The sequence below is a fragment of the Anopheles stephensi genome, chromosome 2, assembly GCF_013141755.1.
Source record: "Anopheles stephensi strain Indian chromosome 2, UCI_ANSTEP_V1.0, whole genome shotgun sequence".
NCBI classification, from domain to species: Eukaryota; Metazoa; Arthropoda; class Insecta; order Diptera; family Culicidae; genus Anopheles; species Anopheles stephensi.
Genome location: NC_050202.1, coordinates 84,866,532 through 84,938,620, shown reverse-complemented (window position 1 = coordinate 84,938,620; position 72,089 = coordinate 84,866,532). Strand labels below are relative to the sequence as shown.

The 72,089-nt window shown below is 44.7% G+C and overlaps 1 protein-coding gene across 1 annotated transcript; it reads left to right on the top strand.

Annotated features, from left to right (window-relative positions):
* Positions 1 to 39,398: 39,398 nt before the first annotated feature.
* Positions 39,399 to 40,993, top strand: LOC118503222. The gene is made up of 2 exons (XM_036036218.1): positions 39,399 to 39,928; positions 39,986 to 40,993. The coding sequence occupies exons 1-2, from the start codon at positions 39,553 to 39,555 to the stop codon at positions 40,693 to 40,695; spliced, it is 1,086 nt and encodes a 361-aa protein (XP_035892111.1). The 5' UTR covers positions 39,399 to 39,552; the 3' UTR covers positions 40,696 to 40,993.
* The last annotated feature ends 31,096 nt before the right edge of the window (positions 40,994 to 72,089 follow it).

Here is a 72,089-nt window from a genome sequence, read left to right as displayed (position 1 = left end):
GAAAAAAATAAAGACCCCGTGCCAAAAGGCTCCCTTTGCTGAGGGTGAGGATAGGTCATTATCATAAAGTTGTTAGATATTTATCATGCATAGTGAGCGTTTTACGTTATTTGGTTGAGAACGGCCAGTAAGAACGACGACGGCAGAACAAATGGCACAACAACAAGCAGCACGGGAACAAAATTGCAATGTCTCATTTGACGTCCAGCCAAACCCGTCAGCTTGGCAAGGGGGCAAGAAGCGAGATTTGAAGGAACAACGAATAACATCGCTCCCATCCATCGACAATGTCTTGGAATTAATTAAAACTCCGAAGTCCGTTTACAAAACAATACTCGCCCGAAGAATGCATGTCAATAGCGTCCCGGTCCTCGGTGAGGTCACACTCAGAACTGCAACTCCGCCAAGTACGCGGGTCACTGCGAAAGGTCGCTCGATAAAAGATCTTGCCCCATGGTGGACATGACCAAACCGCTCCACGCACGTTCCTCAAGAAGACGAGCAGCAGCAACAGCGGGCAGGCAAAGAAACAAATCACTCATTTCTCCACCAATCTTCCAGTCCAGTCCAGCAAACAGCGAGGACGCACACACCGTTTTGTATGAACGACCATTAGCAACCCGGGGCTGGAGCTTCCGGAATGGGGGTAACCGACTGCAGCTCCAAGACACGAGTTCCTGTACAAATGTCATAGCGAAACGGCAGCAGCGAACAGAGCAAACCCGATTGAACTGCAGGATAGGAGATGCTCGTTCGAGGGTTTCGCCTCGGCTACAATCTTACTTCCAACAAGGTACATGTTTCGCTGATGTCCCTCCCCAGTATCAGCACAATTTGAGGTATTCTCTGCCTTCCGTTTTCGTGCGGTGGACAAACCGTTCCTTTCTTTGTTCTAAAGTGTGTGTGTGTGTGTTTTTACCGTGCTGAATGCAGCCAAGAATTGCTGTAGTCTTCCTGCACCGTAGCTTCATTTAGTGCGCTGACGAAATCTTTTCCCGGCGAAGGGTGCTTAAAATACAAACTCACCAGAAGGGCGTCGTAATTGTGCGCTCGAGGATCGGGCTGTGTAGGACGAACCAGGAATTCTCCAGCAAAGTTCCCAAATCTTTCCAAGCCCCTTTCCGAAGTTCACAGTTCTTGGCCGTCAGTTGAGTTCCCCGATTAGCTGTTCAAGTTTTCTCTGGACGTCTGGACGAACGCTTCTGCACGGGTTACTCGCCCTCGTTGGCTCCCAGGAGTCCATGTAAACGATAATGTGTCACCGAAACGGACAGTCTATATGTCTCGTCATGATTAATCGCTAAATCGTGGATATTTACTCAACATAATTTTACTCCCCGGACCCGAACCGGACACACCGGCTGGAACATGGAGTGGAAGGACCGTGCGAGGAGCGGGTCCGAACGACCGGGGTTTGCTTGTTTTGGTTTCCGTTTGCTTTGGAAGCGATGCAATCGTACTTGATACTGGTAGGACTTCTTCAGCAGCAGCCAGGCCCGTCTTCATTTGGTGCAGTTTCGGTGTCTCCTTGCGTTCTTTCCCTTGGACCGCTTGGGTAGCTTGTTTATCACGGTCTTGCTTTTCTTGCGTCCAAAGTCGGGAGAAGAATTTGCAGCGCAATTAATCAATTGGCATTGTTTAGGAACAATGCCTAGGATGCAGCCCTCGGAACAAGACACGGTAATTATTCCTATTTTTATCGTCATTTACTGAGCTGGCAATGGGGAAAGAGATGAGTTCATGTCGCAACGACTTGAACATGCAGTTAGTGTAGCAATTTCTGAGAACATGTGCTACGAATAATGACAGAGTTCTGGGCGTTGATGGCGTCAAGACTGAAATCTAAGATGTAACTTAAAGTCATTTTTGCTGATGAATTCCTGAAATTTTCCTCGTGGTCATAAAATTGTCCTCAGGTCCTCATTAATCCTAAAATATTGTGAATCTTGAAGAGGGGCTTGTAGCAAACATGTGGATTCTTGAGCTTTAAATTTAAAATAATTGAAGTTGAAGCTCCAACGCCGATTCCTCAGGGTGGATCGGTGTGAACTGCAATCAGTCAGAACAATCGGTGAAACATCGATTCTTCTTTCCAGTGCAGCACATTACTTGATTGGTTCGAGCGTGCCTTACTGGACCCTGTAAACCCCCCTCCCCCCTCTTCTGGAACTCTAAACCCCCTCCCACGCTCTTCCCCCCCCCCATCAGAGGAAGGGACACAAGGGGGTTGGCTGCAAACATCCACGAATTCATTTTTAACGATCATGTTTGGGTTTAAATGATCGACCATCGTGCCCACACGGTTTCTGGCCCACATCCTTGCATCCCAATGCCCAATGTCCTTCCCCGGCCACACCATCGCACGCGCGCGCCCACAGTAAACAACAACGAATCGTCAACGATTCAGCGGCCGATAAAGATAAAGCAAGGAAGAGGAGAGCAAAAGCCCCGTCCGGCACACCGGAACACCGTCGCCGGATGGTATGCTCGGTGCCGATGGTTTTGCGGTGTGTGTGTGTTTGTTTTGTTTAGCCTTTTGCTCGCTTTATTTTGCTTATTCGTCTTGCCTGCTTTCGAGGCGGTAATTGAAGAAACTGTGTGTGTGTGTTGTGTGTTTGCTTCGGTGGCATGACATTTTCGGGAACTCGCGGCCGTTGGATGTCACATCGGTGACAGGGTGAACGTTGGGAGGGATGGTGATTTCGTGAGGCCCAGAACCGCCCGAGTCACCGTCTGACAAATTGTTTGCAGAAATGGTCGGTTGCATTTTGTCGTCCAATCGCGGCTGCCCAATCGGTTTGTCCTCCGGAGCAAGCTGCCCGCTGCTGTTGCTACTCGTGCTTTTGATCAACCCACGACTTTCCCGGGAGGGTTTTCAAGCGATGCTGTGTTTTTTTTTCGGGCTTTGGATGGTTTGTTGTTCTTGTTGTCTTCTGCTTCTGCTGCTTGAGACTCCTCCGTTCTCGGCACTGATTTGCGCTCTTCGGCTGACGGAATGTGGGTGTTTGGGGTGTCACGTGAGCGGGGACAGCATGAAAGCTCAGCGTCGTTCCCGATTGCCTGCACCTTAAGTAATGATGCCTCCGGTGGGATGGAACCCTGGGTGACTCAAGCAAGAGACAGAGAGAGAGGTTGCCTTGCATGCACGCCGCTGAAGCTGATAAATGGAACTCCGCTGGACCGTTCCGGAACCATGGGAACGTATGGAATGTTTGATTAATTATTTTTATTGGACTCTAACGATTTGGCCGAGCGCACCAACGCCAAGCGCGGTCAGCGCTTTTTATTGCCTGCGTTGACAAATTGCACGGATAAAGTCATCGAGCAAAACTTCATTAGCGTCGTGTGTTTCAAATCCGCTCCGTTGCGACTCCGATGGACCGACGACCGCAAAGATTGCGATGATTTCTGCCGCGGGGCTATTAGTGAGATTATAAAAAGAATATTGGATGCAACCAGGGGGTTGGGTTTGTTTGTGGGTGTTTTTTTAAAGCGATTTGTTTTAATTGTACTTTGCGCTTTAAACTATCGGCAATTTTGCTCAATCAATTCTTGATTAAAGTAAACAAAAAATTGAGGTTAGTTTTGTGTGACGACACATAAGTAAACGCGTGTTGGACGTTATTTTAGTTTATTTGAGATTGATCCTCCATTATAAACAAATGATTTGAACTGTTTTTGAATTAACGGACAAAACTAAATATTAAAGCAAAATTATGAAATAAGCAGTTAAACTATAATAAAATGACGACCATAAAAGAAGAAATCTTCATTTGTTAGTAAAACATGCCATGCCCTAAGTTCGAAGGTTCTTAATTCTAATAAATCTCTGTCACAATTGATTTCCTCTGGCTCTCTTTACAAAGACATGCTCGTCATAAGTTCAAATCTCATTTAAAGACTGCATGTATGTAAAGACTGCCCCATATTTTTTTTTTTTTTTTATTCATAAAGAACGGCCTGGCCGTATTGCTTAAAGACTGCCCCATATAACATTAAATTTTTGCCTTCCTTCCATCTTTCTTTGAGAAAAAATTCAGAAAATCAATTTTTACCAAACTTTGCTGTGTAGGCTGAGTTAAGAATCGAAACCAGTACTTTGACGTTATTAGATTCGGACGCTGTCACTAGATGCTATGAGACGACACATCAATACCACATGTTGATTGACATTAAAATGCGATATGCTACTAAACTTCTTCCCTAGCTTTAGTGATGCACTTAATTTAAGCTCGCTTAGTTCTAAGTCAGTTCAATTTAATTTTGTACTTTAAATGACCCGTAGCTAATTGTAATTAAGTACCTTTCCCTACCTAATCTAATTAACTATCATCTTCTAGTACAAACAAACGACACTCTCGCTCTCTCGATCTTTCCCTTGAGGACACGCCACACAATTTAATTCCCTTTGCCCGCAGCAGTACCTTGATATATCGTAAGCACTTTTTAAAACGACAATTGACAACCAGTTTAAAACACCACGGGTACACTTGCATCCAGCGCCGTTTGTCTATGTCCCATTAACACTGGCTGTAGGAACCGAAACGCTTAAATTAACATATCCATTCAGGATGCAGCTGTAGTGTGCGACAAGCAAGCAAGCAATATCCGCAGTCCGAAGGTATTAGCTTACGGAGCCGCGCCTGTCCGACTGCCCGCCGTAGCTCTCGCCGCACAGGTCGGTAAATTGGATCGTACATTCTTATCGTACCAGTATTACTACTTTGATTTCAATGCATCTTTTTCCACCCAACTCGGATCGGATCGAAACATGGCATCGAAGGCATCGTGATGTTTTGTTTCTTGTTTGTGCATTCCCCGAGTGCATTCCCCGGGATGAGCTCCGTTCGTCCCATTCGGTGGTCGCAGAAGACTAGTGCGTCGAGTACCGAGTGGCCTGCCGCAATGGTGATGGTGGTGGTGGTGGTGGTGGTCATTAGCCAGTGGGTCGTCCGAGGAGACCGATTGGATTTCACGGTCCTTCAATCCACCGTACGCCGTGGTCCACCGAACGGACGCGTAATCGAAGTTAATAAACTTCCCACCACACGGCGCGATGGTGATGCGTCGCCGATGTTGCAGGCGGAATTTTTAGCATGTACGTTTGTGGCTTCCGGAGCAGATACCGTCCGAGGATTCGCACAGGCGGCGAACGCTGTGAGTGCGCGCGCCTTCATGCTGTGCAACACGAGAGAGTTACCTACCTTGAGAGTTTCAGCTTACCGGTGGCGGCATCCTGTGGGTCCCGCGGGCGAAACCAATAGTCACATCAATGGGCTGGTGTGCAAGTTGCCGTTGCGAAGGTTGAAGCTGTACATCAACCTTTGCCGCGTAACTTGAGAATGTTACTCCACTAAACATTCCCTTTCAGGCTTCTCGATGCTTCACATTTTCGGGTGATGAAGATCCTCCCTGTTTGCCCGCGCCAGCCCGTTTCTTAAGGGTTGAACTGATTTCGCACGACTGGCCCCGGCTGTCTAGGATTGTGGCTGGGTCGGGCGATGATCATTCAAACCGACTCCAGCCGCAGGGGATCCAGTCGGTCGGTGGGGCACAGTCGGTAAGCTTGAGCGCACAGCAGCCGGAAAGCCAGTCTTATAAATATGTACACGTCATGTCGTATGGGGGCATGATTTATTGAGCTATTTTCTGCACATTTTATCTACGCCCGGACATCTTATCTGGCAGCAGTGCGTTCGGTGGACCTGTGGTGTTGGGAAGAGACGAAGAAATGAAAAAAGAAACGGGAAACATTACTACTGATACTCAATACTCTAAGAGACTGTGTATGTCCTTCTGTCGAGCGTTCATAATTTACAATTGCTGAATAACTCCCGACCAGCGTCTAGGTGAGCGAGGGATTTGTAATTACTCATCGGATCGGATTAAATGCACCGTGTCCGGTGTGTGTATGTGTGTTGTAGCTGCAACTGATAAGTTCAGACAGAAGCCATGCTTGAGTGGTTTTGCTCAAGATCAATTACTAATTTGCCACCACCAGAGAGGGTGTGCATCTTTTCCTAGCGAAAGCCTCCTCCGAACGCCTGCTTCCAAATAGAAAGCGCCAAGAGAAAATGGAGTCCGTTGCGCTGGACTAAAAAATTACATTTAAATGAGCATGTCTTTCTTTTGCTACTTTAAACGACCACCCACGGGAATGGTCTGTCACAGACCCCTTTTTCGCCCAGCAATCGCGAAAGCATGTTCCTGTTTAATTAAAAACAAAGCACTGCACCGAAACCCGCGCAAGACCGTTGCAGTCTCGAAATCGTGATTCGGAAGGATCCATTATGGTTTTTTGATTATCTAGCAGGAAGCCACCCCGGAAGGAACGGAAAGGACGGCCAGGTAGAACCGTGGCCAGGATAAGCGGAAAGTTTCGTTTGTTTTGCTCCGTGTAAGTGTAATTTCAGCTTCATCGGTTTGCAATTGTTCGTCGGTCGGGTGCACGGAAATGGCTAACAATGTTGAAATAATTAGTCACCAAAGACGGAGCAAGCGATCCGCAGGGCGCTGTTTGCTTGCGGCATCATTAAAACTGGCATGTACGACCGGGAATCGACCGTCGTTCCAGCGGGCGAGCTTAGGTTTGGTTCAGCGAAAGGGGTGATTGATTCCGTTTAATTTGAAGTAACTGGCTTTGATCCGGGCTCCGGGAAAACGTGCCCCGGAACGTGAGATGCAACGTGCCCTGGTGCAGAGTGACACCCGAGACCTCCACGCAGAACGGACGGCGAAGAATTTGTTGGCAGTGTACGAGGGCGATGCCGTAGCGCAGCCGGTGAAGGTGACAGTGGAATCAGTGTTGTCTCTTAATTAGCATAGGTTTAAGTTCGTCGCTAGTTTCGCAACGCTTTGATGGGAGTTTTCCCGGGAACTGCTAACTGGTGCTAGTAATAATGATATTTATTTCCACTGACAGGCACCACAGGCAGCTGACCGAACACTGGACCTGGCGACACTGGGTGTAGGGAGCTGCCCGAAGGACTCCTGGCCGAGACGAGCAGCTGCCAACTGCCGCCGCCTGAAAACACTGCGGGAGGCCCAGGAATTCATTTATTCTCATTTGCTAAAGCTTAAGTAAGCCCACCGGAGCAGCCCAACCCACCCCACACTACTGCTACAGTAGTAGGAAGCAAGTCAAGAATATCACAAGAAATCACAACCCGGGCCGGTGTACTCGATCATTTCGGTGTCGGCAAAGCGCTTTGCTCGCAGAAGACTCTCCTGTGAGTGTAACGTGTGCTGCAACTGTTTGTGTGCACAGGCCAAGGAAAGGAGCAGACACGAGCAGACGCTCAATGTCGACCCCGGCGAGATAATGAGATTATGTACTGGAAGACGGAGCACCGTAACAGACCATTAAAAGTACAGCGGTAGCATAAAGACATGGAACGCTTGTAGCTGGGTTGGGTTGGGTTGGGTGAGCTAGAAATTAAAAGCACATTTGCAGGGACCGTGGCACACCTGAGGAAGCAGAACGATGCACGACGAGATGGAGCAGATCAATTCTTCTACGGATTGACAATATTAAAATGGAATTATTGTAGAACAAGCGGTGGTATTTACTGATCGGACTACTGCAAACCGGTCGGTGCACGTGCATTTATGTTGCACCGGGAGAGTCTTTAATATGTCGTTTAGTGTAGCTGTGGCGTGGAGTTAGCTGCGGTAGTTCTTCGAGTTTAAATAGTTGCGCTTGGAAGGTATGGGGGGGATAGGCTAAAGAAATCCACCCGGAGACTTCTTGAAAGCGGACGGTTCGATTTAAAGTCTTCAGGAAGAACTAAACGATAACTTCAAACATTAAAATATTTCCTAGCTAGATATCTTGTAGAATTTAGTTAGAAGAAATTTTATTAAATTTATGCAAAGACTTTCCTGGTGAAATGTTTCACCTTTTCCCAGGCCAGTATTTGCAAATTCAAATCTTCAGTCGTCAGGAATTATCGCACATGTAATGCACTATTTCTTTGTGACTAACGAGACCGCGCATTTCCCAAAGCCTTCCAGCTCGCAAGTGCAATGTGCATCGCGTCCCAGCATTCTCTACCCAGCTCCGAAGGTTCGCAAGATGAAGCTTGTTCCCGTACAAAGAATGATAATGGTTTTGCCTCCCAAGAAACTCGCTGTATGTGGAGCGAGCGAAGCCGTAACGCAAACGCACCCCAGCTCGCAAGTACGCGCGACAAATGTGGATGTGTTGCGACGAGCTTCCACGGGCCTGAAGGTGTGGTGCTGGGTGAAGATGATCTCACCTTCTTATGCATCCCATTTCCCCATCCTGCCCACCCCGATATCGATAAGTGAAGATCCTTTTTATTTCTCACACTCTCCGATGCGCTGGTAGAATCTGTTTTTCTTCCCTCCAAAAGAATGGGAAAAACTGGTATGCGCTGCCGTACTTTATGCTTATGTGAAGGCACACTCGTACTGATTTTCCAACCCCCTCGGTTTCTGGTGACATTTTGTTAAAGCTGCTGCGTACCGGGAGCGAGGGCTTAGTGGGTTTTGTTTGCTTCGTTATTGTGTGTGCTACAGTCGCATCGAAATAGTGTTACTGTTTGGCGTGGGTTTTTTTTTCTTTGCTGCTGCACTCCCGGCCAATGGCACTTGGTGTACCGAAAGCACGCGGAATGGAATTTAAATTAAATTTGCAACTCGCGCAACCGAACTGACAGCGCGAACAAAGCGGATCAATAAATTTTGGCACTTCCTCTGGCTGGAAGGATTGAGTGCTGGGTGTATCGAGGGGCTCGGTTGGTTCATTTTCAACCTGATGGTTCGAAGTTTTGTTTTGTGTTTTTATCGTTTGCATTTTCTTCTGTTGCCATGAGAGCAGACGAGGTGGGAAAGCGTGTGGAAGCCCGTTGATTTTTTTTTTTGTTGGTTTGTTTGTTTGTTTTGTTGCTGGCTTGCGTTGCCCCATGCAACGGAAGCTGTGTTGCAATTCCAAAATACCGATGATTGCGTTATCGACGGGTTTATTGGTTCTGTGGTTCGCGAAACGGTAGTAATAGCGCCTCTTGATTTAATTGGATGGACATGAAGCGTCGGAGCTGCTGACGGCAGTGCGATCGTTTCGTTCCTCCCGATTTATTGTGCACAATGAGCGGTATGGGAAATAATGTTCATTAATTCCTTTCATTTCCTTTGCCGGGACGGTGAGCATTAACTATTGTGGTGGTGAATGAAATGTTGAAATGTTTGCACGTGATGGGTATTTTTGAAATGTGCATTAGTTTTTACTCTTTTAATTGCAAGTAAATCCATAACTTTAATACCGGCGTGATTTAGACCCAAATGTAGATGATTTTAAAATCTGACTTACTGAGTTTTGTTTTTATATATAGAAGTTCAATCAGACCATCCACTAACAAAAAAAGCGTCGTCGTCTGTCCATCCAATATTCTGGCTTTTCTGGCGGAATTATGAGCTCCAACGCTCCATGCAAAATTTCTCTCATTCTTTCTCTCTCGCTCTATCTCTCTCGCTCTATCTCTCTCTCTTTCTCTTCCTTCCTCCTACAGGTCACGCCTGCTGTTTCTGGATTAGTTTGTTTAGTAATACCACGCAGTTAAATTGCCAGTCCTCACTACGGAGCATCGGTCCCAATGAGATTTGAACTCCTGTCCTGTCGTGTGCAGATCGGCGCCACTTTCACCTCTACCAATTTGCTTAAAAAAAGAAATGAATAACTCAGTTGGAATCTAAAGTAAAACGTCTGATTTTTCCCTGTGAATGGCCAAAGTATGTTAGTTTGTCTGGTGTCATTCTCATTACATGGCCAGACGGTGTCTGACGAGTCTAAATCAATGTGGATATCGCCGTAAAGTTGGTAGTGTTTCCTTCTACGTATAATTACGAAAAATACTAATAAGTATCTCTCTCTCGACCACGACCAATAAAGGTTCATTGTTTTAAGGCAGAGTCCTTGTCTCAGCGGATTATCAGAGTACTGAATCCCTTAATTATTCTATGCAGGCTTCGTCTGTCATAACGCTTATTTTGAGTTGAGAAATTTCTTTTCCTACTGACTTTTAGAGTAAATCCTTATAAAAATGTTTAAATCAAATCGGTTTAAATCAAAGCAAAAGTTCAAACTACATTCACGATGCGTCTAATGCACGACGCTTTGTGTCCAAGTAACAGCGCTTATGCAAGTGCACCGAATGGCCCTTTTTGTTACAGTAACACAATAGAGCAACTATTCGCAAAACAAAGGCATTCGATAGAAAGTTAAGCGGGAGCATTAATTGTGATTGAAATAAAATTATTCAGCTGCTGTGCACTTCTGTTTCTTGGCAAACCCCAGAACGGCAACCACCAGGATGCAACCCAATGGAATGCAACGGAACGCAAGGTTTCATCCGTACGACACAGGTTCTCAAGAAACCGGCGGGCGCTAGAATAAGGAATCTAATGGGTGGTGCTGCTTGCAAGGAAAAACGGGAATGTGGAAAAACGGTTTGTCCTATTAAGCAAATGCACCGGTGCCCCTATTTCACGGTGCGCAAGGTGTTTGCCGGGCTGTTTGGATCGGATGGCCCCCGTTCAGACATGTGGAGCATGTGTGTTGTGTTGCTTCCGTATGTTGCTACCGGGGCCGCGTAGTTTTACAATCATCATTGCCAACCTGCTCGATCCACCGGTGACGATAGTGCGATGGCAGGCAACGCGGGCAACAGCAACAACGATGAGCAGAAGGACGACGACGACGACGATGACGATAAAAGCAACGGCAACTGACACCTCGAATGCAACTCCGTTCTATTGAATTCAATTCAATTATGGAGAATTTATAATGCAAACTGTTTATTCGGGGCCCGGGCCCGTTTCCCGGGACCGACTGACCCCGGGACCTGCTCCGAACGCAACACCCATTTAGTTGGAGCAGCTTGTGCAACAACGTCGTCTGCCCTTGTTTGGGAAAAGCCTGTGAAACAAAACATGCATTAAGTAAATCGAACCGGAGCACCACTACCTCAACCGGCGACAACGGAGGAGCACTGCAGATGCTGCTTCGTAGCAAAACACTGTTCGCTGTGCATTGATTTCCTGTCTTCGATAGTTGTGGATTTTGCTTCGGGATTTCGGTTCAAACCCTGGGAGATCTGGGAGAATAAAATTAATCAACTAAAAACGCACACCCAATGCCACCAAGTAAAAACCGGGTGGGACAATCTTTTTGGCGAGAAAAATCTACTCACAAGCTAGCGAAACCGATAAGAGAAGCAGTTCTTTGATAATTGCCCTTCGAGACCGTTTCATTTCTTTCGGTGATTCCAACCCAATCCGGAGTTGCCTGAGCATAGCTCCCGGGGTGGACGGGGTTGACTTTCATGTGGGTGACTTCCACTACCCCAAAAAAGGGGTTTACTATTGACTCAGCATTCGTTCTGCGTTTTCTGTGTGTACGAGTCTCATCTTTTCCCATACTCTCCTACTGCACGGACCATATTTAGTTCTGCAGGTCACTCGACCGACCTCCGGGGACCCGTGGGACTTTGCGCTTATCTAAACGTTTGTACAATTTTCGCTTTAATTTGCAGCGAAACTATTTTAATCAATTTAATCTCGTCAACGAAAGCGGATCGCAAATCGTCCGATCTCGCTGTGTGTGTGTGCCCATGGACCGTCGGGTACGAAATGCATAAAAGCGAAACGTGCAAAAACAAACGGATTCGAAGCGAAAGCAAACGTTGCACAGTTGTGCCGAGTTGCACCGGCAATGCTGCGATGCGCTTTTTCTCCGGATGCCTAGAATTGAGCTGGGTGAGATCGGGTCAGGCATACACACAGAAAAAAAAGACACACTCACAAGTAGAACTTTAGCTTGCACAATTGGTTGAAAATTAATTGATTTCCTTTTTCGTACGACGATCGGGAGAACGAGACGGCGAAAAATTAAATTTCGTAATTAAAACAATCATTGCAGCGGTACATGTTGTCCCGGTGTCGTAGCGCGCGAGTTCAGCTGATTTTATTAGCTGTATCAATCAGTATCGCACCGCAGAGCGCGGTGAGCGGATGCCGTGAGGGTGAAGAGCCGCCCAATCTCACAAATAGGGCAATAAACGGGCGCTCACTAACGATACAGAATTGATTAGCCCAAATTTGTGCGGAATTTTAGCTTGTAAGGCTGCCAATTAAGCTTTTAACGTAGTCTCTAATGCAATTATCGAATGAAAGAGGTGATATCGAACGAAATTTTAAAGAGTTAATCGAAATTGATTATTAGAAAGGAAAAAAAGTTTTTAGATTGCATACATTTAGGGGTTCAAAGCTTCGGATTGATTATATTTATAGTAACTGCAATTAAAATAAGATTCTCATCAAGGACACGAGTAGTTTGAACACCTGATTGATTTCTCAACCATTGCTTACTGTATTGAAAGGGACTTCTCGTACCAGAAATCAATTCACGTCAAATTAATCAAAATACTTCCATGTTATCCCAATGTTATCACTGCCCCTCCACAGTCAAATGATGTTGTACTTGTAAAGGTCACCACGCACCAACCCCCCCAAGCGACCGCTCCGACTAATCGAACCCATCAATTATATAAGCCCGAATTTCCTGTTCGACTCAAACACTTCGAACGTCCCTTGCCCATGGCTCCAGCAGCTTCCCCGAAGAGTATTTTCGTGTTTCATTTGCATGAACAGGATCCATTTCTTGAGCAGCACACATCAAAGATGATGTACGGTGGGGTTCCACTCTCCACTCCGTTCAACAATAGTGCCGACGCCTGTCATGTTTTGCCAACGATCCCAACATCGTCTTGCACTCTTCATCAGCATCGTCAGAAACTTTTTGACAAAGAAAATCCCGCCCCGTTTAGCATCTAGTTCCCTCCGAGACAGACCTTGGGCCTTCGTTTGTTTTCTTTAGCCGGGATTCATCCGTAAGCTTCGTTCATTTGGTAGCTCTAACGTCCTCGGTAAGCATCTAGCAAAACCCTAGTTGCCTGCGTTTTACATCAGCAAACTTTTGTTCTAGCTAGAACTACTATTGCCGCTTCACCCGAGCTGGCGGTGAAAGTTGAGAGTGCGGGTGGAGCGTGTGGGAGAACATTGCTCCAGTGATGTTGACTTCAGAAGAAACCACCAGGTTCCATGTTTGGGGATTCTCGGCGGTAGTAATATTACACGTTTGCTGCACACTACCCACCACACATTGACCAGGCTGGCGGGACTGGCATCGGATGAAATGGACCTTCCAGTCGGTGTGCCTCGGTGTTCCGGACGACGATGCCACACCGCACAACGGGGCTTCCTTTTTTCGGTAAGGTAAAATGGTATTGTTTGCGCAAATGGGACGCTCGCTCATTTCGGGCCAAAAGCACATCACCGGGTAGCACCGAGATGCGGAACCAACCCGAGCTCCGTGCACATTCGCCTGCGTTGGTAAACTAATAATGAAATGAGTTGTGTTTTCCGGTGTATCGGGGGCCGGTTGTGCCTAACAGCAGCTGTGTAGATGATTCGTGTGTGGCTGAAATGCTAGCTGGTAGTTGCTGTATCCCAGGAGGATGTTGCTCCCAGAATTGAGCCTCCAAAAATTGTGTCTACTTCTAAGTACGATCTAATAGTGAATTTAAAGTAAAATATGTTGAACTTAACACTTTTTGAACAACCAGAACTGAATAGCTGGAATAGCTTTTACTTCCCGGGGAACAAAGATATCATCTTCAAAGGATCGACCCGTGTGGGAATCTTGGGTGGTACACTAGAAATTGATAACATTATTGAGATTTTCCCCTGTTAATGTATGCATATTAAAACATTGTGCCGTAGTACTTGCGTGTGATGACACCAGGCACACCGGGCTCGCTCTATGATGCCTATCAGTATCGGGATGGATTGTGGACCGATCACTGGGATGCAGGTCACTTGGTCCAGTTTTTCACTCGCCTCACCGGCTTCAGATAACAAAGATGATGATTAAATTTTAAACCTAACAAAAGGAAGAGCACTGTGATCTGTTGTAATGTGGGCCTGCAGGTGGAGTGTGGTGCGTACGCACCATGTACGGCACTGTGGTCGCCCATAAAGCATCGTGGATGGAGTAGCAGGATGGTGGCAGCAGACCGAAGCCGATAGGTCTTCCGAAATTAGGACTCCCATTAGAGTTGGGTTGAGTTGGAACCATTGCTAAAGGGAGGTGCAAGAATCTGGGAAAAGCTTAGAACCCCTTTTGCCGTGCTGAAAGTTACACATTGTAATTAGATGGAAATTGCGTCCAGAAGTAGAACCCTGGTTTGAGGCAGCACAAGGCTGGATTACTCGGCAGGCCGCTCGGTTGCATATGAAACTGAGCTTACTGGGCGCAGAATGCATGAAACTGAGCCTTGGGTGCTTCCAGCTCGGTAAAGCTTTTAATTGGATGTACGGCAAGCAACAATGCACATGCACTTGCACAAAAGCGTTGCACCCGGCAGAGGTGTGTGGCTTTAGCCGGCCGAACGGGACGGGAAGGGTTTCATTTTGCACGTTTTAAAACTCGCCATAACTTCTAATAGTCTTATCAGTGGGGTCCTGGGTTTGTGAAAGAATCCCATAATCTACCGTGTGCAGTTTGCGGTACCAATTAAAAAGCTCCTTGCAGCGCATCATTGCTCAACCGCCGGCTTGAGTTTGATTTGCGTCGGTGCGGGGTTTTGGCGGGAAGGCAAGCATAAATAATCTTTAACCGAACGGCGGTCTCAATCCTCCCAAATCCTGAGGGCACCGGACAGGTTTTGCAAGCGCGATAAAACACACACACACACACACACACTCCACAGTGACTCTGGGCCCGGCACACCATCCTTGCCGGGAAAAGTGCAATTTTTATGCTTCTGATTGGCCGCACGATCCGCGAAATCGGTCCCCCGTGGCTAGACGTTAATTTAGGCGCTTCTCGAATCGAAGCTGTTGAAACGCACCACAAAACCGAAATCCCAGCATGACGGGTTCCTCGTGGCGACCAGCAGCCGAAATACAAAACACAGGGGAAAACGGGACCAAGAAAACCCGGCCCGGCCAATATAAGAAGATAAATTTGCCGATGCGTCGCGCAAAAGCTGCGAATGCAAAAATTGATAATTTGACAATTGTCTTCTCCTTCGGTTTTTGGTTGGTTCCACCCCGATGACCGTTTGTTTGTTTTGTTTCGCGGGGCTTTTTTTTGTCTCTGTTCCTTTTTTCCTCTCAGCATCAGGTCGTCCGCACCGTTTTGTTGTGTGCATTTCATCGGGTGTGATATCAAATTTTAATTTATGGAACCGATGTTGTTTTTTTTTGTTGCTGCTCCCTTCGATGAATTTCGCCAACACAAAAACACCTTCGGAGGAAGCCAGGTTGCCTTCCCAAGGAAGGGCTAAATTAAAGTGGAGGGCCGTGGAAATCAAAATGCAATCTTTGGTCGGTTTGGTGGAGAAGCTAACAGGATAAAATTACACATAGCATAAATCAGGCGCGGTCGTCCGTGTGTCGTCGTCTGGTAACGATAATTATGGCTACGGGGTGAATCAAAACCGTCTTCCGAGAACGATCGAACGGTGGGTGAGAGTGGGTGCTTTTTTATGATAAAATAAATTTAAAAAAAACTGACTCAAAAGCGTTTGAATAATTCGCCGATTAAAGTGCGATGAAAGCAGGTTTGGATGTTTGCAAAAAAAAACTGTTTAAGCTGTGAGATTATCTACTGCACAGTGGATTTTAAATCGAATACCTTGTGGCGTGTCGTTTAATGTTACACGATGCGCGAAAACACAAATATGAAAGCATCTGTGAAGTATGGAGTGCCATTCCACGTTAACAATCACACGCACACACAAACACACACACAAGCCGTTTAACAACAAAGTATAACTTTTTCAAAAAACAAAATGTTAAAAACATTGTAAAGTGTGTGAGACTCAGCGGCGAGGATCCATCCGTCAGCAACGTTTCCCTCCAACAGGCGAGAGAGCGCGCGAGGACGTTACCGCTTCTCGGTAGTCTAAAATTAATTTCTACATCGCGTGGTGGTTTTGTCCACGGGAAAAGTAGGTATTCGCTGATAGAAATGGCAACCGTGCGTATAGCTTTTATAGTGCTTCAGGGTTAGAGTGTCACCGTGTTTGTCGACAACAAAGTTCCAACTCGTTATTTTCATCCAGTGTTGCACAAGTTTGTATTATTAAATGCGATGTTAAACCCTTCATTTATCAGGGTGTATTCTGGTTGGGAGGGGGGTTTGTAGTGATATAAAAAAAGATTTAGATGCTATTAAAAATTCTTAGCTAATTGACAAAAGTAAATGGTTTAATGGAATTAAAAAGTTTGATGAAAGCTTTAGAGAATTATTCTCTAAATACAGAACTGTATGAGGTAAGATAATTGAGGATCCAGATAAATTTTACCATCCAGGGTCTATTTGGTTTTCATAAAAGAGTCTCAAAGTTGGGTGGATGAGAAATGAGAGAGGAATGAAAGAGAAAGGAGAGAAGCGAGAAAGTAACGAGAGAGAATCGTGAGGGATATGAGCGAGAATCAATGGAGAAATTAAAAAGAATTGGAAGAGTTAATAAGAGATAATCGAGCGATAAACGATCGATAATCGAGAGAAAAATGAGCGAGATTCGAGAGAAATGAATGAGAATCGAGAGAGATATGGCAGAAAAATTAAAGAAAAATGAAGAAGGAAAGAGAATTCAGGAAGAATCGAGAGAGAATTGAGAAAGAATCAAGAGAAAATCAAGAGAGGAGTGATAGAAAATTTAGAGAGAAATGAGAAAGAATCAAGAGAAAAGAGCGATATTAAACAGAAAAATGAGAGAGCAATGAGCGAAAAATGAAAGCGAAATGAGAGATAACAGAGAGACAAATGAGCGGGAAATTAAAGAGAATCGAGGAGGGTTTGAAAGTGAATCGAGAGAGAAAAGATATTTTCTCTTATTTTTGTCTGGGATCTCTCTAGATTATTTCCCATTTCTCTCTCGATTCTAACTCTAATATCTCATCTCTTCGCTCTAGATTCTTTGTCATTTCTATCTCGATTCTTTCTCTTTCTATTTCGATTATCTATCTTTTCGCACTTGGCTTTATATCATTTCTTGCTCTTGTCGCTCGCTCAATTTTCTCTCATTTCTCGCTTTATTTTCTCCTATTTTTTCCATTATTCTCTCGATTTTCTCTCATTTTTCTCTCGATTTGCTTTCATTTTTCTCTCTCAATTTTCTTATTTCTTATTTCTCTTTATCATCTTTGAATTTTCTCTAGATTCTTTCGTTAATTTCTCTCTTTTCTTTCTAGAATTTATCTAATTTTTATCATTTTTCTCGTTATTTTCTTTTTTTTTATTTCGATTTCCGTTCAATTCTCTCTCATTTCTCATTCGATTCTCTCTTATTCTCTCTCGATTCTTGGTTTTATTTCTCTCTTGATTCTTTCTAATTCCAATCCCGATTCTCTCTCAATTGCCTCTCATTTCTCTCTCGATTTCAAATAATTTATCCCTCTCCCAACTGCTCGAAAACTCTAAAGAATCAAAGGATACTTTATTCAACTAAGTAGATTCGTTTTGTCTGTTAGAAAAAGAGAGTTTTATAATTTAAAGCTAAGAATCTGCAGAAGAGATAGTCCTCAGATCAGTGCAATCGTCATAAAACGTGAACCATTTATTATGCTTTACGACAGCTTCTATCCCTTCAAAGAATGCTTCATTAACGTGATTGCACATGAAACAACACGCGATCCTTCCACTCCACCATACGATTTTAAATTATTCCGAAAACCTGTCATAAAACGTGAATGAAGCGTTGTAGCAAACCGCACATTCCATCATATTCTGCACATCACACAAGTCCACACATGGCTTTGATTTACTCTAAATTAAGCCGCCAACCGTCTGTTTTTTCGTCGTTTATTCGTCTGTTTGAAAGACGAAAATCACACACAGCGCTTCCCTTTTGCACAGCCCCGCCGCAGTGTGACTTTAATATTCGCGTTGGCAGTTGGGTAAGGTGGACGCGGGGAGAGAACTTTCATCGGCGAAATCTAATACCGAACCGAAAGCAGATGAAGCGAGTGTTCTTAATGAGGAAAATGCAAGTCAAAGCCATGGCGCCATATGTTCGGTACGCTTGGCGTGTAATTTAGCAGCGTTCCTAACCCTTTCGCGAGCTGGGTGATGAAAGAGTTTAATTATACTTGTGTGCCGTATCAGCGGCCGCTCGCGGTACGGTCGAGATGCATTCAAACGGTAGCTGAAAAGAATATCCCAAGCCGGAGCAACAACAAAAACGGGCTAGGAGGAGAACAGCAAAAAAAGGAGTGTTATTCTTTCTCAACATAAAATAGAATAGAATGTCTCCATTTAAGGAGTGAGCAGGTCACCGGCAAGAATATTCAATGTTTGATTGAATAAACGAACCTCAGATAAAGCAGTTTCCGATGCGGGTGATACGGCCCGATGCAACTGCACCCACTGCACTCATCTACATAAACTGTGACATTTCATAGTTTTTTATGCAAATCGGCGAGTGTCTCCGTGTTGCTTGATGGATGACGATGGATCTGCATCCCTCGGTGCATTGTATTTGCATGTCCGACGGTCTACGATTTCAGCGTCACGCTCGTCCTCTGCCTGTGGGAGCCCGGTGAGATGTTGGATATGCATCGCCGTACAAATCGCCAGTCAACGATGACCCTGACAGGGACAATGGAATTGTGACATTGAGGGAAAACAATATCTGATGCTATTCTTTGGGTCCGAAGAGCCGGGAATAATCTATTCGATTGGATCTTGCATACGTTATTGGCTAATATCGATCCCGCCGAGACCTTCGTCGTCCGACCTTAGGAGTTTGTGGCCGAGCAAAGATTTATCGGTCCATTTCGGGATTCCAGCCCCAAACGATCGGCCTGGTTGGGAAGGCTTTTTTTTTTGGGGGGGGGGGGGGGGATTTTAACTTCCCCGAGGGTCGAAAGAAAAACACGCGAAACCACCGGTAACAGCTCAATAGATGGGTGTTTAAACAAACATTAAGAGTGTTTTACGGGGTTTTTCGATTTGAGTGTAGATCGTATCCTTGATAGTCCTGTAGGTTTATTCGGGGCAATAAATGTGTTGTGTTGCTTCTTTCTTATGTTTCTTCTGTGTCCGGCAAACGATCGTAACGCTCTACAGCTGGCTGGGAAGATAAAGCTCCAGCCGTCCATGAAAATTGAGCTGTGTGAGTGAGATTTTACTGTTGGATGGCGATTCTTTCCGGAATGGCGCCTCCACGCCCTTCCATAAAGGCGGTTGAAGCTGTTTACTACTACTACTATTACTGCCGTGGCCAATTTCAGAGTTCCGAAATCGGAATCGGGTAAAACTTCGATTAAGGCACTCGGTTGCGCCGGTCCGGCCAGCTGCAAAAACGATGGCGAAAGCCCGAGCCCCTTAGGCTTCCTTCGCGGCTAATATCCTCGTCGGTCGGCCAGTTGTGGGTTGTCCATGAATGAATTATGTTGCGTTTGTGCGTCCGTGGTGACTGTGAGAAATGACTATTTGCAGAACGGTGCCTAGGTAGGTGCGTGCGAAGGCATTGGTCGTGTTCGTGTGGGAAGCGAGTGCTCATGTTCGTCCTTTAGCGTTCAGGTACAAGTGCAACAACGCTGGAACAACCGGCGGCCGGCTCTGCGCAGCAGCGGGTGGAAAACATTATTTATTACCTTTATTGATTCTTATGTTCATTTAACTTTATCATTTCAATTTTGATCACCACGGCTTTTGGGATTATTTCTTTTTGATTCGCTTTATGCCTGCCTACAAGCGGGGCGCATTCTTCTTCGACCATGCTCTGCTCCATCCGCGACACGATGCCCTAGGGGCGATTCGAATCCAATCCAAAGCGCCAAGAAGTATCCGCACTGAGCTCGAACGGCGTGCCAGAGAGATCACATGCAAAACGACACACGAAAAGACAATCATTAAAGCCCTGTATCTGTTCCATTCTCCGGTCCGCAGCCCCCGTGGACGCTATCTAAAGCGTCTGAATAATGCATCGCTGCTTTGATGTTCGTGCTGGTAGCGGCGATGCTGCCTAGTGACTAGAGACACACTAGCTACAATTAATTTATCACGGCGAGCTAATTACAAGCCGAGCTGCATATGACGTGTACGGTCTCACCCAGCGTGGGGACTGCAGATGAAGATGTGCCCTTTTTATCGACGGCTGGCTGGCCCGGTTCCCGTGTGTTCATCCATCACCGGGGACCGGTAAGATAATCGCGGTCCGTGTTCCGCTCCTGTGTACATATTTATGTACCCGTGGCATAGTAAACAACATCGGGAGAGAACATTCCTTCGTCAAGTAAGACGATGGAGCTTATTTTTGATTGTGACTACGAAGACATAATTGAAACGTCATTAGTAGCCAACACATTAATTAATGATGGCGAGCTGATAAATTATAAATTGCACGGTGTAATGGATTGGAAATTGGTTGGCATGGACGGGCAGCGGAGGTTTTTTTTTTTTTTTTTTTTTTTTATTCATAAAGAACGGCCTGGCCGTATTGCTGGCAGCGGAGGTTGATGTTGTGCAAATTGTTGGGAGGCTTTTGCTATAATTTACTGCCATAAGATTATAGCTTAATTTGGTTGATTATTTTATAGGTGCCGAGTTGGTCGTACCTGTCGTTCCTGAGTTCATTCATCGAAATTCAAGATCTAGTCTTCGCTGTAAATATACATCCGGCCGGGCACTTCCGTGCAATGGCGCATTCCTCCAAAAACCAAATAAACCACGGCCGCGTACACAATTTCTATTGTAAATATCACAATCGATACATCAATCGCCTCATCAAGCGCGTGAAACTACGATCAAACAAACACGGGTTTGCCTCCCAGCTCTCATCATGCCATTTCAAAGCAAATGTCTAACAGTTGCGTTACCGCCAGGAAAGAGCAGAATACACCAACTATAACCCACCTTCTGCTACTAATAAATCACCGAACTCCACTCGGCATGGAGAACCGAGCATGGAGACCGATGTGTCGTAAAAATAAACTATTTTTCCACCAAAAAAAAACCCTACGACCACAGACAAACGGATACCAAAGAAAAAAAAAAACCTCAAATGCACGAGGCACGCAACAAAACGTGCCCACGCTATGATTCTTTTATAAAAATCATCAACCTAGTGCCGTGGTGTGAATGAATGATTTCCACGCGTTTTTTTATTTTATTCTGTCGGCCCTTCAATTCACACCACCACACTCCAATTTGGACGGCTCGGGGGGGACTGAGACTCGTCTCGCTTTTTGTGTGATTTTTCTAGAGTCAATTCCAATTTTTGGACTGCATTTTTGAAGTCTTTGTCTGTGGAGGAATTTCTCCTCGACTTTCCACGAATCCCAGACTCCCCCTAATGGTGGATGCTCTCCGCTGTAACCTCACCTCGGAAGACATCCGAAAAAAAAACCCCCCTCGAACGGAAAGAACATGTGCTCGGCAGCGGTTAAACATGTCATAAATAATTAGTCCTTAATTTGTTGATATCTTTTGCTACCGCTCGCGCGCGCGGAAATCTATCCGCGCCAATTGTCACCGCCAAGTCACCGGAGACGGCAGAGCCGGCCGGGGAGTCGCCGGTGTCTTTCATCACATATTCCGCCACTCGCACGGCGAGTTAATGGTTGCGCCTGGTCGGAAAATTCCTTTTCATTATGTGAGTTAACGCCGGTCGGGATTAGGTGACGATGGGTATGGCGTGGCGATGTCGCGATGTCAGATGTCAGCTGTAGCTGTAGCTAATTTTAAGAAATTGGCCGATTTCAACGGTGCGTCTTTAGTGTCGGTTTCGCGCGTCTTCAATTAATCTGATTTCGGATGTCGGTCTGGATGTCGGTTGGGTCGGGCGTATGTGTAATGTGACAACTTAATTTCATCTATACAGCGTGCTCCACTATGGTGCGACAGGGCGACACGCAACTCACTGTGCCATGTGCTGGTAGTCTGCGCTTCTTTGTATCTTTTTTTGCTTGTGGGATCATGTTCTTCGTTTCGAGAATCCATCAAGAGATACTAATGCGTGTATAATAATTTCGCTACTAAGTAAACGTCAATCTGTGAACTCTTTAACCACAGCCCTTAAACACACCTAGAACGTCAAGCAGGGAGATTTACTAACATCAGTCAATTGACTTCGCGCGTCAAGCTCATATTTAAATTAATGCTTTAGATGACATCCTGTCAAACTAAAGCGTTCCAGTAATCCCAACTTGAACTTTAAATGCTTTTAAACCCCTATTTCCTTGTTGGTGCTCATTTGAGGCCGCTTGTCCGCTTATCTATCACACAGCAGCCGCCTGTTTCCCTGTCAACAATTCCGGTGGTCTACACAGAGCGCTCATAATTTCCATCCGGATGCGCCCGATAATCGGGAAGTAAATTTCCCTTCACCATTTTCTTAGAAGGTGGAAAACCCAAAAAAGTGAATCTTCAGCGTCCAATAATACGATACACGAGGAGCGAGTGACACGATTTACTGCTCACGTTCACTGACAATCGCCTGTCAACATCCGGGCTGATGTTTGAGCCGCGTGTGGTAAGGTCACCTCCGTTTGGGTTGTAGCTGTTGTTGTGGGAAAATTTGGAAAATGTTTTCCTGCACCAACGTGACGCCATCCGGTTCGGGACTCGATGAACGTCGATGAAAAGTGATATTTTAACTCTTTGCCGGGCAATCCTTCCCGTTTGGCAGACGGATCGTTTACCGCGAGGACACACAACGCTTCTGTATGGTGGTTCTGTTGTGTTTTGGGTGTGGTTTTCGTAACATAACGCACATAAATTCTTATTATGGTGACAGTGGTGAAGTATCAAATTGTTTATTTCTTCTTTATTGTCCCAAGATTGGCTTTTTTGTTGTTGTTGCTGTGTGTCTGAAGCCGTTTCGTTGCTATTCTCCACGCCGGATGACACATGTGTTTAAGGAGGAAGAAAAATTATTTCCTTATGTTGTGCAACGCTTGTGACTCAACAATGAAGAGCAAGGGGCATCATCGGGAAGAGATTTTTTTATAGAGTGTTTTTAAATGATTTTCTCCTTACGCTTCTTAAAAAATAAACATATAAATCATAACACGCTGCCAATATAGATCATACCACAGGAACAGGAAGGTCTTGATTTTTCCCTGTAGAGAGGGCAATAATAGGGGGGAAACACCACGCTCACGGCTCACATTAAATACTGCCGCACAGTCTTGTCACCGTGCTCCGTTGCCGACACTGTTCTGGCCAGCTTCCGAGATTTTCATGTGTGTGTTGAAAAGTGTGTACGGCGAGCATGCCAGCACCGGGATCGGGACAACTCGTACGGGGCCAAAATCGCAGTTATTTATGACTTCTGAAAGGGTTTTCCACGAGAGTTTAAGCTGTGATTTTTCCACTCTACTCCATTTAAAATGTTACCTCGCGTGCGTGCGTGTGTGTGTGAGTTTTTTCTCTTCATTTTCCCTTCCGCCATCAACTCTCCTGGTCAACCCCTCCTGGCTCGTTAATGTTTTATTGCCCCGGTACGCCTCCACAGCCGCGCAAGGAAACTTTGATGTGGGTTGAAGGTGACTTATGCGCTCCGACGACACCAACGAACACATCATAATTATCCTGCCACTGCTGCGTCTGTGGTGGAGCTGTGTGAAAGGCGCACTCGATCATAAGGCATGAATTCATTAAAAACAAATTAAAAGTATCATTTTTCATGCAATTTGTTTTTAGTTTTTGTGTCACCGGCGGACGCTGAAACGTGCACAGTCTGCCTTCGAATGGGCAGAATGGGTTTGATTTATATTGCTCCCGTCCCGTTATGAGTGAGTTGTTTGGTTGAGTTGAAGCTAAGGCCGCGCTCGTACTAGGCGCAAGGGCTGCAAAACTCTGTCCTCGGCGAATAAGAGGACAGACCTAACGCCTCTATAAATTTGTTCTAAGCACACGCACTAGTGATGGATTGTTAGGAATGCACCGACAGTTCCACTCCGGATCAGGCCGGTTTGACTTCGATTCCGTAGGGCCATTTAACGAAGGTGCTTATGCTCAATAATACTGGCCGACTTCGATTCCGTGTCTACGATTCCAGGCGGTCCTGACCGGTTCTGCCATTTTAGGACGGTTCCCGACGATTCCAACGGTTGCAGACGATTCCAGCGATTCCAACGATACCGGACGATTCCAACAGTTCTGGCGGTTCCGACGATTCCGATGGTTCCGACGATTCCCACGATTACGACGGATACAATTCCGATGGATGTTGGAACTAGTACCGATTTTTTGAAATCGTCTAGAATCAGTACCGATTTCTGCCAATTATGTCCATCTCTAACACGCACACGCACAAACACGTTTGATGATGCAAGCCTCCCCGAGTAATTATTTCGCTAGCTTTATTAATTTATTTTCTTCCCATTTTGGCAGTACGCACTCACTCGCAGCAAGACATTGAGTCGTCAGCCCTCGGTTTTTGCCTATTCCCCAAATCGATCGAGCATACGAGCGATGTGACGGCACGGTAATTATGTTCGGTGCATAAATTTTACATCAAACGGCCGAGCCCGATCCACCCGTTTGAGCTGGCCTGCACCGTACCGGTACCTGTCCGGCGCGCACGTAGTAAATTGTGCCAACTGTCAGGATGGAATCAAATTACGTCCAATTTACTTCATACACTTCCTTCGGGCATAACCTTTTAAACGGGAAATTCATCGACCGGCGAATATTTTGCTGTAAATTCGTTACCGAAAACTCGCGGATGCAGCAGTAATGTGTGTAGCGCACACGCATCACCGCTAGAGGGCGCAATAACGATCTCGTATGTGTTCGTGGCCGTTCCGCTCGCTGCTTATCAGCGTTCTGCATTGCCGTGGGTTTGATACACGATCGCAAGCCTTAACCCTTTGCGTTTGACCTCAATTATTGGTTTGAAAAACAATTGTAGCTTTAGGTCCAGCGAAAAGCCAGAGTGTCATCGTCGACCAAAACGCGAAAGAAAGCGGACCAAAAAAACTGATGAAATATGACGTCCAGTAACGAAACTGTGGCCTTCAGGTAATACATTTCCCTTCATCACGCCGTACACCCAGGCCCAGCAATCGAAGAAGCGATGATAAATTAAAAAGTGGGAGAAATGGAGAAACTGGCAACATACATAGCAGAAACTCAAAAAACAATTCCATCCCCGAAAAGTATCGGCCAGCTTTTGTTCTCGCTCTCTCGTACACCCCTTCCAACAACCAAGAACTGAGGCGTCGTGTAATGAATTGAAAAATTTACGCCCCAAGTCAAAAAGTCCCAAATGCGCGCACTCAACCGACCGAGAAAGGGTTTTGCAATCGTGTATGGTCGAAGCTTGGATATTTCATTTCAACCCATTCCAGCTGTGGCTTTGCACGGGCGAAAGAGTACTCGGCTAAAGAAGGACTTTTGATTGAGCTTTGCGTGGTCAAATTTTAACCTCACTGCTACATGCTGGAGCAATGTTATCATGGTTCCGAAAATGCGGAGTTCCTGATCCTGAAGCTCGCCTGTTTGCGGGTAAGCATATATCGCGCAAGATCACCCTAAGATCGCCGTAGAGTATGGGTTCGAGCGGACATCTCCTAGCGTCCCTGGAACGATGCCCGATGCCTGTGTGCGGAGTTATGTTTTTTCACTCCCTTTTATCGCCCCAAGATTCCATTCTTCGTGCTTATATCTCTATTAAAAACGCGGGACCGGAGCAAACCACATTCGTGATCGTAAGGCGGCGCGTGATAATCGCACCGATCGCGAACAAGATGGCCGCGGCGGGACGATGGTCGAGCCCTGGGTAGGACCAACATTATTTATCATTATTATCGCGCGTCCGCGTCTCACATTGTTATTACACATCGGGTGAGCAATTTTTCTACTTCACGATGCCTTATCTGTTCGCCGTCTAGAGGTAAGGCTACGTTCGCCGATGGCGATCATGCTTCAGCTTTGTGGCTTATCGGGCTAATCGGAGGAATTGTGACCCAGAATCGCTTCTGCTACTTTTGTCAATCTCGACCAGCCAAAACCGAAATCTAACATCCAGACACCGGGGCTTTGCTTGTCTATTTTTGAGCAGAAAAGTTTGCCGAAAGTCCTCGAGGCCTTGCGAGAAAGTAGACTTCAGCTAATTCCGACATACTTCCGTCATTCCGTTCGCATGCTCGGAATGCGCCACGCAAGAAGCTGCTGCTTCGGAGTGTTGCTTTTTTTGTGCTTGCCTTTTCGGGGAGCGTTTCTTTTGCTCCCTGGAGGAAGGCAAAATAAAACGAAAGTGCACAAAACACGCTCACAACATACCATCGTGCCGGGATACGGGAGGCGCAACTGTGAGGGGCCTTATACTCCAAGAAGGTAAGTAATAACTCGACACGCCGACACGCCGCAACTGGGCGCAGGAATCATGTACCCGGGGTGAGAAGAAACAGCAAAAGGTACATCAGTTCCGACCGTAGTTACGGGGAAGAAGTTCGGCAAGCCTCCCGAAGGCAGCTCGGAGCGAATGGAGCAATTACTCGCCAAGTCTCGCCGAAGACTCTTGGCCTACCGTGAGGATCTCGCCACGGACGGCGCAGGAGATGAGGCATCGAGTTCGGAAACAAAAGCGACGGAAATTCTTCATCTCAACAACAACGGAGCTGTTGAGATGAACAATAAAAAAAAACAACTAAAACACAGGGAGGAACAACCGCGAAGTGAGCAAAGAACAAAAGAAGAAGAAAAAATGTTGGATAAAAGTACTACCCCAAGTGCTCGAGGCGTTGGTCGAGATGCAGTTGGAGAGAGGTGTGCAGAGCTCGGTGGTGTAGGACTAGTACAATTTCTGTTTTCCTCTTGTCGGTGTTTGCTGGGCCGGCCTCCTGTTCCTGAACTGCGGCAAACTCCCATGGAAGCCACCCAAGCGGTGTGGTTGAGAACAGCACTTCATACCTGGGTGCTTAATTCGAGGCGCGATAAGACAACATCTCTTATCCGGCACATTTTTCAGTCGCATACTCGCGCGTTTTGCGCCGGCGGAGACGGGAGCAACCGGGAAGGTGGCCGGGCCCAAGCCCTGTAGGTGTGCGACGTGTACGAAGCAAACGTACAAATGGGGCGGTCGGGCCTGGCACAAGAGCTAAATAATGAGCCCGCACGATAATGACTTAATCTAGTTGACCACTTCTTTGCAGCTACTTACAAGGTTGAAAATAAGATTATTGCTTGTTATCTGACGGCCGCGCCGCAAGAACCTGTGTGTGTGTGTGAGGTGTCTTGGAGGCACCTGGAAGGATTGTGGGTAATCCGAGCGAATGTCGTAAATAAGGCTCCGGTCAAGATCACCATCACCAGCCCACGACGACTTGTGTCAGGCTGAATCGCCCATCAGGCCAAGTCCTCAAGAACTGGAGGTGATCGATGTTTGGGTATCGTCATCACTCATGCCCATGTTTGGTGGCATTTCTATGGACACTCGTTTGCCACGACGATGGTGGCGTTCGCACGTAGCTCCCCGGAGGCCACTGATCATCCCAGCAATTATGCCATCGAAGCAGGGGCCTTGTGATTCAGCACGTTTAAAAGGCTTTTGTGTCGCACCCATGGCCGAACGGGCTACTAGCTGCTCGAGCTTCGCGCGTCGGGAAATAGTCCGGGAGCGAATATTATGATGAAAACATTGTGAATTATCTTGACAAATGAGTGAATGTTGCGAAGATTACAACCCATTGGCTGGGGTTGGGACAAAAGATTTCTCCACTATTCAGCTGCTTGAAGGATGTTGAAGGGTTCTTTGAATCGTGTTTCAGGAAAAACTGGTTTGTTCTTATTCGCATTCAGAGCTCGCCTTTGAGCGGCTTCTAAATAATAATACATGAGCGTAACCTACATCTAAACCGTGCGAAAAACAGCTCGCAACATCTCGTTCGGTGCCAGTCTCACGATGAAGTCCTACCGCAGTAGATAAGCACCGGATTACTCACGATAATGTTTCGTCCGTCCGAGGTTCGAAACATCTGTTCCACTTCATTGCACCCCGGTACCGATTGTAGTCAATGCATAATTCAGCGGCTAAAAAAGCCACTTGCTCAGCAGATGGATGTGCCGATGCCGTTTCAAACATTCAAAAGCATAAGCCGTTGATGATGCTCGTGGCAGCCGGTGGAAGACCCGGCCCCAAACAGTGTTTTATTTCGCAGCGTAGTTTGTTTGTTCTCGGGAAGGTCCCTGGGTGGTTCAAGTAGGCAAGAGTTTTCGGAACTATTTCGGACTCAAACTCGCCCTGGTAAGCCGTGAAGTCCTTCGGAGTCCTTCGGCTGCTGAACGCGCCCTCGGTGCCGAAAAGACGATTAAGTGGAAAGTGGTGCTTTGGAAGAAAGTGTTAATTCTCTAATGCTTAATCCATCTTCCTTGTAGTATTGTTCGGAAGGTTCGGTAGGGCAGCATTCCCCGGGAATCCCGGTGAAGGCCTTGTTCGAACACGGGTTCGGGACCGGTGCCAACAAGTTTTCTCGCAATCTTGCCCAATACCGGGGAGTGCTTCCAAAAACCGAACCGTAAGGATTTACAATGCCGCTTTGTGTCCGAGGCATGTCCAAAAACTCTCGTTGAACGGCCGTTCAACCAACTTCATCTCCCTCGAACGGTGAGGCGAGAATATTGAATGGTTGGAAAATGTTTCTGCTTAAAACCTTCTGCCGAAAGCGGTCCTCGATTCTTGCTCGGAATGCTTTCAATCCAGGCATTCATCGTGTCCGTCCCGGTAGCAGAAGTTCTGGAGCTAGTCCTGGGCAAATACTTGAGCAAAACCATTTGGCCAAATCCTACCACTCTCGGTCTCTCTCTCTCTTCTCCGCCGTACATCCCGGAATGGAAATGGTCCCTGGCCCTTAATCGGACCGGGCAGCACCATTTCTATCCCGTTAAATATTCAAAGTTTTGCGCCGTAAAAACTAACGACTCGGGGCTTGTTTGTACGGTCTGTTTTAAGAACCGCTTCCAAGTAAAGCCAAATACCCGCGTTCCGCTCCGCCGTCAGCAGGAGGTTTTCTCCGGAATGGGGGTAAATCCTTCGACAATGGTGCTAACATCATGCTCCGTTCCTTACGCCGAAATGGAGCTGACGAGCGTGGTTCGACACTCGTGTCTCGATGTCTTAAACTTTGAACACTGTGGTACGGCTGGAGGATGCTGTTTTGTAGAAAATTAACTGCAAATCGTACCGGGGGCTTTAGCTGGAGGAGGAAAATGCATAACCAGCTGCATCATACACATATATGCAGCTCAGGGTCGTGGTTTGAGCATTTGGGAAATTTAATTAAGCTCCAGCAAAGATTGATGTGGTGTCGGGTGGAATGAAAAGCATTTCTGATATGGGTTTGGCGAGGGGGGGGGGGGTATGATTGGTAAAGCGGGTTTTTTTTCTAATCTCCTGAAGATTTTCCAGAAGGTAAAATGGGGTTTCATTTTAATTTTGCTAAATGGTAATGGTTGCTTACCTTTTTCAAGAGCAAAGACTCGTTTCCGTGTATATATCTACGTTACCACGGGTGTGCTGGTAAATAAGGAAGAATTTGTGTTCCTAATATAATAAAAAAGAATAAATTAACACAAGATATGTGATAAGAGTAGGTTCCTTCGAGAGATGCCTCTTAGAGAACCATAATCAGCTCCAAAGTCTTGTTCACATTGCCAACACTGATTATTGTTGACTCTGGATCTTCGGACGTGTGGACCTAGGTGGAGATAATGAGTTAATTACAGAATACGGAACTTAAATACGAACTTTAAATTGAACGGACTTCAATCGCCATTGTAGAAATGGAGGATTCAAGCACTATTCTTAACTTAAAGCTTCTGCCTTCTTTTATCTCTCAATTCTTAATTGACGCTTCTGCAGCAAATGCAATCAATGTAAAATGAGCCTTTTAGGTTAAACTCTTCTCCATCGACGTAATTATCCTTCAAACTCTCTCTCTCTCTCTCTCTCTCTCTCTCTCTCTCTCTCTCTCTTTCATCCGAGGTCCCGCTGGAGATCTTATTTCATTAAAATCGTTACACGCGAACTTGTTGAGAACTTTCTCGTCTACAGTCAAACATTAATTTTTACACAAACCATGTGGTTATGTGCAGTGCGCTCGTAAAATCTGGTTGTAGGTTTCCAGTTTTCCGAGAACTGATGCTGCTCGGTACAGCAACATGCGCATAAACAGACGCAGCGTTTCCGCACGTCAAAAAGTACCGTCTGCCACCGTGAGCGTAATGAGGCGTGGGGATTAAATTACCAAAATACCACCTCATGGTCGGGAGCTTCATCTCTCCGCGCAAAAGGTAATTCAATTGGCTCGCTTCTCGTGCGCAAGAATTGATGTGGCCGGTCATGAAGCCATTACTTATCCGGAGTCCGAAAAGTCTTGCCCGTCCCAACTCCCCCCGTTTTGGGCAGACCCGTCAGACGAAACACGCAACCGGCCGAGATCCATAGCCTAGTGGGTTCCCGTACACTTCGTCAGTCAGCGCAAAATTAAGTCATTATTGGCGGCTCACAACTTCCAACTTAACCGTCCCCGGATTCGGTGGCTGTCAACCAGGGGGATGAAGGAGAGAGGATGCAATGGGGGAAAAAAAAACCTTCGGGACTTCAAAACAACCAACGAACGGAACGGCTGGCTCGCCCGTCAACCACACTCAATCATCGGCTCCGGGAATGTGGCCGGCGGCCAATTACAGATATTACGGACGATGATTACGAGATCGTTTGCGGAACCGAACACGCTTCACCGGCTGTAACCGCGTGATCTTTCCGCGGGGCCTGCGAGAACCCAAGCACGCCTGTCTGCAATTTGGCGATCCGGTATCGGACTACAAAGCAGGAGAACACACCAGGTCCAGGTCCCCAGCCCAGGCAAAGTCCCCGAAGGGAAGGAACCGGGCACGAGAAGTTTCTGCAATTTGCTGCGGTTTGCTCGTTACGGACCCGTTTCGATCGGGATTCGATCGTGTACTCGTGGCTGCACGATCGATTGGCGGCCATATCTAATTGCTGCAGCCATCTTCGCCAGGATCGCCCAACCGGCCGATCCTTAGCGACTGATTTATCTCACTGCGATGTTGCGAAAGGCGATCCGCGGACGGATTCGCGTCTCGAAGTTGCTTAATTTTAATAAAGAATCAATAAATAACTTTATCATGCACATTCGGTGCGTTCCTTCTCCCGGGCGCTCACCTGTCAAGCCCTGTGCCACTCCTGTCAAACGATTGGATGCGAGGGCGGTGCAACCGTGCCGAATTTGTGGTCCGCTGTGCTGTTGTTGCCAATTTACCTTCAGGTGAGCGTTGCCCTTTTTCCGTGGCGGTCCGTGCCCATTGGTCGACGCTTGATCGAGGTTTGATCGAGGGTCTGCTTCATTATTTTACTGCCGGAAGCCAGACGAAAGGCAGCCCGGGATGAGCGCGCGCGTGTTTTCTTCCGGTACGGGCCGCCGCACAGTGAATGCATTTGAATTTCAATTTTGGGAAGGGCCTAGACAGATGAATTTGTTTTTTGTCCGTGTGAGTGAGTGTTTTTGCGCTGCAACTCGAACCAATCGTTGAATTGCACATTGTGCAATTGCAGAACGGAAGCAGGTGCGCCACAAAAACGTTGCAAATGGTACCGCAAAAACCGGGGGCACGAGAACCATTTTGTGAGTTAGTTGGAAGAACGTGAACATAAGAATTGGCAAAAACAGGGGTTGGGAAAAAAACTGGGTGCAGCTGTAATTACTTGAGCATGTGTGTGAAACAAGAAAATAATACACATGAAATGGAATATTTGTTTTATGACAGGCATTCTGGAGCTTTTCGCAATTGACTTTCGATTCTGCTTGTTTATAATGATTTTCCAATATTATCCTCAAAGTATCTGGGTTTTTCTTCGTTTTACTTAAATTTGAAAAATAGACAAGAAATATATATATATATATATATATATATATATATATATATATATATATATATATATATATATATATATATATTTGATGCAATCAGCAACCCATCCCGTTTTCCTTGTGGCGTGCCAGGAATTCGAGCGATAGCAGTCGGCGTCCTGCTAAAAACCCATAATTCCATTACTCCTCCGGGTTAGTACCCGGTGCGTGCAGAACAGAACTCCCGCACGATGAAATGGACGATAATTAAAATAATTCATACACCGGGTCGGCTAATGAAAATTCTTACCTTCCACTGCAGGAATGCTTTCGGGGGTCGGAATTTTCAGACACCAGACATTGCTTGCAACCGCTGTAACTGATTCGCGTTGTGATGAAAGCTGTGCGAAAAACGAATCGGAAAAAAGGAGGAGCCCGAAGGAAAATTCTATTTTTTGAGCTTTCAAAAAGCAAGTAGCAAAAATGCTACCAACGCTACCAAAGTCATGCAAAGAATTGTGCAATCGATCGTGGTAAGGAATTTGATCTGAAAATGAGCGTTCCGGTGGACGTCATGATTGAGTGAAATGAATGAACCCCCATGCTTTTGAGGGTGCTTCTAGAAAGCGGTGAAAGCTCGCTTCGCTAGAACGGGGGTTTGATAAGAATGGTTGAAAATTCTTTTTGGTTTGAAGCAATGTGACTGGAAGAAATGTATCTCGAAGAAGAGTTTTTGACCCTTTGACCCGGTAAGGTCCTTTGAAAGGCTTGGTTACTGGTGGTCGCTTACTGATTTTTAATTTAAAGTAATCAAGAAATAAACCAACCATAAAGTCGATCCTCACTGCGGGGGAACGGTCCGGAAGAGATATGAACCCCGGTCCTGTCATGTGAAGACCGGCGCTGCTATCGCCTCTGCCACTACAAACTTAAAGAAGAAAATGTATCCGACGCTTAACAGTAACCTTAATGCCTGGCATAATCTGGTGTCTGGACATAGAATATCTGAAGGTCAGAAAGTAAAAAAAGCTACTCTAAGCGTAGAAAATTAAGTATCTTAAGCATGAAATGTCACAATACTCAATTGAATGCATGTAAAAGAGCAGTGCGTCTTGGAATATGATTTGAAAATCCTTCGGTTGACTGCACACGAAAGAATACCAACTCTTCCATAAAACAGGAGCAGTTGAAGATGCTCTTAATGCATTCGGTTAAAAGAACCGCTAAGACTGTTCTGTTTTTGCGCTTCTCATTACTCGACAAATCATTTAAGCTTCATTTGCTAAAACGATTGTAGCTTCCCATCACGGGTGACAGAATTCTACCTTCTCACCTGCAATCTCGCCATATCCACACACGGATAATGAGATGTGCAGAGGATCCCCAAAGCTTCCAGCTTGCACCAAACCCGGTAAGTGATTACTAGATGTCAGCGAAACAAAGCACTCGAACGATGGATGATGATGCGTGAAGTGCTCTTTAGCCTTCGCCGAGAAAGAAAAGACACCGCTGACGATGTATGGAACATAGAGCTTCCGCGCTTTGTGCAACTGCAACGGTTCGCTTTCCAATCAATTGCAAGCGCTTCCCAACAGTAGCGGTAGTTACCACCCCCCAACCCCCCCCCCCCTTTACATCGCGCTACCAAACGAGACACTTCCGCAACAATGTGACGACAGTTCGGTTGGTTCGGGGGCGAGTACCTGACACTTCACGCTGAATGCATTCGAAGAAACGTTTGCAGCGCGTTTTCCCGTTCTGCATGCAGTTATGAATGCAGTTTTGTGCACACTCGCTCGAGAGTTTTCCCGGCTTTCCCCCGACCCACACACACACACGTACACCCAAGCCCTACTAACCCCGTAAGCGCGTGCGACAGATAGGTGTGAGCTTCGGACGGCACCGGGAACATTTGTCGGCAGTCGCATCACAAAACAGCGGCATTTCTGTGCTCGTCGTGAGTGTGTGTGTGTCCTAGAGCGGAGGGCCTGGAATGTCATTGATTGGCGACAGCTTGGTTTGTAACCCGGAAGGAGGGATGGCTGGAGCACGGTGGTGTCGCTTGTTTATACACGATGGCTGCACAAGTCGGAGCGATTTGCAAGAATGTGCCAATGCATTATCATAGATTTGCCAGCATCGATTCGCTTGGTTCGATTCGTGTATGCAGGCGTAAACATTCCTGCCAGCCACCGGGAAAAGTGTGCCTCGGTGCGCTGTGTCCTGCCGCTAGCGAGGAAAGCCGGATGCCGAAACGGCAGCTCGGGATCTATAATTTATTATATTAGACAAATAATTCCATTGAATTCAATATCAATTCCAAGCGGCGGTCCTGAGTTCTTCTGGTATGTGCCTGTACAGACAATCAAACATTACGAACGATTCTTCTGCCTGGCAAGCGTATTGGAGATGCACCGTTGCACCGTTGGGTCGCAGCTAGACGACGACGGCGACCCGTCCGAAACGAAAACGAGAACAATTAGGAAAGTATGCAAAGTCCAGCCAGCGATCGAAACGCAATTCAACCTGCATTGTTTTCTCGGGCCTACACCAAACCACCACCCCCCCTCCATCCCAACCACAGCCAATCGTGTGGGCGGCTTCGTCTTTGTTGCATTTAATTGGAAAATCTCGTCCCCTCGTGTGCTAGTGTCAAAGGCAAAATGGCCGGACGCAGCATTGCCCAACGCCGTGTGGATAGGAAGATCTTTATCGGCCCAGCCCGGCTCGGTGTAAACACATTACAAGATATTCGCTAATGATAGGTTCCGTTCACTTCATCTCGGTATCGGTCGTCCAGTTCGAGCTCGATTCGGGTGGCCAATTGTGTTGTGTGTGTGTGTGTGTGTGGTACGTGATTTATGCAATGCATAGAAAAATAGACAATCACTCGAGGTTTTGCGGTGCGTGGGCATATAGAGGCATTGTCATAAAAAGGGGTCGTTTTCTGCTAATAAAACAATTTCCTCGATCTTGGTATGTTGCAGGTTGCATTGTAGGCACGTTGCAGTTGTTTCGTATGCCGTTTGAAAGCGGTCCAATGCGGCTGTAGGAATAATACTGGATTAAACGTTTATTTATTGGACGATTGTTGTTTGGCACACAAAATCGTTTAATTAGAAGCTTATTGTTTGTGTTTGTGGCGCTTTTGGGGGCGAGTTGGAAGTTTGATGTTGAAAAGCTAGGATTTGCTCAATGTACATTTACATCTAACGAATTTATTATCCTCTCTCGCTTTTAAGGTTCTACAATCGTTCGTGGGCCCAGTCTACTTTGTCAAATCGTAAAGTATCTGTGACCTGAATTGCCTGCAAGAGTACTTAACTGAAGAGATAAGTTGCTCAGCAGGAATTCCTTTTTGACGAATGTTGGAGAATTTGGAGGAACTCTACTTCAACTATCTGTTAACATCTCTGAGATATGATTTCTGTTAATAACCGTCCAAACCTTTTGAGAGGAATAAAAATGGTGGATTTGAATTCATGATGAACTATACGAGCTGATGTAATATATTATCATAAGAACGAGTTGGATTTGTCAGGCTCCTAATGGCACGAGAATGACACTGGATCACTTAACCAGGTACACTAATAGAGCCATCTTCTATAAGCATATTCTTCATGAAATCATGACATGAAGCGAAGCCTAGGGTTGGAGATTAACGAGGCGAAAATTAGAATGATGGAGATGCTACCACCAGTCCTGATAACAAAGACACATCCTCTATCTGGGGACAAAAGTAATCTCCCATCCAACTCAGGCCACCAACCGGCCTTAGTATAGCCTGAGAAACAATATGAACAAACCTAACCCGTATATGTTAAAGGATTGATCGTTTCTATTAGACTCGTTAAGTTACATTGAGCTGGTCATGTCATGAGAAAGAAACCGGACGATCCAGAGGAACCGTGGTATGATCATGTTGAGTTGGAGTGATGTCTTGATGTGTTCACGAGAAAGCCCTGTGTATTGGATTGGTTGACGACGACGCTAGATCTTGAGCAATATCGAGGATTTCTGAAGCAACTCCTTACGCGACAATGCTGTTATAGCTCTCGATAAGTAACTAAGAATTACAGCCAGTCAAAAGGTGGAAAGGAAAGTCAAAATCGTCTTATTTTCTTCTTTTCAAACTTGTATGTGTTTGCTCCCTGTAACAAACACTTCAAACAAATTGTTTCTGTTACTACCTACACCTTGCCCATTGCCTTATGGAAGGTTTCATAAGTGGCGTTGTTTGACAACCAGCCATGTGCACTGGGACCTGGAGCTCTCTCTCTCTCACTCTCCCATCCTGAAGAATCCCAACAGAACAACAACACTGGCAGATTGTTGGACATGATTAAAAATAATCGCTTTCGGTACACATGGCAAAAGCCCTCGCGAGCTCCCCCCCCCCCCCCCAGAACCCATTTGGACGAGGCAAGTTGACAAGACAATAGGATATAGGCAAACTCCCGTTACTCCCGTCGAATGCATTTCGCCCCTTTTGTGGAACCAGCAGCCGCACTCCGGTAATGCGACCGAGAAGGAGATTCCATAAATGGGGCGAACGGTTCGTCCGATAAAACGCATAAATTATCAACCGAACCGAAGAGAGTTGCGCAACATTTTGATGCACACGTGGCATCGGATCGGAAGGAATAATTCCACCCACCGTTGCGGATTGGATGTCGACCGATTGAATCTCGGTGTTTGGGGGTTGGTGTGGTCGTCGAAATTTTTACATTAAGCCACGCGACAGGAAAGCGGTGACCAAAGGGACGACGACGGTTCGGAAGGTCAATAAAATATGTTTAGTGATAACAAAGTGTGTATTTGTCGCACGGAAACCAAACACGGGTGTGTAATGCATTGGGCAAACTCATGGGCCAAGGTTGCGTTTGTTCGGATGCACTGGATGCACTTTTGCCTCCCGTGCAGCACTGTCTGTAGATAGAGCACACATACATGCTGCGTGTGCCAAACATGGACCAGCATTTTCTATCTCTCTTCTTATTCTGAATAAGGGCACGCCTGTTCCTTCCTGGTCCTTCGTCGAATGGTGGCATCTTGTGGCTTGCTTAAAAGCAATTTATGCAACCAGAGATATTCTGCGACAAGCGCTCGGCACACACACACACACACACGCCTTGTGTCGTATGGTGTGCGGTAGCAATGAGGTGTGGAGTGTGTGTGTTTTAAAATTTATGTTTCTATTTTATTCATTTCGCCTGACCATTTCCCATTTTGCCATCCGCTGGCAAACGATTCCGTTTCCTGAGCCGGAACGGACAGACCGATGCTGCACTTGGAGCTGCATTTGAAGTGAACCCTGATTTGGAACGAGCTGCTGAGGGGTTTTGTTTTGTTTTTATTTGCCACTTGTGTGCTAGTTTAGGGCCACCATTTGTAGAGGTCCGGAATAGGGCGAACCATTCTTTTGCGAAGCAAAACAAAAAACTACGAAAATTGGAGCAAAGCATGGTAAGCTTCTTCGGTCGAGTGTTGAATCCAGTCGAAAGATAACCAGCTGGATGTTGCATATTTTTGTCACCAGCTGACGAAAATGGCCTCCGACGGTTTAATGGGATGCGAGCGTTCCGAGAGTGATTGCAAAAGAGCTCGCATAATCCATTACCAGGCTGCATGTGCCCTGGATGTAGCATGGAATGGGTCAAAATGTGACAGAAAAATGCGATTGAAGGCATCAAAGGTTGGGTGAGTGATATCAGACGTCGTAGAAGGCTCTTATCCTCTTTTGAACAGTTTTCTGTACTTTTTCTGACAATTTATGTGAACCTTTCGGAAAATTTTATTTTTATTTTTTTTAAGTTTATTAAAAATCGGCAATGCTGTTTCATATAACTATTTCCTTCGTTAGCATCTGTCTTTGTTATTATTTATAAAACAGTATGTAATACATTAAATTATTTTTGTAAACTTAAAGCTTTTGTTTTATAATTAGAATTTTCATCTCATATCATTATTTCACCGGTTTATTTGATTCCCTTTTATATTAAGCAATTTCATGTGTTTTTGACCAACTTTATTTTATACTTTGAACATTAAAGTGTTTTAGATATTTTAAACTTTTTTTTATTATTTTACAGTTTGTTTTGTATTTCTAATCCATTTTTCCTTTTCTTACCCGTTTATTAACTTAATTTTCATTTTTATTACCTTGTTTGTTTTATCATATTATTTTATTTTACAAGTGTCGTTTGTTTAAAATCTGGTAATTTTTTCCAAATATTTTTTTCTGTTTAAATATTCATACATCTTACATTTTTATTTGATACCTTACCTTTGTTTTTCAGACTTTTGGATACTTTTTCTATTTTTTGAAATTCACCCACAGTAAGAGTCATTTAATTATTCATTGTGCCTCAATAGGTTTAGTTTTTACTATTATTAAAATTTTATTCACCAATTTTTTCTTAATTTATTGTATAGTTAATTTATTTATCTTTTTGTTGTAACGCATTTCTTACCCCTTCAAACCATTGTGTAAAACAGTTTGCAAAAATGTGCTTTGTTGCTGCTTCAACCTTTATCTGCACCGCTCGGAATTAATGAAGGGGCCGTTTAAACCCTGTTTTTGTTAATCTTCAGCCGTAAACAAATTCCAGCAGTGCTTTTGGTACGATAAGCGTAACAAACAAATTGAGCAAAATATAGCGCTTCCACTGATAGGCGCTTACGTGCGGGCGATGTGCATGAATCCATTTCCATGAGTCCCAGCTCAGGTTAAGCGTATCGGTGTGTGTGTTTTTTCTTCTCTCGTTTAGTTCACCAACAACACGAAAACGCACTTTCCGCACGCCCGATAGTAGTGGTTGATTTCCATTTTTCGCATCTACGCATCCCCACACCGAGGAGGAGGAAGTTTTTCGGGAGCAGCTTTACTGACGCTTACTAAAATTATTGCATCTTGTGTGTGAATGAGCAAGTTTTGCAACAATTCTGCACAATATTCAGTTTGTGGGACGGCTGGAGTGCATGGTATGAAACTGAGCAGTAAGCAACGTTCTGCGTAAGCAACGTTGGTAGAAACGTTCTGACGGTTGGGATTGAACGATCTTGGAAGTTGGGGTAACGTTGTGCATTGCCAACGAATGCCGATTGCCCCCGGAAGGAAGATAGTTCGACGAGGCGCAATCCAAACATGCATGCAATTTGCAATTCAAAGTAAGCTGGCAGCTGTTTTCGAATCTGGTGATGTGGGATCCCGATGGCTTGGATTGAGGTGTTGCTAGAACGCGGTACAGTGAGCTGGAGAGCGCATTAACAATGGACAACTTATTTAATGATAAGCAATGGTTTTGTTTTTGGACTTGACTGAGGCTTTTATTCAGCTTTTTTATATGAATTATTATTTTTTATTTCAAAAAATATTCGGCAAAAAATGTTTCCTTTTAGTCACAGACTGAATCAGTATTACCGTTTGATTTCGATCACTTCCTTTCAATGTAATGATATGTGCTAGATCCATCCGCAGTACGCAATCTGACTCCGACGTGTACAGACGTACAAATCGAGTCTCTGATAGCGAAGCAATTGTATATAATACAAAACACCAACCACAAAAAGTTACAGAAACAGTACGTGAAAGTGAAGCCTAAATCAAGAACGTCAGTAGTCGCCCGACCTATTACCATGGGTCGTGGCAAACTCTCCGCAAAGCAAAGGAATATCAAAATTCCTTTAGCTACTTTTAACGGCTTAGAAAAGCTCAATTCTGAGCAAGTGCAATTAGTATCACCAAATGCGTACGCAGCACTGGACAATGACGTGGAAGAACATCCTATGGACACTAATACAACAAAGCCAAACCCTACCAAAAGAAATGTGCGTGTTCCTCCGATAAAAATAGCGTGCAAATCATTAGGCGAAGTGCACAAAAAAATCACAGCTGCTGGTGTAGTGCGGTACACCACTAAAGTAGTAAATGAGGGTATAGTAGTGTATACCAATACTTCAGAAGATTTCCGAGCGGTTGTGCGTCACCTGTCCAACAACAAAACAAACTTCCACACATACCAGCTTGCCGAAGACCGCACCACTAAAATAGTGCTAAGTGGTCTGTTCGATATGCAGACAGAAGAAGTGACCAGAGTATTAGAGGAAGAAGGCATAAAACCGGTTTCTGTTAAGAAACTGAACGTTCGCAACAAAAAGTACGATGAGCATGCCACCTATCTACTACACTTCTCTAAGGGCTCTGTCGATCTAGCCAAACTGCGTTGTATAAACGCGCTTGAACATTGTAGAGTTCGTTGGAATTATTATTCCAACAGGCAAGGACCGATGCAGTGCAAACGCTGCCAATCGTACGGTCACGGAGCTGCTAACTGTCACCACCCGGCTATTTGCAACAAATGTGCCGGACAACACGAATCGAAAATATGCCCACTAGCAGCAACGACATCGTGTGAAAACGGACTGATTCCAGCGCATAAATTAAAATGCGCCAACTGCGATGGTAATCATCCAGCCAATTTCTGGAACTGCCCAAAAAAACCTGTTAAACCCAAAGCCAGTGCTCCTAAAAAACCGGTGTCAAGAGATTTCGTGTTCGAAGGGAATGCGTTTCCCGCTCTCCCTCCTGTTCAAACAAGCTATAGTGCTATCAACCAAAATGCTAGTCACCATCACACATACAATGATGAGCTTTTCAATACGACGGAAATCACCTCTATTGTAGGAGAAGTATTCTGCAAGCTACGCTCCTGCAAATCTAAGGAGCAACAAATCACCGCTATATTTGAAGTAGTGAGTAAATTCTGTTTTAATATGTGATGGAGCCTCAACCAGAAATATCGCTTTCATACTGGAACGCAAACGGCGTCTCCAACAAAAAAATCGAACTTGAGAATTTCCTGAGGGACAAAATGATTGATATAATGATAATTGTCGAAACTTTTCTCAAACCCGGGCAAAGATTTAATATCCCTAATTACAATAGTTGTAGATTAGATAGGCTAACTAGTACCAAAGGAGGAATTTTGATTTTGGTTAAAAGAAATATAAAATACGAATATATGAGTTCATTCAAACTGGAAGCAATCGAGGCATTAGGAATACAAATAAAAACCTCCAATGGTGCTTTATCTATTGTGGGTGCTTACCATCCTGGCTCTAATTCAAGAATAAGAAATTTTAGAAATGATATAAAAAAACTAACCATGATAAGAACTAATTACATTATCTGTGGCGATTTAAATGCCCGTCACTATATGTGGAACTGTGCTTCTACAAACTCTGTGGGCAAAACACTATTCCAAGAACTACAGAAAGGGCAATTTTCCATCTGCTTTCCGAATACTCCTACACACTATCCAGCAGATTCAACCCGAAATCCTTCCACAATAGACATAACTCTTACAAAAATCAACCATAACCTTACAGAGCTTAAAACTTTCACAGACTTTTCCTCCGATCACTTACCTGTACAATTTTCAATACTAAAGGAAAAACTAGAGTTAAGACCCTCTAATTTGGTGTACGACTACGGGAAGGCAGACTGGCAAAGGTTCAGAAATTACATAAATTCCAAAATAGTGCCAACAGAAACGTCATTCATCAATATATATTCGAACGAACAAATTGACAACATGATCGAAAAACTCACTTCAACTATTCTTACAGCCCATGACATTGCAGTACCCTTAAAGACTCCCGGTAGCTACCAATTAATTATTCCTCCCGATATTCTTTCGTTAATTAAATTACGCAACACATACAGAAAAAGATGGCAAAGACAAAGACTAAACAATACATGGAAGCAGTCATACTATTTCCTCAAAAATCATATTAACATCAAATTATCGGATTTGCGCAACGAAGCATGGTCAAAACACCTTGAATCAATGAACAACGAACTTCACAATCAATCAAAACTCTGGAAGTTTGTAAAGATTATCAAAAATAATCACAAATCGATCCCCGTTCTAAAAAATAACAATCAAACCCTTATAACTCCAAACGAAAAATGTCAAGTTCTTAAAGAAGTTTTTGAATCAGCGCATAACATAACAAAAAATCATATAAGCCCAATAGAACGCAAAGTCAATGGAACTGTTACACAATTCTTTTCCCCAAGCCATGATCTGAACTCAAACCACGAAAACTCATTTGAATTATTCAAACCCAATAATATATCCAAAATCTTGAAAGGGTTAAAAACAAAAAAATCTACTGGTCACGATAAGCTTAACAACAACTCTCTCAAAAGGTTACCCACCAAAGCAATAATATATCTCAATACAATTATAAATGGATGCCTAAAACTTGGCTACTTTCCCGACACATGGAAAATAGCTAAAGTTATTGCCATCCCTAAACCAGGGAAAGATCACAGCCTCCCAAAAAACTACAGACCTATAAGTCTTCTCAGCTGCATCAGTAAAATAATGGAAAAGCTCATAGAAGGCCGACTAGTCTTGCATACAAATAACAATAATATAATACCCTACACACAGTTCGGCTTTCGTCCACACTTATCTACTACCCATCAATTACATAGACTGACGAAGAATATCCTACACAATAGAAATAACAAAAAATCTACTGGCCTGGTCTTACTTGACACCGAAAAAGCCTTTGATGCAATTTGGCATCAAGGTCTTTTATTTAAAATGATCAAATTAAAATTTCCCCGATACTTAATCAAAATAATAAAATCATTCATATCAAACAGACACAACAACATACACATAGGTAACACTAAATCAACAGCTTACACTCCTCCGGCAGGAGTACCACAAGGTAGTGTTCTATCACCCCTGCTATTCAATATCTACACATCAGACATCCCACTAATGCGAAATTGTGAACAGTACTTATATGCTGATGATTTTGCCATATCATCTTCGGCAAAATATCCAAAACCAATTATTAAAGCACTTAATTCAGCCCTCAAAAAATATTCAAAATATTGTAATAAATGGAAATTGAAAGTCAATGGGGATAAGTCAGAAGCCATATTCTTCACCACAAATACATGCGCTCGTAAACTGCCGGGTAGTAACCTCACAATCGATAGGAGTACCATTCCATGGAAAAGTCCTGTAAAGTATCTAGGACTATACCTAGACAAACGCTTGACATTTAAAATCAATACTGATAACATAACCATGAGATGCGAAAAAATTTATAGAGCTCTATATAGTTTTCTAAACAAAAAATCAAAACTCAACTTCCACAATAAAATGTTGTTATACAAAGCACTAGTACGCCCAACAATCACATACGCCTCGCCAGTATGGTCCCGGTGCGCTAAGTCTCATAAATCAAAACTTCAAAGAACTCAGAATAAATTTCTTAAAACCATTCTTAAGGTTCCTCCCTGGTACAGAACCTCCACACTACACACGAAATGTAATATTCCAACAATCAATCTGGTATTAAACAATTTAAAAACATCATACGCTGCTAGGTGCTCATCAAGCACATTACAAATACTAAGAGATCTCAGCTATTAAAATTTGGAATGTAAAATGAAATATTTATTCATAAATATATATTTCGGTTTATCTTTTGTAAATATTATTAGTAAGGTAGGAACTAGGAATAAGAATAGTCATTAAGTACTACTTTAAGTTTTTCCTGTATCTTCACGAGGGTTTTTCAATTTCGTCACAATTTTTCCCTCACTCCCACGGTTTAAATCTACACGATCGTAAAATCTAAAACTCATTAGCCATAGATAGCTAACAAAATATCAAACCAATGCGGAGAGAATAAGAATTCGGACCCATTATTTCACGCAACCCAGCACAAATGTATTATAATTATGTAACATTGGAAATAAATTTAACTAACTAACTAACTAAGCTAGATCCATCCAAATTCAAACCCTGACACAGCCGTTGGGTTTTCTCTGGAAACTGCCTCGTATAGAACATTGATGCACTTATGGAGATTAAATTGTTTCCTACGATGCAATCCTGCCTCTTAGAACCACTCCTCTCGAGACTTAATCCACTGATGCAAGAAATAGTGAAATCAGCTGAAACGCGGGAAGAAAAATGCGAGACTGCAAGGAAAGAAAAAAAACGGCAAAGTGTAAATGCACCGTCCCTGTACGGTGAGAACGGCACGGCAGCCCATGAAGACGACGATGCAATTGCCGAATGCACCCGGCCAGAGCATGCATGTGTAATAAAAGATATTATGCATTTACACATATCCAGATAGATTAATACGTTTCCCAGGTTTCTCTGCACGAGAGCTCTCGGTTGGTATCACGCTCGCGCGCCTCTTGCCTCGTTTGGGATCAACATTTGCCAACTAGACGAGCCTGCAGGGCCGAGCGGTTGCAGCGGTTCGTCGTGCACGTGATCAACGGACGATCAGCGCTCCGTGGAGGGCGTTCGTGATCGTAAACATGGGCAAAGGCATTTATAAAATTGAGCTGAACGGCGTAGAAGGGCGAAGGAAGGGGTGAAGGCGTTCAAAGCCTTTTCCCTGCAAATAGTTCAACGAGCCATGGGTTCGGCTGCAATTTCCAGCGCTATTACCGACACCCGTCGGCATCGAGCACTCTATTAACCACTCACATATTAATGTCTCAATTGAACTGATCTGAGGGAAAATTTAAGGAAGGAAAAAACGTCGAGCGGAGTACTACTTGATCAGTATCGATGGGTGGCATGGGTGAGCGATTGCATTATGCGATTGGCCGCGTTGGGCCGACTGCAAGCAACCATCGGGTCCGTTCTCCACCTTTTTTTCGGCAAGCTCAATCGTGAAGTTGCCTTTCTACCGTAAAATCGAAGGTGCATGCATGCATTCGGGCTGCATAATTGAAATAATTTTGCACTGATCTAATTTGACACCTGAACTCCCCCATTAATGGAGCTGTAAAGCTGATCCGGTCGGGCGTGTACCTGGGCGATCGCGAGCTGTTGCACAACCGGTGTAATGGGGGGCTGGGTGGCGTGCGGTGGAGGAGTAGTTGAACGTTTAGGTTTACATTAATATTCCAGCAGGAGGGACATTAATCATTTATCGAGACGGTGTTGTTAGTGGAGAAGGCTAATTTTGCGTCCATTTGTTCGTGCTTGCGTTTATGTTGCTTTGGGTTACATATGACGACTGTTACAAGATTGTTGATGTTAGTCTGAATTGAAAGAGAGATTAAGTGAAAGTATAAAGAAACCGTACAGATTATATGAGAGCAAGACTCTACGATTTACTAAGTCATTGTAGTGCTAGGAGTTTCCTATAGAATCGTCACTAGATTTACAACTCTAACTACAAAATTATAAATTTATACTGTTTGGACAGCAGATCATCTGCTCACACTATCAGGAACTCCATGTTAGAGGTGATTGTTGAATTCAAATTCCACTTTAGGTGATATGAGATTAAAGATTCATCTGCCAATGATCAATTTTTTAGCTTTTAAAACCAGCAACAAAAAGCTAAAGATCTTAACAAAAATAGAGCTAGGTTGGTTGGGTTGGTTTGGGTTCAGATAAAAATTCCTCATTGGATCAACATCAGATCTTCAACATCACACATAGAGCTGTTCGTTAGACCAAGCGCTAGTGGTGACTGTTTTCACACGATAGGACCGGAATTCTCATATCCTATCCAACTATCCAGCTAGGTGGTATCAAGATAGGCCGACATTATCACACAGATCGTTAAGTCAAGCCGGAGACAAATATTTTCGATATATCAAGCACTGATACATTCTCTACGGTCTGGACTTCTGGACTTTATTACAGGACGACTTTAACGATTAATTCTTGTGGCAGTACTGCCATCTTAAGTGATGAGGTGATACATCCTCTTCGGTCTGGAATCCTAGATTTTATTATAGGAAGACCTTCTGGATATTACTAAGGGAGGACTTCATGGATTATTTCTGATGGCCATCTGAGGTGCTGTGTGTTTGAATAATTTAGATAAAGTTTAAGAATAGATCTAAGACTATCAGAATTCTTTGGTGAAACAACTATCCTTACGTTGTTGTATCTCTCATATCCCAGGACTCATTTTCCAGGCCATGCTCAACTTTATGGTGACAATTGGTGACAAAAGGACTTCATCTGAGAATCAATGAATATTCAAAGCAAAACATATCTGCATGGATTACTAGCTCTTTTTATAAGACATATAAAACACACATTAAATACCGGGCTTTGTTCCTCAGACTTGGACTAGCTGGATATTGGAACAAAGCTTTCTTTTCGTCTTCTTTGCTTAGCGACCTCTTAGATCATGCCCGTCAGTTATGTCTTAATAGACTTATTGATTCCACGTAGTTGGATAGTCAGCCCTCCCTACGATGGTTTCGATAAGATTTGACCCCAGGTCCTGCCGTATGAAGCCACCTCATGCTCCAACCAACAAAAGACCAAGAGCATCTTACCTGCGCAACTTTCCTAACCCAACCTTCAACCAACCGTTGTTTAATGAAAAATGCATTCGCTTTCTATTTGTCGATGACTCAACACGTCATTAAAATGAAATCCCTCGCCCCCAAAAAAAAACACAAAACACTAAACCACACCAACACTCCTTATGACACATTAACTGGCTCTAACGGTATCGGGCCGGTTAGGAAAAATCAATTTCAAACCAAAACTCATCAATAGGCTCTCCCCGCGCGTGTGTGTGTGGAAATGAGCTCGCGCCGTCGACCATGCGAGTGAAGCTATTAAAATAAAGCGGTTTCAGCGTCATTATAATAAACTTGCCCAAATTTATATCCTTCTTGGAGGGGGCCAAGCGGACGGAACTCCTTAGCGAAATATATACACGCCCGACCCCGAAGACAAAGTTTCATTTAATATGTCACGATAAACATGCAAATGGCAGCCGAGAGTTACGAAGTCTGAGACGCGCACCGGTGCGTCACACCGTCACCCATAAAACAGAAACGCATCGCGCTCCACCACGTGAATGTGTGTCATTAATTAATGAATCTGCTAAAAAATTAGTTCCAATCACTGTTGTTAGGCATCGGATTCTTTGTTTTTGTACGCGAGTGTTTGAAACGAATAAATATTGTCTCGGTTGCGGGCGCGCGCGGACAATGCACGGAACACCACGTAATGGAGAACTCCACTGGGGCAGTGAAGACGAATGGCGGCGAGATCCCGTTTACGGGGTAGCCGCTTCCTAGAGGGCGGCGTTTCTTTTAACGACGGGCATTAACATTCACTAATCCGATATTTACGATGTTCGGAAATCATTTTAATAACCGGCCGGGCGATAAGCATAAGCTCGCTTGCCGCGGTTCGGATTTCCAAAATCTATCAATCGGCGTTTGTGTGTGTGTGTGTGTGTGCCTTGTTGTCGGACGGTAAAGAGCCTCAACTCTTTCAACCAGCAGAAGGTGGCGTGCTGATAGAATCCATCAGCGTTAAATCGAACCTCGTCAAAGGCCCCGAAAAAGGGGTTGAAAATTAAAATGGCTTAATGCGAGCAGCACCTTGCCCGGGACCTTTCGGTGGTTTGATAACTCAATATGGCGCTACGGTACACGGGTTGGAAACAAAAAACAATGTGAAACAATATTTGGAATTCTTCGTCTCACATTAAGCCGCCAGTGGCCGGTACGCTCTGATGATGCGGCACGAGTTAGAGTTGTCTATTTTAAATCGGAATATACCGCAGGAATGCAAACCGTTGTCAGGAACGGTGACGTGCTTGGAATATTGCTACGAGTGCTCTTGTGTGATTGATCTGCTTTTTTACTATATCTCTCTCTGTTTAAGGGCCTTACGGTCGTATCTGACCAGACCACACTACGCATTCCACGCACATCAATTAGCGAAGCATAATTGATCAATAATTCATCATCCGACTTTCGGGACGCCTTGTGTCCCGGTGGTTTTTTGTTGTTATTCGGGCGCCATATTATCTTGGCATATGTGGTCGAACGTGGCATTCAAAATATGTTCAAAAATGTTTCTCCCAATTCAAGGAACTTCGTGGGGTTCTAAGGCTGGACAGTGAGTATGACATTTACAGGGGGTTTTCGGTCATATTGCAATTATCTGCATGTTTTTGGACTTGCCTACGATTTACACCACTGTTTCAAATATTTTTAATTTAATTTTTTTGTTGAAATGGTGTTTGGGGCTATGAACAACAAAGAGATATTAACAAGAGACAAAAAATAAATCAATTTAAAGATATATCTTGACTACTTATAATCATCAGCAACGTAAGGATATCGAAATCTAACCCCGAATCTGACTTGGGCTATATCAACATGCTTAAATGGTATTAAGGTCGCCGAGTTTAACGTAAACGTTCTGGTAAACCCTGCATTCTTGAGACAGCTGTTAGATCTCTAGTCTTCCCGCGTGATCAATCGATTTAAATCCTTGATCACAGATCACCTCGAACCATCCTCCTTAAATCTAAGAGTCCATCCAACAGTTTAAAAGTTCTTAATTCTTCCTAACAGCTATTTTTTTTAGGTATTAATTAAATAAATACATAGCAAGCATTATGTATTTAATCGATAAAATTAATTTCCTCCCCGTCAGCGAAGCTCACCAGATCAATCATCGATTGCAGGCAAAAATATCAATGAATACATTTCCGTCCCCCAGCACCGTCGATCAGCAGCATCCTGTCTCATTAAATTCATCAATGCAATCAAACAATTTGTTTCATGATTTACGTATGTCACCCATCTGTACCGGGCCGCATGTAATTTTGTTCAATTTCAACACTTCCCAGCATCCCCGTGCACATTGACTGAAGGTGTTATGCCGGGAGGTACTTGTTGGCTGTGACGGCCGAGTGCAATGAATTTTTAACAGGGCCACCTAAAATATGTATCACCACCCGTGCACTGCTTTTGGATCGTTTTTTGCAAAATGCAAATTTTATTCCAACCATTATAATGTTCAGCATCCACGCGCACACCCATCATCGGTCCGGTAGCAAATAAACAAAAGCACGTTGTTTCATGTGTTTGTTTCGTTGCAATGTGCGAGCATTTGTAGGCGCTTTTTTTTGGCAGCGGTTTTGGTCGTTTGGCCTGTTTGGAGAGGTTTATTCATTAGTGACTGAATCGTTTCAATACATTTATTGCGTTTAATTAAGTACCTCCGTCTCCGTCCGTACGGTGCTCGAAATCCATCCAGACAGTCGACAGGCATCAAATGTGATTTATTTTATAAAAATCCTGTCCTCGTTATAAGATGATACTTGATGGCGCCATTCCGTTCATCGCCTTAGCGACCGGCTTGTTATCCGAAGTCGATTCAATTTCGTGTTCATTTTTAACGAAATCAAATTTGAATGCCTGACGCGACGCGTACTGATGCAAATGTGACAAACTCTGCTCGCGTGACTGGCACTGGCCTTCATGAAGCGGCTCCATGAAAAGCTACAGACTGTACGAACAAAAAATGCACTTCCACCCGGTGAGCTGGGTGTTTTTGCTGGGAAGAAAATAATTCATTAAAACGAGAACAGCATATTATCGGTACGTGCTGCGTGCGAGGTGGCCGTCGGTCCACCACTGTATTGACCGGTGAAAGTGAAGCACCGAACTGCATCAAACGCTCGCTCGCGTTACGGGTTTATAAAATTGTATATATTATTTGCAAAACAACACCATAAAAAAGCGGGCGAAAAAACCCGATAAAAAGCACACACACACACACACGCACACAAAAATCGAACGCAACGAGACGAGACACCGACACTGGAGGCTATCGGATGATTTACTGTATTTAAAATATTTATGCCTATTAATAAATCAGCGATATGGGATGCAAAATCATACACCGGGGTACACCGGGACAGGCATGCATGCCGGCCGGCCCGGATCCCTCGCGAGTGATGTGTGCCGCATGGTGGGATGGGAAATACCGGGTGGAAAGGGAGGACAGGTGCGAGGACGGTTGGAGCAGCGAGCATGTACACGAGCATATTCGCAACCATTTGCAGCTGCAGGTCAGATCATTAAATCACGGGATGGGCCATTATTATTGGGATTTTTATAATGGCTTCCCTTTCGATTTTGGCCGGCCGACAGGGTTAGCCGGTTGGGTTGGGGAGCGGAACAGTTGTGTGAGGTATCGATATAGATGACGCATTATGTGTACGTTTTGAAACACGTATGCTACACTAGAACTATTGAGTTATTATAAACTGCAACAGGCAATACGTGTAGTTTTTGGAATATTTTTTGTGAAGAATCCTTGAACAATAACGAAGAATTCCTGTGAGGTGACGGATTCTGTTGAATGCAAATTCTACAAAATTATAGCTAAGAATACTCTCAATTCAACAATAAGACATTCTAATTCCAATTCAATGATATCCAAGTTTAAGGTATTACTTGGTCCTTACTATAGTTTAGGTCCAAAGACGTTGAATCTACAACACTTAACACAGGTTGAGGTACAAGTAGGCTTAAGATACAAATGAAATCCAACGACTCAAAGTCTCTGTAAACTCTGTGACGGATATGTATTCCTCTGATGGTGGCTGTGGCTTTCTCTTCTTCTTGAAATTTTTCATCATAGTGCCAAAAAAGATATGCTCTATTAGACAATTTATTGGTGGCAACAGCATCTTAAGGATGTTCTGACAAATGAAGAAGAGGATTCTCATTTTGAGCGACGTCGTCCACTCTAATGCTTCTGTTGAATGCATCCTAATCTTTTATTCCAGAGTTAAGTTTGCAACAAGGCCAGACCAAGACTCTCGAGTCCGAGGACAACTATGGTCTTCATAAAAGTGAGATGCCGACTCCATCAGCAGAGCTGCTGCCAAGACTGCTTTCGATTTTAGTGAGTGATTAGGAAGAAGTGATGAGATTATTGACTATGCATCAAGGGTATAATTTTTGAAGGTTCCTTTTTGGTCCACTTATAATTTTAATTAAATCTTCTTCTGAGCATTCAAACTAGTGATTGTCAAATAGTATAGCTTCCTACTTGTGTGATGCAGCTAAGAGTATTAGCTTATTTTCCCCCAAATCGCTTTAAAGGACAAAGCAGATTTAATGAGGCCTTTTTTACCGGAGCGGCATTAACAGTTAACAAACAAAAATTGTAAAAGAAATCCCTCAATAAAGTTAAAATAATTTCAGATTGCTCTAGCTCACGCCACAAAAACAACCAACGCACATTTCTCATCCATCATCATCACATCACCGTACGCTGCGTGCCGTCTATGGCTATGATATCTCACGCCATAATGATACTATTTTTATCGGCCAATACCAATTCCAGAATGATCATATACTTATTGTTTGCTGATAATCACACAACAATCACAAACATCGAACTCGAATTAAAGCCATCCAGCGCGTTCTCGTTCGCACCATGCCAGCCAGCCAGCCAAAAAGAGCAACGTAACGTTATCCTCCATAAACATTGGCTTCCTGCCGCGTGCTATCATCAATCAACAATCTAATTACAATGTCTAACATCGCATCCCGCCCCGGCCCATATGTTGATAAGGTCCAGCTGCCACACTGCGGAATCCCGTGCCCATCCCGTGCTACACCTCGTAGCTCGACCGAGCCCGCCAGCTGGACAAAGTCAATCACCACCCGAATCCGATATCTCACCGGGATCAAGCCGTCAACCGGAGAGGGGGGAAAGCTAGAGAGAAAAAGCTTCCCGAAGCCGGTGGTGTAGTGGTGAGATTGCAACATTGTGTTTCCTCTTTTTTTTCGTTCTTTTCCCCCGCTGGTAAAAGGGTTAGTTTTACTAATGCATTGCGTCCCGCGGTGCCCGAAAACGAGTTCGGGGTAGAGCCGCTTCGATCCGATCTGGAGGAAACTCTGCTCGAGAGCGTGTAGCACAAAACGTCGACGAAAGACGGCATGTCTCGCATCGCTTCGTGCGTCGATGGTGTTGATAGAAGTGATTACAAAAATAGATCTTCTTGCCCTTCAGGACCGTTGTGGGTGGTAGGCCGGAGCGAAGTCGTCGTCGTTTGGCGGTGAAAATGGAACAGTATGTTACCCCCAGTTGATGATGGTTTTGATCGATTCCGGCTGATCAAGAGACATGCCCTTGAAGGAGAGAAAGACCCAACGCAGGAGACGTTGAGAAGCGAGTTCTGGTGACATAAAGTGTGCGATCGATTGAGACGACAGTTACAGCCCACATGTCCGCTGCTGCTCGACCAGCAACACGACACTCGCGACCGACAGCCCGCGATACTCATATCGTCACTTGAAGCTGTGGCCCAATCTCCCACAGCCGCACAGGTCACGACGAGCTGTTACACGACGCGTGGGCAGAATCAACGGCATTTCTAACCGACAAGATATCCTGCCCCGTTCCTGCCACGATAATTCGCCTGCCCGTTCCAGTGCTTGTTCCGTTCCGTAGCGGCACAATTTGCCGCTCACGAACGGTACGACTCCACTTCAGCAAAGCTATCCACTTCTTCATCCGGACGATCACTATCTGCCGTGTGCCTTCAAGGATCTCGGGGACGCTCGGCCGAGATCTGGTTGGGGCTTTTGAAGTGCACTGCAGATCGGCACGCTTGATCGGATCGGCAACGTTCAACAGGAGAGGACCCTCAGACCTCAGCCCTCAGACAGTTGATGCCGTCAAAAGCTTAATAATCGTCTGTTGTGATGAGAAACGATTATCGGCCATTGAAAAAGTCACACCGTTTGAAGGGGATGGGGCCGATGAATGAATGGGACGCAACACATAACGCAATAACCGATTGTGATTATGATGTTACGGGTGAAGACGCTGACAGAGGGGGAGTCGATCTCTGGAGGTGAATATCTCATCGCCGCATCGTGGCATCGAGGCGAAGGTGAATAGGTGATTAGAACTCGTTTCTTCTGCCCGGTGTTCTCGCAAACCCCTCGCAGCCATTTTGCAAATTTGTATCAAAATCAAATTAATCGCAAGAAAAAACTGGACTCCAAAGACGAATGGTCGATCAATGTGAAGCAACGTAACTGAACCTCCACAGTGCCAGAGAATGGAAAACTACACCACAGCTGATTAGTCAATTTATTGCACCCTCTAACCCCTTAGCACCACGCGTTCCGTCCACCGAAACCACGAGTTCCTGCAGTCCTCAGTCCGTCGGGGCCCGGCGTTGGACAATAAAGTGCAAATCATATTAACATATTTTGTTGTCCCCCATGTCCAGTCGTGGAGTCGAAACATTTGATTTATGGTGTACAGGCTACCCCGGACCAGACGAATTCCACAGTGTAGTCGTTGCTGTCGCCCCGGACAACGGTCGGCCATCAGCGGGCAGTCGACCAATGTTTGGCAGTCACCAGATTGCTTATGCACATTCCTTCCCATGCTCCGCAGCATTAGTTTCGTACCGGGGCGGGAATTTCGTTTTTCCACGCCGAACATCGAGCCGAACCAAGATGCTGGATTTTGTGTGTGTCCAGAAAAATGTGGTCCTTTTGATCACAGGTAATTTGACTATGTGGGAGACCTCTGATGTGTTTCTCCGTCTCGCTCGCGCTCCTATCGCGAGGCCTGTTCTAGGACACCCGCTGTGAATGGTGCGCGACTGGGCAAAACGGTGGAAACTCAATGCGTTGCTCTTCATTTGCAAAGTCATCGAAATCGATTCCTTTCGTGCGTTTGTAATGAGCACGAGAAACACATAAATGCGTTCGTGTGGTGAGGAACGATGCCCAATCAAAGGCCAGAGATGAAACGGTGTTGATAAAGTGAAAGATGAAGCTGTTGATTTGGATACCGATTGAGCTGTTGTTTTTTTGTGGGGTTGGGGAGTATTGCATTCCTAGCAGCTGCCAAACGTGTGGTGGAGCAGTCGAGGAACACATTAGGGGTTTGGAGAACTGAACTCACAACTGTATCCTATTTCGAACCGTTTGAATATATTATGCAGTGGTCGGCTATGGATCTATACCTTTTCCACATAAATCATATTATAAACATCATTTGCGTTTGAGAATTCACCGAGGGAAGTAATAGGCCCTCAAGAGTTTGTTTTATTAAAATTAATATTTGCAACTATTAAAGTCCGCTCTATCAGTCACTCGAGTGCATCTGCGGAGCAAGAGGATGGCTTTCAAGGCCACCATAATGTCCATGCGAAGAACATAAATAAAGGACAAGAAACAGAAGTAACAGGCTTGATGAGATCAACAAGAGGATGTCAACTATAATTTATTGTAACCTTGAAACCTTCATGAGATCGTTCTCTAGTTCTTCATGAGCTCATTCGAGACACATTTACAATCATTATGATATTGGTACTTAAATGTTATCTTATCGCAATTATACACTCACAATTATATGCGGAAAAAAACTTGAAGCAATCATATTGAGCTTCTCGAAAGCACAAACCTATCGGAGTAGTGTCTTTAAACGGCAATAAAAATAAAACAGCTTTAAACAATTGCTCCCATCGTTAAGCGTGTCTAGGTTACGCGTCGTGCTCATTCGCATAAACTATTTATCTCCATTGGAATATAAACCACGGTGCCATACGAAGTACGACTTCTAATCAAGCAAATGCTCAAAAACAATTCCAACTCTCCGCCATGAACCTGTGCGGTGTACCGAATGCCGTGTGTGATTGCGCAAGGTGTATGTATATTAGCATTCAAGATCTATTAAACTTAATGACATCGTCAGCATTCAGGCTGCAGTTCGCACCGCGTACCTGTCTCCGTAACTGGTCTCGGTCGACCGATTCAACCAACCCCCCCGACAGTGACTGCAACCCCCGACAATTGAGCAAGAGACCAGTTTTTCATGGATTTATTGAACTAGCCTCGAAGGTGTCTTAAACATTACCTTCCCCACCCGTTAGACGCGGGGCGGGCCTGTTGTTGGTGTTGAGGCGAACGCAAATTTTATGACTCCACCTCCACGAACAACTCTTACCTCTAGCTCTCCTAGAGGTAAATATCTAATATCATAACCTTGCCCCCCGTTCTACACCCAGAACGAATACGGTACGAAAGCTCGGCTCTCGACAGATAATCCATCAACCGGTAGACTACTACTTCGACTACTTCTGCCGGCCGATACCTGAAGGGTGGCAGAATCGCCCGTACGTGATTGGCAAATCGGAGCGTGTTCGTGACGTGGTGAGTCATTTCTGTGATGGCCGCCGCTCGGGCGCGAATTCCGTAAGGTTTGCGGTTCGATGAAAATGGGCGATAAAATTTAATTGATGAAATAGGATAGGGTTGTAAACTTTAATTTATCTCTCACCCGGCGTTGGTTCGTTCGCCCGCGGACGCATCTTGGGCGCAAGTTGTCTAAGACTAGTTGCGCCCGTCGGAACCACCGCTCGGCTCGGTAGATGCTGGTGCGTGTATCGGTTTGGTGGAAAGTTAATGGAAGCGAGAGTGGTTTATGGATTTTTGCTTGAAAGCAAGTCAAGATTACCGCGCGAAGGAGTGTTCCACCTGGGCCAACGCTTTTTTCGGGGATCACTCTGGATGTCCCGAAGGAATCGATCTTAAAAAAGTTATTCCTCAGCTTCCATAACTGAAGCGATGGTGCTCATTAACTATTGCTGGAGTCCCGTCCGAGGCAAGCTGAGGTTGTTGTTGTGGGTAATAGCTCGCAGGTATTTAAGGCATCCCAGGTGTAAGTTTGTATCCCCGGATCCCTGAGCGAACCGCCTAATTCGTAGTTCGTGTTTTCAGCTGCGGCACGTTCGACCCATACAAGGGGCCCGGGCTAGAAATTGATCAATTTTTTTTTCGCCTGCAACGCTGATGCCTTTTCTATTGTGAATTCATTTCCACACATTGGGACGCACATGCGTCGCCGCGTTCGTAGCCAACAGTTCGATAGCTTAATAAAGACATTTTTCACTCCATTATTACAGTTCGAATGAGAATAAGATTAATGACGCCGGGCAGGCAATCATTACCATTTTTCACCATTCCGACACCATACACGCACACGCAGGTCCGAACGCTGGGCCCGGGGCAGAGAGCAAAGCTGGCGGAAACAAAAACGCAACAAAAACACAGCCTAGACTCCGGCTCCCCGACAATTGGTTCCTTCGGTGATCAAACGGACCATTTTTGGTAGGACCCATCTACCCGGGTTCTCTGACCGGACCTTCAGTTCCTAGGTCCACATTATCGATCGCTTCTTTACCCAACCAAATTCGAGGGTTCGATGTGCAAAGGTTTTTTTTTGCTCCTTGTTGTTGCTGTTAGTTTTATTGTGTACACTGTTTCCCTGCCCGGCTCGGGCCGCAATAGGACGTTTGCGATTGGTGCGAAGCGCACGTCAGCGCATACCGTGCGGCCTATGACGAATGATGATCACATGCCTAGTTATTTTCGGCAAAAGATCAACTGTCAAAATTCTGAACGTGAACAATGATAAAAGGCCGGCCTACGGTACGGAGAAAATTGATCTCTATTCAGGGGCGCGCCAGTAAGACGGGGTTCTTGCCTGTTTTTTTTTTGTTGAGGTCCAGTCCGAAGTCTCTGGTTTTTTTGAGGTCGATTTTTTGGGGACGAACGCCGGATGAACGGGACTCGGTAAACCGTTTAATGGAGGGTTGAAGGTGTGCAAGTGTGGTGTTAAGTTGAAGCAAGCTCCTACATCTATCATTTTGACAAACGAAGCGTCGGGGCGGAGGTTATCGGGTTTAATTCTTGAAGTTGAAGTTCAATTTTCTTGAAGTTCGTAAATGAAGTGTTAGAGATAAAAGTTGAAATTAATTTCAGCTTCCAGATTTCTTCTATAAATTCACATGTAAAGCAAACAAGTAGGGAATCTAGTGCCAAGAGAAGGCTTTAAACATAAGGGTCGTATCGAGTGTCAAGAGTACCACGCATTACATCATTCGAGGACTCTTTATGTAAGTACAAAGAGAGCATTACCCCAGGGTTGGCCCGTGTTGGCAGAACGGTTTTGAGTTTCTCGCCCATCCCGAAAACTAGGGCAGAAAGTACCACCGTCTGACCAGGTCGGTCAATACCTTCCGATAAACACTCACGTAACATCAACAAAACACTGGGGAATGAAGATTGGAACACGCTAACAGGAAGGAAACGAACCGTGCATTTGGGGTGCGATTTGTGCCACCCGGTGCACAAAGACACAGACAATCACAGGAAGGTTTTTGAAGTTAATCAAATGGAAAACAAGTGTCCTAAAACTCACACTCACTTTCCCCCGTCGGACCTGGGTACTTTCTATTTTCCCATGGGGGTGAGAGAACCGAAAGCCCATAGACGTGGCTGGGAATTGTGGCATCTGAGTGTCCTGTCAGGAGGAAGCAACACGCGCTGCCCTTTACGTCGAAGGCTAAGTGCTGCAGATCACATAAAAATTAGATGCGAAGGCAAAAACATAGATAATGCATTTCATACCATTCGACGGTCGAGAAAGGGACGTGACGCTCACTCGGAAAAGGGAAACCAGCGTTCCAGCGTTCGCCATTCGTCCATCGATTAGAATGGAGGGTGAATTAAGATTGATGAGCAAATAAAAAGCTTGATGGAGGAGCATTAAAAAATCGAACATCGCGCAATTTTTCCCCCTCCTCCTGTGTGCCTTTTTCCGTTGTTGGGCTACAGCGGAGCATCTTCAAGCTTGTTCGTGGTCGTACAATCTCGCGTGGTCTGATGCCACCGCTGTACTCGTTTTGATCGACAATTTCGGTATTTTGAAGCCATCTTCTTCGCGACCGCCATCTTCTCCTCGGGACTGCAAATAAAATCATTCAATCTGCCGTCCAACGATTGTGGTCTGGTCTTGGGCTGAGTTGGCTGCAAGTATCAACAGCTGAAATCGATTACGACCAACGGACCGGAGGGAACCGAAACCGACAGCGGGTTTGAGTAATATTTGATTTTTATGATCCAGTGCAGTTTCAGCTCATTAGAGCGCTGGTGTGTGGGGTGGAAAAACGCGTCGATAAAAATCGGTAATTGATCCGCGATGGCGATGAAGTTAAGCGAGAGGCCAAGGCACTTGATTAGCTCTGGTGGACACAGTTTGCCGCTTAACTTGTGGCAGCTTGTTACGGTTGTGCTTTTTGTGCTGGTGGCCAGGGTTTGTAACATTTTAAGTGATCTTGTTATAGTTTAATTGTGGCTTCATATCGTTAGCCTCTTAAACGTGTTAGGGGACGGGTAATTGAAAGAGATTCTAAGGCAGAAGAGGTCACTGGAGAGTCGTTTAGTTTTGAGTGTAGTTCGAGAAGACGATTAACCATATTTTAACAACTAGGGCATCACCAAGAAATTTTCTTTGGACATGGTCAACGGCTGCAGACCAATTTCTGACACATGCTGAAGCCGTCAATATTATTGCTTGTTTCTGTTGGTTGTATCCACCGTCCAGAGAGTGAAGCAATTAAGCCTTCTTATCCTTGTTGAAAAACTTTCCTAGCCTAGCAGGACACTCACCCACTTAAATTTGGTGAATAACCATAAGTTTTTTATCCTATGCATCTTTGCAATTTAATAGATTCAAGTTCTTTATTATTTACTTTGGACGATGGCTAAGAGCTCAAGGAAGATGATAACTTCCTGACGATTTAAGGTCTTTCACTCTTGTTCAGCATCAGAATAAGTTTTGAGCTTAATTTTTAGATTAAAGTCATTGTTGGGATTTTTAATTCTGCCAAAGAGACAACCATAGTTAATACTGCATTTGAAGTACTTTCCCATTACTTTCATTTAAAATTTAATGGTAAATAGAGACAAACTCCTCTGCTTCTATTTTGCCTCGTAAAACCACAAAGTCCTTCCACATAAATCCAGGTAGGGCAACATGGCTGTACAAACAAGATGGGAGCATGGTTGGCTTATCCCAGCCCGAATAAAAGGACTCACTACAGCTACAGTTTCGTTACAGACACACTGTTGCCGGCGGTGTGGGTACATCACATCCAATCCGTAACATGTCCAAAAAGCCCCTAAACCCCGCTAGACCTAGAATAAAGCAGACCCAAGAGGAACCAACCCATTGTCAGCAAAATCCTATCAACATTAATCGGATCATTTCGAAAGTGTACACATTTAAGGCTGTCGGCATCGGCGTAAATACTGTCTCTCTCTCACGTTCCCTCGCATCATAATTTGCGTACTCCACACACACACACACACAGTACGGCGATTTTGATCCACGGCCACTAAAACCCAGCTAAGCCTCCCAAAACTCCCCGCGGCTATTCGGAGATTTGAGCAGGCAGGGGCTTTTTTCGCGCCAAGACCACCACCACCACCACCGCCACTAGGCCGGATTTACGTGGCCCGTCGGGTCCGGCACCATTCAAATCCCAAATGTCCCCGTAGTCCGAAAAATGTGGCGGCACTCACACACACACTCTCTCTCTCGCTCTCTGTCGCACTCCTTTTAATCACTTTTACAAGAACCCCTTGCCAGGGATGTGTACGGGGAGGGTATGGGGAGGGTGGCGAGGACCCTCGCCGCAGTGGACGCGAAAATCGTGCGCGTGGACAGCATAATTTCGTATGCGAGTGCGATCCACTAATCGCCGATGATTATCTTTTATTATTCAAATACCGACACCCACTCGACGCCGTCGTCGTCGTGTGCCTGGGACAGGACATCCGGACTCGATGCTGATGGTGGTGGTGGTGGTGTTGCTACTGTTGGCAACACTTGTCGGCGACTCGAGGCTTGGAAATGAAGGCCAGAAACTGGCGTTGGTTGTTGTATTCATACACAAATCACGCGCGTGTACGCAGCCGAGCTTGCCTGATCCGGCCGGTGGATACGCGATAGAGGACGGAACTGGCGTCCGTTGAAAAGGTTTCCTCTTTCCATTTTTTTCACGCTTCATTATTATTACTCGGTGCTGAGCCGCGCTGGAGAGGCTCGTGCTCGTGTGCATGTAAACCGTCTCGGGATGCTGGTGCTCGGTGAGTAATAACACATGTCAGAGGGTACGGATGAGTCGATTGTGTAGGAGATCCACCTACAAAGTAATCGGCTCGGTAGTGATGAAAATCATCAATACGTACTCACGCTTTTTTTTCGCATCGAAGCGTAAACTCTTGACGGGTTGGAATTTCTATTGGACGCACACAGACACGACACGATCGATCGCACCTATAATTGCGACTGGGGATGGGTTTTTGTCCCATCCAGCCGCCATTACACGCGTGTGTCGGTGTGTCGATTGAGACGTCAAGAGTAGCAATCGTGGTGTTTGTTTCGTCCCCGGTGTTTCTGACAAGAAAATTGCGCCTCCATCCATACATATGGATCGGTTCTCACCGCGTGCGCTGTCATTATGCGAGACTGTCATTTTGAGCCGGGCGCCATTTGCAACCAAAGAGCGAAAGAGGAGAGACGGCGGTCGCCCGGTCGACCAAAGAGCGTTTTCAGTTAAATGTGAATAATCACACTTAATTGTTGTGTGGTGCAAAAATTTGCATTTTAAATTGCTTCCCATCGTGGCCAACTTCCGACCCGGCGTTGGGAAGTCTCTCTCTGCGCTCTCCAGGTTCGCTTTTGAGGATGCATTTTTGGGGGGAAAACACTTGTCAAAGATAGTTGGGGAATGTTTGGCTTTCAGGCAGACACAGTCTCATCGTCCCATCACCCGTCCCATTTTTGCTCGCCGCTCACGCCGGTTCGTTGATTGGAAAGGATCAACTTTCGGTGTAATCTCCCTGGGCATCAGGCACTCACGCCGATATCGCAGGCCCTCACGGTACACGGCGTCACATATTGACGGTGTGGCGAGAATCTCGTTCTTATGAATATTTACGACCATTTGCCTGATTACATGTTTGCCTGAATCGACCCGAAGGATTAATGTTTATGGGAAGTGCAAAAAATAGATCTACAGTACCGTGCCGGATGACTCAACCTCCGCCCGGTTGAGGTGTGTCCTGTGCAGTGTGAAACAGTTAGCAAAGAGTGTTTAACGCCAATCTTCGGCTTTTTTTGCGAATTTGAATTTAAATTTTTGGAGGGATGATGCATCGTTTGCTCTGTTTTAATGTTCGTACAAGTAATTCTGACACTTCAATATAGTGATTGGTGGAATATTATACAGTTTATGTATTAATGGATGATCTTAGAGAAAATACTTAAAACGGAGAAAATTATTAATACAATATTTAGAAAATTTAAGCTGATATTCTCATATTTTAAGTATTTGATGAATCTTGGTCTTACTAAGGCTTGCATTGCAGAACAACGGAAGTCAAATTCTTTGCTCAGTAATCAATTTCTTATCTAACAATCAGATATGAAGCTACTAAAATACTGTAAGATTACTACTCCAAAACCTAGAAAGCTGGCACTCAATCTAGATACACTTAACTCGCGCAATAAATATTCTCATTAAAGTGAAATCTTCCCAGCGCGAAATCCTAACCCAAACCGCGAAAAAATGAACTGCAGCCATTACAACATTATTAGCAACATTCCAGCACCATTGCTCAAGTGAGCTGGAAGTTCTTCCCTTCAATACCAAAATTAAACTGCAATCAGTTGCAGCAAAACGCGCCCGAAAGTACCCTCTTGCCTTAAGCATCTTGCTTCGGCAAAAAAGCATTACGAGAGGTTCCCCTCGCGTGTCTTTCTCGCTCACCACACCCCGATTGCTGTTATGTGCCAGCCGCCGGGATATTAAAATACGGTTCCACGAACTTTTCGGCGAAGACATGCCATACCGGTGGAACTCACCACGCCGCGCCCTGGCTGCACTAGCTAAATGGGGCGAAATCTCTCGAAATGAAAACTGTAAAACAATTGTCCGAATCGTTAAGATCTCGATCTCTTCTCGCTAACAACGCGCGTCGACGAGGAGTAGCAGCAGCAGCAGCGCGCGGTTGTGTGTTGTCGTCGTCGCGGTGCCTAAAAGTTGTGAATCCGTAAACCGTCATTTCACGAATCGTAACGATTCATCAACTCGATTTTCCTCTTCCCCGGCAACTTCTGCTCGGTTCCGTTCGCTCCGGAGTTGTAGTGAGGACCCCGAGCACGACTCATTGCACTTCCGCCGCATCACGTTTGCAGCATCATTAGGCTCCAGCACAGTGGGCGAGGATGGGCGGCGGAGGAACGCAGAAACGGGAAGAGCGGTACAAAGTAAACGAATTGCATCACAACCTCATCCGTCCATGGTTGAAATGGTTTCTTTGGCATGGAGAAACAAAAAAAAAAAACAAGAACACATTCCTCCCATCATACTTGCGGCTCGAAGCTGTGGGAGTCTAGTAGAAGGATCATGCGGCGAGGGATGAGGGCAGAAAAGTGCAACGAAGGTGCATCACTGCTCGAGTGTTGCAGCCTGAGGCCTTTTTGTCGCAGCTCTAGAGCGAGTCCTGCTAGTGATTGCTAGTGAAGCTCATATAGCTGGAATTTGTGAAAGAAAATGTAATTAACATTGTGCTGAAAGACTATTGCTTCGTAGGGGAATTGCGCAGTCTAATACTTTTTGCTTGCAAAATATTTCCAGAATAATTGTTAAAGTTACAGACATTGTATCGGCAAGGCAAAAAGAAGATTACCCTTTTTCTAACAAATAACTATTGCCTGATAAAAAAAAAACTAAAAGGTTAGAAACCGTTCAGCATTGGCGGTAAATGGTTCCCAACTTACCAAGAACAAACGACCGACGTCCTCTCGATTCCACTCTCGTTCCTCCGGTGCGGGGCTCCAACCAGGGCGCCCGAGTCAGTCAACTCGGTCACTTAAAACCCGGGGAAACTTCATAATTAAGACATCAAAAACGAACATTAATTTGTATCTGCTTTGTGTTTGTGTTCTCCCTTTTTTGTGCCGACTTTTCCGTTCCCCAAGCTGCCTCAAACTCCCAATCGACTCTTCTTCGCTTACCTGAGCCAGCGGCAGACGACTCGCTATTTTTACCGAACCGAAAAGAGCCGTTTGGCAACGCGAAATGATGAGGTTTTTCATCAGGTTTTTTTTGTTGTGTGTTATAAACTCGCGAATCGGTTCCTGTGAATCGTGTCGCGCCAGAAGCGACACGGTTGTTACTGCTGCACCAGCACTGCAGTGAGGAAGGCTGAAGGTCTTCTCTTTGCCAGCTTCCCGAAGGCTTGATGTGGGTTCATCATGTGTGGAAAACAGCGAACAGTGTGTGTGTATAAGTGTGTTGCTGTTGTTCTGCCGCAGTCACTGCACAATGGAAGGCGTTTTTCTCTGGGTGTTTTGTAGCGCTTTGCTCATTATGCTGCATTAGTGTGTTCGGGGTAAGTAGGTTCGCTAGTATTTTCGTCCTATATTTTTCACTCCAAAACGATGCAGCATATGTAGCTGTTTCTATTGAAGTAATCTTACATTGCATTCTATGTAAAGTGTTGTTGTACAGTTTATGGTTCTAGAAAATGTGTGGAAAAACAATCAAACCTGGGACACAGTGAATGAAGTTCTTGGCATAACATGAATTGAAAAAAGATACAAAGAACTACACATGAACGATGTATGAAAGGAATTGAACAGTAATTTAAAAATGTTGTTTACTGTGAATTGTGCCAATAATGATGATTAGTTTATTAAAATGCTTTAGAAGAGTATCACATTCCATCAGACGGATAGGCTTCAGTAAGCAATCAAAACACATCCGATGGTTTGTGTGATTTAGCTAAAAGCGATTCAAAGCTAATTTAAATTTAATTAAATTAATCTACGAATTTTAAAGGCTCTTTTCAAGGAGTTTTGACAGGTCATAAAACTTGTCTCTCTATATATAAAATAATATAAAATATAATCAAAAATAACAATGAAAACGGAACATTGTTTGAATATATTTTTAGACATTTTTTATGGACCTGAGAATATAATATATTATTAAAAAATTATCAAGATAAGTTTAGAATAATACAATACGGCTTCAAGACTTCATGATGAATAAATAATTATATAAAATAAGTTTAGAATAAAAAAATTAAATAGGGAGGAAATGCCTTGGTAATTTTTTTGTGAATTTTTGTTTGGTTTTGGCATTTGTATTTCGTCAGCATATGCGGTGCTGACAATACGGCTCCAAGCCGTCATAATAAATAAATAAATAAAAATGAAAAAAAAAGAAATATTTTGTGTTCCTTTTGATTTAAAATCAACGTGTGAAACTGCGTGGCTTTAGAAGATTTCGAAGATAAACTAGTAAAATCCTTACCATTTATGAACTCTGCTCGCGGATAGAACAATTTTTAAAAAGAGTTCGACTACGTCGTACTTACTCGATACCGTTCAAGATGAAGTGGAAATTTTTCACATGGGCCTAGACGATTTTTGAAACATTTTCAAATACCTATTTCAAACGTGCCAGAGACAGTAGATCATCTCGCATATCCTGTAAAATCATGTTGTATTTGCCATATCAAATGACTCATGAGCTTAATTGTTTACTGACTCATCTTCTACTACATATGGCTACTCCTTGATTTGACAAAAAAGTTTACCATAGGTATAATAAATAAATATCACTTTTTTACGGTACTTTGTCAAATATATTTCGCATACTTAATAGCACCGAGTTCAAAAAAATTTCCGGAAATGGCCATAAGTTAAGAAACTATTGCTAAATAATTCTAGCGATCCGTATATTTGTCTAATTTAATAAATATACATAAAATAAACTTCTAATTCTTCGAATAAGGAACACAGATATTAAATTATCTACTAACCTTACCATTAACTGGAGACTGTAATTGATTTTTTCTCCTGAATTTGTTTTCTTTTCTACATTTCAAAGCAAAACTTCCCGTACTTTGAAGAGAACAATGACCTCTTTGAACCGTTCCTTTTTTTCTTCCCTGGAAACTCATTATTAGCCCTTATTATCGTAACAGTTCTCTTTGTTTTTCCTCCCCAAAAACCAAGTTCCATAAGTACCACGCCATCAAGGGCAAACAACCACCGAAATGGGTCCAAAACAGTCGAAGCACGCCTTATCATTCCAGCCCACCGAACGGCGAAAAGTAAAAGTGAAAAACATAATTTCCAACCAAATGACTCCATCACACAGTGCACACCGGCAACTGCAAACCGAGGCAAAATGGCCGCATGGTTTGTCACGGTACGGAAATAAACTCTCCAGCTCGCTGCTAGTATTTACTCGGTGCTACATTTGAGCCATTGCGCTTTCTTACCTTTCTGCGTAGAAACATGGCCATGGAGTGGTGAGGTAGTGCGCAGCAAGCATTCTTACCACGCCAGAAACTTTTCGCGAACGAATTTCCTCCCCCTTAACGCAGGGGCTCAGTTACAACGGGCAACCCTCGACAAAACAACCAGAAATGCGCAACAACCAAGTTTATTACAATCCTAGTCGAAAAACTTAATAAGATTTTCCCCCATTCGCAAACAACGCGGCCTCATCGTCCCATCCCAAGCCGGCGGAGGCCGATGAGTTTTGCCGGTGCCTATTTTTGAACTCGAAATTTCTCCCAGGTCTCTCTGGACTCGGAGGTTTTTCTACATTTTAAATCTTCTTTTGTGTGGCCGTTGTTTGAGACGGGGGGGACTTATGCACGATGCCGGCACTGCCGAGACGCCATCTGGCCGAAATGGGTCTCCGAAGGACGGTTGACGTCTAATGTCTAGCGGGACACGGAAGGCCAAAACTCCATGGCAACCACCGGTCCCTTGCCAGAATTACAGGTTATTATTCCGAATCAAGGCATGATGGCGGGGAGGCTTTTTTGCTGCTCGAGTGTTGCGCTGCTTCTGCAGTAGCAGACGGGGAATAAAAATGGTTTATTTTGTTGCAAGGTATCTGCCGAGGTCACTGACGCTGGCAGAGCACTCACCAAACGCAAGATGCGTTTCTAGGCGTCGATCTGGAGCGTCCTTTACGACACCTGGGGGAATTTGGCCATAGTATCAACTTCCTTGCTGTCAAGTCGCTAGGATTGGATGATGGTCTGCTTTGGAGTTAGGAGATTTCTTCGAACGAGTAAAGGAGGGAAGAATTTTGATGAATCACCTACGTCCGGGATCGTCCGGGAAGCCGAAGTAATGAAGTCGGGTCGTAAATTAAACGTTCCGTACCGACGTAAACTGTACCGGAATTGGAATTCTTCAATTACAATAATAGTCACCTGTTGTGGTAACGGATATTAAATTCATCCTTTGCGAGTTTTTCTTTTCCCTGCAAGCTACTCTGGAGTGGCAGAGGATGCTCTGGAATGTTGTAAGTGGAATTCAGCTCGATGTTTCTTTTTTTTGGCAAACAATTTTCCCTGCCACTCGAGCGTGTGGAATGTGTCACGTGTGTGCGCAAGAAAAATGTGTCATGCTGTTATTAGTTGGAAATAACTCGTTCCGAAGAAGAGTCACACCCATCAGGTATGTGCGCTCGGTTCAGAATCGAATATGAAAAGCATAAATTTAAAACGTTTCACATTTCACCGCGTTGCTGGCGCTTTCGGATGGAACGGCCGCTTTACATAGCTTAATAAACAAACCGAGATGGATATGATTTAGCATGAAAAATGAATAAACACATCCGATTAGTTGGGCAATTTTTCCTGCACTCGTGTATCAAAACAAACCGGAGAAGGGGTGGCGGCCAATCTATCCCCGAAAGCTGGCGTCGGCCGTCGTTACCACTTTGTGCATTCATTAGTCATACGGCAAGAGAGCTGAAGATGAAGATTCCCTTGAAAGGAATTCTACCTCACGCGTCTATTATTCATTCCGAGCGCTGGCTGGCTGGTACCGGAGCCACACGTCCATCCGAAGACTTCCTCACAGTCGGACCTGTCGGCGGGTCACACTCGGGCACCGAAATTTAATGCCCTTTGTTGTTGGTTGTTGGCACGAGGTGATAAATTCAGTGCATAACTTGAGAACACCCTTTGCTGGACCCGAAACCTCCCCACCCCTATTCGGAGCGTATTTAGCAAAAGCTTGAAACTCAGTCAAGCTCGAAAGCAAATGTTAAAAGAAAACGTTTTTTCACCCCCTTTTTGCTTGGAGCAGCAGCCAGAGTTCTAACGAGAATCTCTGGAAAGAAACGACGACAAGATAAAGAAGCAAACAGACCCAATTTTAACGCATGCCAAGAAGCTTGTTCCATGGTCCAAAGTTTATAACATGTAAATATATTTAAAAAGCAAAATAAGCGCAAAACCACAGACACACACAGAGAAGGTGGTTTGGAATGCATTTTCCCACCGCTGAGGTTGGAGCTGAAGTTCCTCGAGCAGGGCAAGGCCAATCTAACGTGCGTCTCTACTGAGTGGGAAACTTCAAGTAAGGTAGAACAGGCATCATCATTCGGGTAGGTTCGTCGCCTGTGAACCTGCCAGCTTCTTTCGGTATGCAGAACCACAGTGGAGTGAAGGTTTGGGGTGTCTTCCTCTTTTGTGTGTGTGTGGATACATTGTCTAAATGTCCGGCAGGACCAACAAACGCTGTGGCGTCAAAGAATGCACACAATGTGTGTGTGTGTGTGTGTGTGCTTCGGTCCTTCCGTTTAGGGCCTTATGTTTAGCAGATTTTCCCTTGTGCTCCATTCCGGTGCCTGAAACACATCCTCGACGCCCTTCGCGAGACGAGTGCCCTTGCCGATTGTTTCGGGTCACTCGAACGCGTATGTACGAAGCATAAGAATACACACACATCAAATCAGCATAAACAACACTCGACAAAAGCATAAGTAGACAACACTCGATCAAAGTCGGGTCTTCGGGCGTTCTGCGCATCTTTCCCCGTGTTCCTTTATGAGCGCTTCCTTGGCCGTACTCCCGAGGACTTCTCGATACCGGGGGTAGTTATTTTTATTAACATTCAAATGGTCCGGCTTCAGCTGGGTAAGAAAGGGCCAGCACAAGTGATGTGTCTTTCGGGTTTTATCTGCTTTTGTTACTGTCCGCTGTGTGTGTGTGTGCGTGCTGTCGTCGTTCAAGCATGATGGTCTTCCATGAATGTGTCGAGAGTCTTGAAATATTTTCTATCGAAAATAACAACAGCAAAAAAACATGAAACTTGAATGGGTATGTTGGTGATGTTGGTACACACTTCAGAAGCGGGACTTATTATTGTTCTACGAATTTTTTGAGGCGTTCAAAGTAAGAACTGATGATGAGTCAAGTTTTGTTTGGAGATTTGGTTCGGAATGCGCTTTTGTTGGTAGAGGTAAGACAGTTCTAAGATATTGGAAGCTCTTCAGGATTAATATTCTTATAAGTTTCATTCATCGAATTATTTAAATTTACAATATGTCTGGTTATATCGTGCTTCAAATAGCATCAACGGAACGGAACGTCGACTTGATATGGCTTTAAGAGCATCGCCTGTCAAACCCCTCAAAACAAACCTCCGCCCAACACAGCAGCAACGTCTTACGAGCGAGTTGTGAAAAATGTTTACACGTAACGGATCAGCAATGTAGCATGAAATCGCAACGCTGTTGCCCGCTGACTTGCCCGACGGCTAAAGAAGCAAAGCACCGTCAATGATGACGACAACGACGTCGAATTTGAAGGAATCTAGCTTTGATACGAGTCAGTAAGTTTTCGGTAAACATGGCTCCACCTCGTACGGCAAGCTCCACACGGTGGTTTCTTTCGCTGCTGTTGTCGAGCGCGCGAGTGGGAATCGCGTGTGTGTGTGTGTGCAAGACTAGAAAACCTCGGGAAAACTCAACTGCATCGCTGCGGGAGTGCATTTCTGCTTGAGTGATATGCAACATAGAGTGATAGTGTTTATTGTGGTGTTTGTTGGGGCATTAAATTCAAAGCACTGCCACCGACTGGAAGGATGCTTAGAACCGGTGTCCTTACGTTTGCTGATGCGGTCTTTCCTTTACTTTTATTTTTTGAGGAAAAAAAAGGAAATTCGTTTCATTCGCAAGAATTTTCTATTCTGTTTATCTTTGGACCAGTTTTGTTCATGGAAATATGACATCAATGTACAAAAGACATCCTTCTCAAGCATCCTTCCTAATGATTTTCTGACACCTTTCCTTGCCTGCTGCTGGATGAAACACAAGCAGCCATACAAAGCCTACGCTCAATTTCTCCCCCGGTAAAAGCTACCTCACCGATCGATTTTTCGCCCCGGAGAAAAGGTTTTCACACCGGAGCGTATGATTTATCTTCCGCTTTTCACCTGAACGAACACACCGCCGGCACCGGGCCCGATGTTGGTGGTGTGTTCCGGGCATTTTGTTCGACGTAACGAAGTGAAAACGAAGCGGTTTTCCCTGTTGCCCTGCACCGCACATTACCGTCGATCTTTTTGGTGTCCGCCACACTGCCAAACCGAAGCTACCCGAAATCAATTTCGAAACGATTCGAAGCATCCGCGGACACAGGCGACTAGTGTTATCGGTTCGGGAACCGTTTTGCGGCAGGATATTATTTGTTTCTGGGCACATTTAACGATCCATGGTTCGATTTTGTGTATTATTGTTGGGTTAAGAACTGGGTGGGTCGGTGGGCTTGCCGATGGGACGATGGGCGATCCGACCCCTCGGAGGGGGAGAATATTTAAATGATGAAAGCCCACCCGATTGGTGATACTGGTTTCGGTGTCTTTCATCGTCCGGTAAGGTTTTTCCAGTCGGTGATTGTGAAGAGGTTGATAATGATGTTAATTTGAAATTTGTCCGAAATAGACGATAATGATTACAGTTAGTTCGTTGCTGGCGTTAAATTGAATTCATTGGAGTTTGTTACGGTGTTTATGGCAGTGTTTGAGGAATAGTTTATTTTGCACATTTATTTTGAGGCGATTATTAAAAATAATGAGAAGCGATTCCAAGCATTTATACTTGTCCTATATCAAGTTGACAAGAAGTAGTTCTGGAAGTGATAATCAAGAGCTTCAATAAAAGACAAACAATACTCCTCTTCTTCATTAACAGTACTCACAGAGTTCTTGGCCAGAAATGCTGGCTTCTTTGACTTGGTAAATAATATTCTATGCTCAATTTCGAAGTCTTTGTACAAAGTCCTAAGACTTTTACTGAGGTACAAACTAACCACGAGCTTCGCGTAAAGCAAGAGATTAGGGTCTCCAAGGTATCGCCTTATTAGCTGTAGACATCATGGTGACTTGTTGACTTCAGGAGCTTCGAGCAGGAGGCTAAGATATAGATCTATAAATCTAATACCTGGATAAGTAACAACCTGCTCACCAAAGTCGAAGTCATTTCGCGAAAATGGTCCATACATAGGTACTGTACGGTCTTACGTGATAACTTCACATCATTCCAGGTAAGGCACTATTGTAGAACTATGCTAAGTTTATTATTTTAATTAACGCAGGTGTTGCACAAAAATTACTAGAATACCATTACCATCCAACCAATCATTATTTTACCAAGCAACGGTTAGTTCAATTCGCTCCTCAGATTAGACGTAGTAAGCACATACTTCGCAGTACCCCAACAGATGTGTCAAGAATTAAATTTGCGGTTCAGAATGTACGATAAGTAAACCGAAGACAAGTTGCTGATGCAAGTTTCCTGTAAAAAACACACACACACACACAAACTCACAGCATTCCTTTGCCATTCGTTAGACGTGCGGCGAGCGGAAGTTGAAGCAAGGACTGGCTATTCCGGGACTGGCGTGCAGACAACAAACAAAACGCACCATAACAATGAGCACGCAAAGCATTTGCAGTTGGAGCGAAACTTTCCCGGTTGATGATGTGCCCGACAGTGGCTTAGTTTTCGGCCCGGGTAATAACGTTCATTTTGCACGGTTAGAGTTTTCGCTGGCTGCAAGCGATCTTACAGTGTGCGATTGCTTAGAAGTTTTAAAGGTGTTGCTTACTAAAAATATTCCTATAATTAAAATGAACTTAGCACATAAATTTAGTTAGGCAAATTAAACAACAAGAAAGGAAAATTGTTTCAACCTTCAACATTAATCCATCGTCAGCTATTAAAATATTGTCCCGCAGTGTAAATGTCAGCCAGCCGCTTGGCATCAGTGTCAGTGCTAAAGGAAACACCGCAACACCGCAAGCACATCCGCCGCCATCGCTTCCGGCCACCGGCACACGGCCGCACGCCCGGTTTGGTGTAAAACATCTTTTTTTGAATTATTATTCAGCAATTTGTTGGGAATTATTTACAAAACTTTCCGCACACAGTATCTTTTCCGAACCATCTCGTTCTTCATTTCTTTTACAACTTTCAAATGGAAAACTGTACCCGCAGTTGTGCCACAGCTCAAGTTGCCTCCTGCTCACTGACATGCTTCCCGGCAGCAGGACAGCGAGAAGTTTTGCCCAACTTTCACCCCGTTTTTCAATGCCCAAACCCCTTTTCGCGTGTAGTACAAGATGCTCGGTACGGAACATTGGGCCAATCGAAAGAAAATGGAGCAGACTTTTGATTGTGCCGCGCGCGCGTTCTCCCGTCCAAACCACGGGACCAGGCGAGCCGTTTTGCTTGCATTTGACGCTCTTTCGTGGCAGTGCCGGTTGGTGGAATTTGGTCCGTACTCATCAAGCAAATGGAGAGCCGGCCGGTGGAGAACGGGGAGCCATCAGGGAAGATTGCTTTGTTTGCACACTTGCTTGGGGAATGACTGTGATAGGGGGCTGGCGGACTGGCTTGGCAGGCTGATTTCAAGTGCAACCCCGAGTGCACAATAGCTTTTTAAGGGTTAAGTTTCCATGCGCTGTCTGGTGTTGTTGATTTTGTAGCGCTATTGCATTAGGTCAGGGCATTAGTAACCGCGAGATGATTGCGATTCGCCTTCGTGCGGCGTGGAGCCGTACCGGTGGAGATTGCTTTGTAATATTAATATCTGCACTGAAGAGTCTTTCCCGGGTTGCAAAGTTGGGTGATGGCTTTCAGAAGAATGAGATGACATGGTTGGATCATTCAGATGAACTGGAAAATATGCGATTACACTTGGAGAACTTTTACATTGTTCTTCTCAGTAGTTTGAATATTAAAAAAGTGTATCTTGAAACTGAAGATGAAATATTACAATATTTAAGGTATCTCTTCTGCTTGGCCTAACGACCTCTAGCTTACTAGACTTATAGATACAACGTAATATGATGTTCCGAATAGGATTTGAACTCCTGACCTGCCGTGTGAAGACGCCGCTGTAGCCTCTTCCGCCGGACCGCCATTTTCAACGTATCTGTCAACAATACTAGACTTTTCTGATAAAGAGTACCTCACAATTTCTTGTTATAACTATATCCGGAGGGGTTACCTAGTAATAAGTTCGACTGAATTTCATGAACGCTGAGGACTAGTCTTATGCTATGAATATTGTGAAGACCCTTATGGCTACTGAGAACATC

What these genes read in the sequence shown, in the direction of transcription:
- LOC118503222 (XM_036036218.1), top strand. Translation starts at nt 39,553, where the DNA reads ATGGGTCGTGGCAAACTCTCCGCAAAGCAAAGGAATATCAAAATTCCT. An exon ending in CAACAACAAAACAAACTTCC is followed by an intron (nt 39,929 to 39,985) that starts ACACATACCAGC and finishes GTGGTCTGTTCG; the next exon opens with ATATGCAGACAGAAGAAGTG.